This window comes from Humulus lupulus, chromosome 7, assembly GCF_963169125.1.
Source record: "Humulus lupulus chromosome 7, drHumLupu1.1, whole genome shotgun sequence".
Lineage (NCBI taxonomy): Eukaryota > Viridiplantae > Streptophyta > Magnoliopsida > Rosales > Cannabaceae > Humulus > Humulus lupulus.
Genome location: NC_084799.1, coordinates 136,692,621 through 136,764,709, shown reverse-complemented (window position 1 = coordinate 136,764,709; position 72,089 = coordinate 136,692,621). Strand labels below are relative to the sequence as shown.

The window sequence follows — 72,089 nt, the reverse complement described above, 5'->3', positions numbered from 1 at the left end:
TTTTCAAGAGTTGAAGCGATGACTTATTTCTGCGCCCGTGTTGAGTCTTCCTTTGGGGGATGGGAAGTTTGTTGTTTACTGCGATGCATCGAGGTTGGGTTTAGGCTGTGTGTTGATGCAGAATGAGAAGGTCATAGCTTATGCATCACGACAGCTGAAGGAGTATGAGCAGTGGTATCCTACCCATGATTTAGAGTTAGCAGTGGTGGTATTCGCATTGAAGATTTGGTGACATTATCTGTATGGGGAGAAGTGCGAGGTATACACTGACCATAAAAGTCTAAAGTATTTCTTTATACAGAAGGACCTGAACATGAGATAGAGGCGTTGGCTAGAGTTGGTGAAAGACTGTGATTGTGATATTCTGTACCATTCAGGGAAAACCAATGTAGTGGCAGATGCATTGAGTCGGAGAGCCCTAGGTCAGTTATACAATTCCATCCGGATCTCGAGAGAGTTGGCTGATGAGATGGTCAGAGCGGGGATAGAATTGATGGTAGGCCGATTGGCCAATATTACTCTGCAGTCGACCCTGCTGGAGCGGATCAAAGAAGGGCAATTGGTAGACGCTCAGTTACAAGAGGTTAGAGAGAATGTCTTAGCGGGAGTAGCTAAGGACTATTCTATTTCAGAGGTTGGTTTGCTTCGGTATCAGGGATGGATTTGTGTTCCAGCTGATGAGGGAATCAGACGAGAGATATTGGATGAGTCTCATACGACGCTGTACTCACTTCATCTGGGTACCACGAACATGTACCAGGATCTACGGACGTTATATTGGTGGCTCGGGATGAAGAAGGATGTGGTGGAGTACGTAGCCAGGTGTTTAACCTGTCAGCAGGTGAAAGCTAAGCATCAGCGACCAGCAGGGCTGCTTCAGCCTTTGGTTATTCCTGAGTGGAAATGGGAGGATGTTACGATGGATTTTGTGGGAGGTTTACCCAGAACAGTAGGGCTTCATGACTCGGTATGGGTGATAGTGGACAGATACACCAAGTCAGCCCATTTTCTTCCAATGAAGTCAACATATACTGTGGATCAGTATGCTGAGTTGTACGTGAGGGAGATCGTACGTCTCCATGGGGTTCCTAAGTCTATAGTTTCAGACCGGGATCCTATCTTTACTTCCAAGTTTTGGGGTGGTTTGCAGAAGGCTATGGGAACTCAATTGAATTTCAGCACAGCCTTTCATCCTCAGACTAATGGACAGTCTGAGAGGACAATTCAGGTGTTGGAAGATATGCTCAGAGCATGTGTGATTGACTTTGAAGGGTCATGGAGTAAGTATCTCCCGTTGATTGAATTTTCATATAACAATAGTTACCAATCAACGATTGGAGAGGATCCCTACGAGATGTTATATGGGAGGAAGTGTAGATCACCCATTCATTGGGATGAGATGGGTGAGAGGAAGTATTTGGGGCCGGATATAGTTCAGAGGACAAGTGAAGCTATAGAGAAGATCCAACTATGATGCTCGCCTCACAGAGCAGACATAAAAGCTACGTTGATCCCAAGCGAGGGACGTGGAGTTCCAGGTTGGGGACCACGTGTTTCTCCGAGTTTCGCCATTGCGAGGGGTGAGGAGATTTGGAAAGAAGGGAAAGTTAAGCCCTAGGGTCATTGGACCTTTTGAGATCCTGGAGAGGATCGGTCAAGTGGCTTACAAGTTAGCCTTGCCACCATCATTGTCAGGAGTCCATGACGTATTCCGTATTTCTATGCTCCGGAAGTACGTCTCAGATGCGACACATGTGTTGAGGTATGAAGACTTGGAATTGCAAATAGATTTGGCTTATGAGGAGCAACTGGTCCAGATCTTGGATCGGAAAGATAAAGTACTACGGAATAAGACGATTCCTCTTGTCAAGGTGTTATGGAGGAATAGTAGGGTCGAGAAAGCGACCTTGGAGCTTGAGACAGCGATGCAGGATCAGTATCCCGAGTTATTCAGGTAAATTTCGAGGACGAAATTCTCATTAGGAGGGGATAATTGTAATGACCCAAATTTACTAATAAGGCTTAAGGGCCTTGATTAGTGTGCCGGGAGGGCATAACTGGATTATATGTGATTTAATGATTAAATGCATGTTATATGACTATTTGAATATCTGTGATGCATAACTATGTGTATTAGTATGCATGTAGGCCCTGATGAGGTTAGAAGGGCATAATCGTAATTTTGACCCGTTGAGGGCATAACTGTATATATTTGTGATAAATTGTCGAGACCACATTATTATGTGGATATATTTGTAATCTGTGACTCGAGACAATCCTAATGAGCGGTTTAGCGAAAAAGTCATGGCGGGGATTTAAACCCGGCTCGGGACGAGCCTGGGGGTATTTTTGGGAATTTAGAGAATATATTGGAGTCTATTTTTGATATTGGGGAATATAATGGGTGATTAATTAGGTTTCGGGAAGTAAGCGGTAAAAATCAGAGACATTCGAGGAATTAGCGGGAATTGGGTATAATGACCAAAAATGCCCCTAGGTGGATTTAAAGGCTTAGGAATTAAGGGAGGGCAAATCGGTCACTTGGCTTTTAAAGGATAAGTGTTATTAGGCTTTATGCCTTAGTGGAAAGTATAGAGTCTGAAGGAAGTTAAAAGAAGAGAAGAAGAAAAAGAAAGGAGGAAAGAAGGGAAAAGCAAGGCAAATTTTCAAGAATGGTTTGGGTCTTCTCCACCAATTTCTTCTGGAGATTTGAGGCTAGAATCCAAACGAGCTTAAGGCTGAGATTGTGCACTTGGGGTCTTGATCAGGTTGGGGAAACTAGCTGAGGTTGTTCATCAGTTGAGGTAAGACTTTGAGGTTAATATTTCAGTTCCTGGTATTGGTGTTGAGTTGGTTTTTCTAAGCAAAGTTCTATGGGAATTCTAGGGAGTTGAGGCTGAAGATTTGAGGAGGAGAAGGCTAAGCAGGAGTGGGAGACAACCTAGGCTAAGCTCATCCATCAAAGGTAAGGAACTCTAGCTTTAAGCTTTGTGAGTTATGTGGTTTCAGTTGTTGTTTTTATTGAGTTTCTAAGTTTTGGGTTCAGCCATGGTGAATTTTCTGATTTGGAGTGCATGTGGCTGAATTTTGTGTGGTTGGGATGTGTAAGGTGACTTGAAGATGTTGGTAGGCTTGTTTTTATGTTTGGTTGAAGTTTGGAAAAATTTTGGTAAGGTTTGGCTCGGGGAAAATCGGAGGAAAATGCAGGGTTTGTTGTGCTGTGACTAGCGCTACAGCACTAGTCACTGGGCGCTGTAGCGCTAGGCTATGTGGTCTAGGGAATTTTAGGCTCTGTTTGTAGCGCTGTAGCGCTACCCTGTTTCCAGAAAGGGTTTTTTGGGTTATTTTCAAGGGTTTTTACCCGGGGATTCGGGGTTTGATTCCACCACCCCGTTTGGTGGAATTAGGGCTTCCTGAGGGCTCGGGGTTGGTCCTGGGGGCAATGTTTTGGATTTGAAGTTTGGTGATGATTCTGATCTATGGCTATGACTAGGTGTACACTAGGGCTCAAGAGGGATCGTGCTTGAGGATCAAATTGAACAAAGCTAGCAATCTAAAGGTAAGAAAACTGCACCCGGTTATGTATTTGTAATGGGACTAAGAGCTCCCTATATCTGTATGATGCCATAGATGGTATTATGCCATGTGACATGTGATAAACAACCTAAGGGTGTCATAAATTATACTTGCGCACAGGGCGCGACTTGGCCACTGGTAGCTGAGGACAGCTTAATATTCACTGAGCTCGGTTTAAGCGGGCCAGAGTCAGTGGGATAAACAGAGGGTGCGGCCTAAGGGCGTTTGATATCGCCCAATAAACTCGTAAGCAGTCGCAGTAGTAACTGGGCTATGTCGTATCCACAGAGAGGCAAACACAACTAAAGATTAGATTAGTAAATAAAAGATAAAAATAAAGTAGAATTGAAGAGATGGATTTTGTGAAATTAAAATGATAGATTAGAGAAAGCGATCAGATAAAGAGCATGGCAAGGTAGAGATGCAGTGTTGTAAAACCTATTCTAACATTGATATTAATTCAAAACACAGTCGCAATTCTACACCATTAATTGCAACTGGAAGATGTATATGTTAAAAACACAAATGAAATAATTTAGATTAAATTGAATCTAACTCCTAATTTCATAGCATATCATATTATATATCTAAGAGCGACAAAATACCACTGGCAAAATGCAGTAAAAGACATACAATATAACAAATATACTAAAATAAATTAACAATCTAAGTTACATAAGAAAAGCATGACTAAACTTATGTAAAAGATGCTAAATAATTTTAGAATAGAAATTAGAAGATGAGAAACAAATTAATTAATGAGATATGGAAATGAAGCATAAGAAGAATCAATATCACTATTGAGAATAAGAAGTACAAAAACTACACTTTAACCTCACCAATATTTCTAAAATAGTTCACTCATTTTTGTCACCTAAAACAAGTAAAACTAAGCTAGAAATAAGAAAAGCAATGGAATAACAAAGTGTATTTTTCCACTCTAAAAAAATTGATTATTTACACTGGTTTTGGTTCTCTATTTATAGAGAAAATTGGCTCCAAAATTGGTATTTTCGTGCATTAGGAAGTAGAGAAAAATGGCTTCAAAATCTGAGAAGATGAGAACAAGTGGCAATCTCTTATTTGTTACTGCATTCAAGATAGACACATGGCGCCTTATGATTTGCTTTGCAGGAGAGGAAAATTTCTTGCAGAGAGTGCTGCGCCAATTGGGGGACAAGGATCAGACGTGGGTCTGCAGTTTGGAGAAAGTGGTAATGTGGTACTCTTACATGTACTGAGTTGAATTGGTAAATGAAAAACAAATTTATATATATATATCTGTGTGTACGTGGGTTCATGATATTGAAATTGCTTGGGCCTTTGTTGAGAATGGCTGGAGATCAAGTTGATTGGAGAGAGAGAGGCATGGAGAAATGTTGGGCTTAGGGCAATGGGCTTGGTTTGCACTTGGGCTTTCTTACAATTTTGTCAAAAATGTCACTTTGTTTCAATCTTTCTTCAATTATACATTCTTTTGTTCTTCCTTCTTTTTCTTTGTGTCAAAATACATTTTATTTCCTGAAAATTAAACACAAATTAAATTGAAATTAATATTTTAAAATATAAAATATATAACAATAAATCCATGAAAATATTAATTAAAACTTAATTAATTTTAAACTTTAAAACTAATAAAATTATATTGTTGAGCACTAATCAGTGTTAACCCTAGTTTTCATATGTTGATTGATTATTGATATGAAATGATATACTTGGTATGCTGAATACTTGATTAACATGAATGCTTAAACTGTTGAGTACATGCTTATGCGGTATGAGTTATCTGATTGTCTGTTGAATGATTATGCTTTGTTATTGTGTTTTCTTGCTGGGCCTTGGCTCACGGGTGCTACGTGGTGCAAGTAAAGGCAAAGCCAAGTTGGACCAATCCTGAGATGGAGCTGCGGGGCTGAATGTACATAGTCAGCTGATCGGCCGCCACGGCCGAGGAGTGGAATAGGATGAGAAATGCTTAACTGTCTGTTTTGCCTTAGAGTGGCTAATCACTGTACTTTTATCCTAAAATTTTGTAAACAGTCTTAAACTTATTACTTTTGGGATCCCATGTAAAAAGAAAATGATTGTTTATAAGAAATGCAGCTTTTGAGACCAAAATCTTTTAACCCTGGTTCAACTATAGTTTCAGTAACACGTTTTGAATTAAATGACATGATTAGCAAGTCTTGCACCTTTATAAACACACAGTGTAACGGTCTTGGCTATCCAGGGCGTTACAAAGCAGAGGAAGTATTGGAAGATTTAGGCATGGGAAACGTGTAATGGGGAAGGAGCAGTAGTTGGAAATATTGGAGGAGGGTAATTAGCATATTGCATTGGTGGTGAAGCAATATCAGGGGTGTAGAATTTTAGAAGGTCAATAATGGAAAGGGAATCAATTGATGGCGGCTGATGTGGTGGAGGGGGTAGGCATGGTGTGGGGTTTGGAGTATGATGGGAGACATGTTGAGTGAGAGAAAGTGTTGGTAATGTAGCAGTAGTAGAAGTGGGAGATGGCATTGGATCATTATGGTTAAGGACAGGTGCAATAGATGATTTACCACCAACCAAATTAGGTGTTTGTAGTAATGGGCGACGTTGTAATGAAGGAATAGTATCGGTGAAGGTTGTTCTAGCCAATCTAGTAATGAAAGACCAAGCATTCTCCTTCAAAAAATCAGAGTGATATCGATCATATCCAGAAATTGGCGGAGGATATCCTTTCAGCCGTGGTCCTTAACTTAGTTCTGAATCCTCTCTGAAATCTAATTTCTCCAAATACAACAAGCAATGTTGGTAAGGATGAAAAAGAAACCACACTCAAAACATTATTCCACCAACCGCTCGTAACATAACTCAACCAAGAATTCATCCTTGATCTAAGGCAGTCGAATCATTTGAACCCGAAGAAGTTGTTTGGTGACATCAATTCTAACCTGCAAATGCGCAAACAGACCCCATCCTTCATTGAGGGAGTCTTCATCAACATCCATATAGGTAACAATAATATTACAAAGAATAATAGGAAGTGGAGTAGTCTTGCTAAGGAAGGGTAGCCGATGCCCTTGAACTCAAAATGGAGTAGTTATCATAGATTCAACTGTAACATTTTGCAGAACAGTTAGTGTGTGTAAGATGATATGGTAATTTTGAAAGTGCCATGGTTCACATGCTTCCACTTTAAATTGATCACCTGCACATCCAAAGGAAACTAGAAACAGAGTAGAGCAAAAATCAGAAATATGCATGGGAAATCGACCTTTCAAATGACCATTCATTTGTTTATGGAAAGATGGTTTGTGCACATGCTTATCAGAGAGGACTCGAGAAACCATAGTGTTAATAAGAGAGTGAGTGAAATGAGTATTGATATCAGCATCAATAGTGAGGATCTCTTTATCCTTATCGGTGAGAGAGAGAGAGAAGAGTGCATGGATAAAGCATTGAACCCAGATAAGGAAGAACAAGGGATGAACATGGGTGGGAACTGAAAAAAACTGTTACAAAACACTAACTGCCACAGACCACAAAGATGAGCAGAAAGGCTATGCGTCATTGTTAAAAAAAAAAAAGCTATGCGTGCGTTTTTAATATGGCAATTTCTACAATCCTTCACAAGGCTAAGTCCACCATGTAGGTCCATTATTATTCCAAGTGCAAAATATGATAATTGTAAACAATGTATATATGTATAATTTTGACCTTTTGTAATCGGTAACGTGAACCGGGTGAGAAGGGTTTGTTTAGGTGGCAGTGAAATGTAAGGGCAATACTGTAAATGAATGTGCACAGTAGTGTACATAAGAGGGTAATATAGTAAATTTCATTGAAATATTGAGTTATTTACGAAATTGGGTACGTAACAGCTTTGGTGTTACTAAGTGATTAATTATAGAATATACGAAACATTATTATAGTGGAACGTAACAAAACCTGATTCCATTTTACTTGTTTTTATATGAATTTTTTTATTAAGTTTCATTATATAAATAAGCACATTCTAATAGAGAAAAAAATATTAAAAATACCTTTCTAATTAATTTTTTATATTTTTCATTTTTCTATTTTAATTTTTCTTTAAGAACTAGAGTAGGTGTGAGTGAGAGTGAGAGTGAGATTTGTTATTTGTTACTTAAAAGCTCGGCAAGTTGAAGATCATTCAAATGGGAGACCAAGTTATTATCAATCGCGAAGTGACAAATTCTTTGCTTCTTATATCTTTGTCTGAGGTAAACCAACATATGAAAAAATAATGATAGGACATATTTAGGTAGAATGTTTGAAAATGGTATATTTACCTGCAACATTCAAAATTGAATATATCTCATCAGTTTGGGGATGCAGTGTGTCCCAAGTAACAAACTCATGAGTCACTCCTTCCAATCGAATTAAACTACAACCAACACTCTTCTTCACCTTCTTCGACTCCCTCCACCTCCTCATCTTCACCACATCCTCCCACTACTCCGCATTCACATACAAGCTTGCCATGATCGAATACACATCGCCGTCGTCCGGTTTCAACTGCATCACACACTCTTCTGCTTTCTTAGCAACACCAACATTCCCATAAAGCCTGCAACCTGATAGCAGCCCACCCCACACGAACACATCATCCCCATTGACATCTTCTTGATCATCTCCATTGCTTCTTCTATCAGACCAGCCCTCCTTAGCAAATTAGCCATGCACCCATAATGTTTTTGCTATCGACAAAAAATGTACATAGATTCCATCTCATTAAAGAGCTTTCTGGCTTCATCTAGTAGACCTGCATGGCTGCAACCCACCAACACTCTTAGAAAGACAACCCCATCTAGCTTAACTCTGGCTTCTATCACTCTAAAGAAATAATTTAGTGATTGCTTTCCAAGATCGTGCATGGAAAACCCAACGAGCATTGCATTCCATGTACACAAGCTCTTGTCCAAACTCGAGTCAAATATCTTTATAGAAATCTTAATGCAGCCACACTAGGCATACAACTCAACCAATCATGTAGTCAAGAAGGATTATAGACGAATCCCATTTGTGCTAATGTATTTGTGTATAGTATAGCCTTATTCTAAATCCCCCAGTTGAGCACACGCAAAGAGAACTGGACGAATTTGATAAAAGAGTCAAATTTTCTCCTCACACTGATTATTCTACGCATAACCGGCTAATATGGTACTCCAGGAGACAGAGTCTCTCAAGTGCATTTTGTCGAACAATTTACGGGCACCTGAAATTTCACCTGCTTTGACAAACACATCGATTAGAGTGTTGTAAGAGACAACATCCATGTGTTGAGGGTCCTCATCGAATACTCGATATGTGTCGGAGAGGCAGCGGCTGACGGGGTAGATGGGAATGAGGGCGTTAGAGACAAAAGAATATACGTTGAAGCCAAACTTGAGGAATTGGGAGTGAAGAGCTCGGGCGATGGAAATGGCAGTATTTCTGGGGTCCAACTGAGCGCAGACGTTGAGGACGAAGGGGAAGGTGTGAAAGTCAGGAGGGTGGGAGAGGCAGTGCATGCGGGAGAAGAGGAGGAAAGACTGTAGCAGTGAGGAGAAAAAAGAGTGGGCTCTGATGATGTTGTTGAAGGAAAATGTTGATGGGTTTTGAATGAGGTTGAAGAGAGAGAGAGAGGGCGTAGCTCCACCATTGTTATTGTTGTGAGAAAGTGAAGTTGCAGAGAAGAGGAAAGTGGTGAGCAATAAGTGGGCATGAGAGGAAGAGAGGACGCCGGTGACGATGGAGTGAGCGTGAAGTTGATGGAGTTGTTTGAGAGTAGTAATAAGTGGGCATGAGAGGAAGAGAGGAGGCCAGTGACGATGGAGTGAGCGTGAAGTTGATGGAGTTGTTTGAGAGTAGTGCAATGATTCAGTATCACTCTGCTGACATTGCTGCCATTGTTGAAAGAAGTAGTAGCTCTGAGTAGAATGAGAACAAAATACCCTTTTGTTTTTGGGGTTCTCAATCCAATCTTAGTCCCACCATGGTCTTTCAGTCGAAAACTTCATGAATTTTTCTTGAACTAGTTCATCTAATAAGATTACTTTCAAATCGGGGTATATATTTTTGGAGCCTATTTGGGTGTTTGGAATTAGTAAAAAATAAAGTTTTTTTTTTTGGAAACGGTAGTTGGTTCCTTTCTAACCTGAAAGGGTATATATGTATTTTAGCACAATTTGACCCAAAAACCACAATCCAACCGTTCACCCTGAATCCAATAGCTCAAAAATGCATGAAGGATTAAGTCCTTCAAATCCAACTGAGGGACTAAAGAAATCCCCTTTTAATATATATTTTTTTAAAAAGAAAGTTGTATCTCACTGCTGCGTTAAATGTGGGTCCCATCTTATTTATATTTTTTGTTGACTTTTCATAAAACAGTAAAACCACTTTGCTAATCTCAGATTTGGACCAATTAGAGAAAGTAGATAAACATTATTAATTTTTAAAATTGAAAGGTAAACATTGTTTTTTTTTCCGTTTTTGTCTTGAATCTTAGGCAATTAGAAAAAACACCTTCTTTAATATATACATACATATTTTTTTAATTTTAATAATTGAATTCCTCATTTTATCTTTTCTTTATTGTGATTTTTAAATTTATTTAATGTCCTTGCTTCGTTAATATATACTTTACATTTAAATTTTGTTGACACCGTTTTTCATCAACTTGAGAACACCAGAGCACGAATTCAAAGTAAAAATATGATAAAATAACTAACACCATATTTTATAATCGTTCGGACCCAAAAAGATGACCTATGTCTACTTAGTCACTTTTATTGATATTTAAGCTTCAAGAACCATAGTTTCCGGCGAACTTACGTTGCCAATTGTTCTACAGTTCTCCTTCACTTTTACATTACATAAGGACCATTTATACAATAATGGAGTTTCGGCATTATCAATTGCCTTTCCTCGTTTCCATCACATCTCCTCTTTTATAGTGATGAGTTTAGGGTTGCATTTAAATCGTGGGCCTAAGTTATTAGGCTTGACCTGTAAATAATACTTTACAACCTTATAATAACACAAATATAGTTGTATTTTGATAAATAACGAATATGTACTCTTTTGCTAATTCTGTTAGCGTAGATAGTGTGTATTGAACGAAAAGGCATGAATCAATCATTGTGCATGACCAAATGTCTCTGTCAGCGGATTACAACCTTCTTGAGCGAACAAGAGTTGAAGAATATGGCTAGGCAATCAATCCCCTTCTGTTAGTATTTGGTAGTTTTAATTTATGCTTTGTGAGAACAAGAATGCAACTAGTCCTCTTCATCATCCCTTTATAATTGCTATTGTTAGAAACATCATAAATGCCCAAAAAAATGGGTATAACATTTGCCCCTCGTGCTTTTCACAATTACCCATTCTATTTTGGTTATACACTTAAATGACATATACATAAAATAGTTTTTTCTGTTAGTATCCAAACGATTACCTCTGTATTCGTTTCAAAGGTATTCAATTTCCCAGCAACGTTTTGGGCTTGTTTATACTTGCATTCCTTAAGAAATGAGTAGTAAGCCCACCACTTTGTAAGAATCTTAGGTCCATTGTTTTTGTGAACCTAAAGCCCAAACTTTAGTATAAAATTTTTTGTTGTTCACAGTTGCAAGAGGAAGCTGCCGCTGACACCCCTTTGTCCCGAGAAGTAACTAGCCCCGTGAGAGGAGAAGCTTTTACAACTTACCGAGGTGAAGCTAACGTCGTCGGAGGAGAAGATCTTTTGTCGCAGTTGTTCCCTCTTTCTGCATTAATGGGTAAGTTTATTTTCGCAAATTAGAATTAATTCTGAAGAAATTCTTTATCTAAGCATTCGATACCCTGCTTGTTTGGAGCCACAGGTTCGGACTGCCCTGAAATACTGCAATTTTTTGTACTTACTTCATCGACATTCTCTTTGTTTGCAGCCAAAGGTTATCATCTCTGGTAAGTCCCCAATAACAGTTTGTTGTTCTGTTGAACTTTGTGAACATACACGAACGAACTGATTTTCTCATTTGATTCCAAACTGTTGTTCTTCTCTTAGAGGCTTTAACCTTTTGATATAGGCACCTAAACGTACAGTCACTCTTTGTTAATTTCTTGTATATTGATATAGCCAAACTGTTGAGAAGTGATCTAAATCATGCCACATCACATGTGCTGTTAATTGATAGTTATTTCAGTTAGAAGTTTATTTTTACTGTTATTAGTCCGAAGTGTATATATAGGCTATTCATTCATTCTGTTTTGGTTGCCTTGTTCAGTTCAATTTCTCTAAGCCTTGTATATACTCTCTTGTACTTGAAAGTCAGAATATTATCAATAAAGTTCTATCATTCATATTCATCTCAGTGTGTCCATAGTTTCATGTTGTTATTGTGATTGAACATAGCTCATTGAGTTGAAGTATCTTGATTAGTATTGTTGATCTGATCACAACAACTGGTACCAGAAGCCAGGTTCAGCAAAATCAAGATTCAAGTTCGAAGGTTCAAGAATCACCAAGAAGATGTCCGCTGCGAAGTTTGAGATTGAGAAGTTCAATGGAACCAATGATTTCGGGTTATGGAGAATCAAGATGAAGGCTCTACTGGTACACAATGGGATTTCGGAAGCCATTGATGAAGAAGCCATCAAGGAGATTGGAGAAGACAAGAAGAAACTGAAGGAAATTGAAACCAAAGCACATAGTGCTATCCTTCTCAGTTTAGGTGATGAAGTCTTGAGAGAAGTCTCAAGTGAAGACAAGGCATTGGGATTATGGAACAAACTCAGTTCCATATACATGAAGAAGTCCCTAGCTAATAAGCTATACTTGAAGAAGAAGATGTATACTCTCAAGATGGATGAGAATAAGGACCTGAGAAAACACTTAGATGATTTTAACAAAATCATACTCGATCTCTGCAATATTGGTGTGAAGATGGAAGAAGAAGATCAGGCAATCATTCTACTGAGCTCTCTGCCGAGATCTTATGAGCACTTTGTTGATACAATGCTCTATGGAAAGGAGACCCTGACCATGTCTGAAGTGAAGGCTGCATTGAACTCTAAGGAGATACAGAAGAGAACAGAAGGCAAGCAAGATGAAAATGGTGAAGGGTTATTTGTCAGAGGAAAATCACAGAACAGAGAACACAAGAATCAGAAGGGAAGTTACAAAGGGAATCAGAAGCCAAAATCCAATTCTAAAGGTGATCCTAGAGGCATTACAGACAAGAAATGCTACTACTGTAAGAAGGAGGGCCATTTCAGAGATGAATGCTTGGCTTTGAAAGCCAAACTCAAGAAAGAAAATTACAAGAACAAAGGAAGAGGAGAAGCTGACATAGTAACTGATGGCTATGAATCCGCAGAAGTATTAGTGGCCTCAAATATGGATTCTGGTCATGATTGGGTTCTTGATTCCGGATGCTCATTCCACATGTGTCCTAACAAGGATATGTTCTGTGATCTAGAGGAAAAGAAGGGTGGAACTGTACTCCTTGGGGACAACAAGCATGATGGAGTTAAACGAAAGGTGCAAAATGTGAGGTATGTCCCTGATCTCAAGAGAAACTTGCTGTCAATTGGAGTCTTGACTGAGAGAGGCTGTACTGTTAAAATTGATGACAAGTTCTTGAAGGTGATGAAAGGGTCAGTTGTAGTTATGAAAGGAGAATTCAGAAATGGTCTTTATTTCTTGAATGGTGAAACAGTAACTGGTTGTGTTAACACTGTTACATCAGAACAAGAACTTGACAAAACAAGATTATGGCACCTAAGACTTGGTCATGTTAGTCAAAGGGGTCTAACTGAATTGGAAAGACAAGGCATTCTCAAAGCCAAACTAAGTGGTGAACTTGAATTCTGTGAGGAATGTGTGTATGGCAAAAGTTGTAGATTGAAGTTCAAATCTGGCATACACAATACCAGGGAACCACTGGGATACATTCACGCAGATCTCTGGGGTCCTTCCAAGGTGTCAATCTTAGGAGGAGCAAACTATTTTTTGAGTATAGTTGATGATTACTCAAGGAAGGTTTGGATACATTTGCTGAAATCAAAAGATGAGGCCTTCAAGACATTTAAAGACTGGAAGACTTTGGTGGAAAATCAGACTGGAAAGAGAATCAAGAAATTAAGGACAGACAATGGTTTAGAATTCTGTTCAAATGAATTCTCAGATTTTTGCAGAGAGGCTGGAATTGGAAGACACAAATCAGCTCCTAGAACACCTCAGCAGAACGGATTAGCTGAGAGAATGAAAAGAACTCTCATAGAGAGAGTCAGATGTATGCTGAAAGGAGCTGGTTTGGAGAGAAAGTTTTGGGGAGAAGCTGTCAAAACAGCTTGCTACTTGATTAACAGAAGTCCATCTACAGCAATCAAGTTCAAAACTCCTCAGGAGATGTGGACAGGTCAAGCACCAAATGTAGACAATTTGAGGATTTTTGGTTGCACTGCATATGCTCATGTCAGACAAGACAAGTTGCAGCCTAGAGCAATTAAATGCATGTTTATGGGGTATCCTGATGGTGTTAAAGGATACAAGCTATGGTGCTTAGAAGATGGGTTCAAGAAGTGCATAGTGAGCAGGGATGTGGTTTTTAATGAGAAGGTGATGGCTACGAAGCATGGAGATAGATCTGAACCTGTTTTAGAAGCAAAACAGGTTCAAGTGGAGATGAAATCAGATGGGGAAAAACCAGCTCAGGAATGCAACTTAGAACCAGTTGGTGAAGATGATCAGACACAAGAAGGCTCTCTCGACAACTACCAACTGGCCAGAGACAGACATAGAAGAGAAACAAGGGCACCAGCCAGGTATAGTTTTTCTGACTACATTGCCTATGCTCTAACCATTGCTAGTGATGTTGAAAACTCAGAACCAGCTACTTATGAGGAAGCCATAAACAGCAAGGATAGAGCAAAGTGGCTACAGGCCATTGATGAAGAGAAACAGTCACTTTTAAAAAACAATACCTGGACTGTTGTGAGAAAACCAGAAGGGTGCAAACTTGTAAGCTGTAAATGGATATTCAGAGTAAAGGAAGGGCTGCCAGGTGATGAGTACAGAAGATTCAAGGCCAGACTTGTGGCCAGAGGATTCACCCAAAGGGAAGGAGTAGATTTCAATGAAATCTTCTCACCAGTTGTGAAACAAGCCTCAATTAGAGCCATTATGTCCAAAGCAGCTACTGAAGACCTAGAGATTGAGCAAATGGATGTCAAGACTGCATTTCTCCATGGAAAGTTAGATGAGAAAATTTATATGAGAATGCCTGAAGGTTTTGAAGATGACAAGAACAAGGTATGCCTCTTACAGAAATCCCTCTATGGCTTGAAGCAGGCTCCTAGACAGTGGAACCTGAGATTTGATGAGTTTATGATGAGAAGTGGCTTCACCAAAAGTGCCTATGACGCCTGTGTTTACTTCAACAGTACACTCTATTTACTTCTCTATGTAGATGACATACTAATAATAGGGAAAAGCAAGAGTGAAATTGGTGATATGAAGCTGTTATTGAAGTCTGAATTCGAGATGAAAGATCTGGGCAAGGCTCAGAAAATACTAGGCATTGAGATCAAAAGAAGCAGACCAGAAACACTGATGCTAACCCAAGAAAGCTATCTGAGAAAGGTACTCCAGAAGTTTAATATGGACAAATCCAAACCAGTATTAACTCCCTTAGCTGCTCATTTCAAGCTGTCCAAAGACCAGTCTCCAAAGACAGAACAAGAAAGAGCCATAATGGATTCAATACCCTATGCCAGTGGGGTTGGGAGCTTAATGTATGCTATGGTCTGCACAAGGCCAGACATAGCATACGCAATGAGCATTGTGAGCCGGTTCATTGCAGACCCTGGAGAAGAGCACTGGTGCGCTCTTAAGTGGATAATGAGATACATTGCAGGGACACTTGATCTAGGCCTAACTTACAGCTCCAAGTACAGAACACAAACAGAGGTAGCTGGCTATGTGGACTCAGACTATGCAGGCTGTATAGACACTAGAAGATCTTTAACAGGGTATGTGTTTACAATGAAAGGAGGATGTGTAAGCTGGAAGTCAAATCTACAAAAGGTAGTGGCACTATCCTCAACAGAAGCTGAGTACATGGCAGCTACTGAGGCAATCAAGGAAGCTGTTTGGCTGAAAGGTTTGGCAACAGAGATGGGGTTCAAGTCAGAGGATATCACTGTTTTTTGTGACAATCAAAGTGCCCTGCACCTAATGAAAAATCCCATGTTTCATGAAAGGTCAAAACATATTGACATCAAGATGCATTTCATTAGGGATGTGATCTCAAGACAAGAGGTTCAAGTCAAGAAAATTCACACAAACCACAACCCTGCAGACATGTTTACCAAGACAGTGACTCAAGTAAAATTTAAGCACTGTCTAGAACTCCTGCTCCTAAAGGGTTGTGGTTAAAACTCCTCCAAATCTAATTTTGCAAATCAACTTCTGTGTTGATTCTCATCAGTGGCATAATCAAGATCAAGGAGGATTTTGTTGAGAAGTGATCTAAATCATGCCACATCACATGTGCTGTTAATTGATAGTTATTTCAGTTAGAAGTTTATTTTTACTGTTATTAGTCCGAAGTGTATATATAGGCTATTCATTCATTCTGTTTTGGTTGCCTTGTTCAGTTCAATTTCTCTAAGCCTTGTATATACTCTCTTGTACTTGAAAGTCAGAATATTATCAATAAAGTTCTATCATTCATATTCATCTCAGTGTGTCCATAGTTTCATGTTGTTACTGTGATTGAACATAGCTCATTGAGTTGAAGTATCTTGATTAGTATTGTTGATCCGATCACAACACAAACAATGTAAACTTCACACATTCCTTCTTCTTGTGTTCTGTGTAGCCTCCAAGTACTTTTTCGATTCTCTGTTCGCTTGGTTTTAGCTACCATAGTCGAACAACTATCTATATTTTCCTTTATACACAAACAACCACCTATTGCCTGAATATATTTGTCTACGCACTTTTCAAATTTGAGATAGTATTGACTCACGAACAACTTGTCACTAAAGCAATAACACGAACAAAACCTTTTTAACGTTCATTGTCCCAAGAGTGAATATGCGAAGTTTTGAGTGTTCTCGGTATAGGCGAACAAGATATACGTATTCGTGTTAGCCTTTATGTGAATATATACATATGCGAATAGACCCTTTGCAAAAACGAACAGGACCCTTGCAACTTTATTTGTTTCATGTGGTTATAGACCATGGCTCGTAATTTATCCAAACACACAAATAGAATATATTCATGTGTTGATAATGGTTTTGTTTAACTCTAGCAAATAAACTATGTGGGCACACTCGACCGGTTTTATTAAGATCTTTGCTCTGTTCGTTTTCCTCTTGAACAAATATTTCAATTCACCTTTCATCTCTTGGGCGAGCATGTTGGAAAACCAATAAGAGCACCAGCGAAAACTTATGCGTAGTGGGTCAGTTGGTGTAATGATAGGATTTGATTTTAGCTAAATGTTTAATTTTTCATATTTGAAAAAATTATTTTCAAATTGTTAAATAAAATAAAAATTATACATATACAATACATGTATAATGGTACACGCATTGGACAATTTTTGGACTGTGTCAGGCGTGTATTGCTATCCCTATTTAAGAGATTTTGTATTTTTTTTATTTAATTATTTAACTAAATCAATGGTATTAATTTTTTAAGGAAAATATGACAACTATATTTCAAAAATTTAAATTCTAAATTCTAAATTTTAAATTCAAATTGATGATCATCATTATCATCATTTTTTAAAATTAAATAAATAAAAAATTATTTTTTGACTTATCAATTTTATTTTCTCCCACTCAAATAAAATAATTAATTTCAAAAATTATTTTATTTATTTATATATATGAAATTAAAAATTTTATATATTTAAATTAATAAATATATTTTCAAAATTTAATAATTAATTCTAAATTAATTATTCAACCTCAATTATCATATAATTGTATACTTGACCTGAAGAATAAAATTCTTCTCAAATTCCCAAATTATAGTTATACTCTTGTATCAACTCTTACATTGATATGGAGTTGATAGAGCCACCCAGGGACCTATGAACCTATATTATCAAGCTCCAATAAATATTATATTATTAATCAAAACTTTTTGATTAAATAATCATATTTATTAATCTCATGATTACTCTACTAAAAATATGAGATTGAACTCTTGATAATTATAAACATATATTTAGTGAGTACTTTATTAAGAATAAAGTGTTCATTGATATAATCATTACATACAGTGTTAATCCTCTATTAATGATTCATAATTAAAGGGAATAAAATTACCGTTTTACCTTTATAGCTATATCTTGTTCCTAGAGTATCATTGACTTTACTAGTGAATGTTGTATCACAACAAGTTTGCGACGTGAATGCTCACAACCTTTTTAGTTCCAAAAGTCAACCCAATAGGGAACCATTATTCAATCTATAAAAAGGTATAGATTCCATTAAACTATGTCCCCAGCCATATACATCATTGAATTCCCAAAACAGTTGTTCTTAGCCTGATCATTCTGACAAACCTTAACACATGAATCAAATGATCAAATGACATATATATGAGTTCATAGTAATCCCATGATTAAGATCATCGTTTGATGTGTTTGATTAATACTATGAAACAGTGTTTAAACAAGTATTAACAAATCACATCTGGTCCAGTTCTACATACTCTCAGCATGCAAAGTACCTCCACTAACGTGTCTTACTACTCTAGTAACCTGGATCTAGGGCACATGTATTCATAATACTAGTGGATCGTACTAGTAGTATTTAATCTAAATATTCCATAACTTTATTTTACTACGAACTATTTAAGTTCATTATCTTAATCTCGATTCTCTCATACCAATATGAGATTAAAACCACATAGATATACTTTGGAATTTTATGATATTCACTTAATATTATCATATAATATCGAACACAGTCTATATATATAATAATTCAATTCAATTATTTATTTCATTTAAAACATTTGTCAACTACAATTGTTTTTAGTGCACTATTCCCAACATTCTCCCACTTGTCGTAAAGCAAATTGAGACATCTCTTTTAATATGTCAATCATATTCTCATGACTGATTTTTTCTAACAAAGTCTATGTAACAGTTTTGTAAGAAAAAGTTTTGAAGTTATCTTCAAGATTATTACATCAATTATGTAAACTGATACTTCATTTCATGTGATTTACCCTCTCAATTGCTTTCACAATGAGATACTAGTTGTTTATTCTAGTCTAAAAGCCTTTTGAGAATGTCAAAGAACTTAACTAAATCAAATAGCCTATTTAATTGCTCGTAGCTGTTATATATCGACTTTTGTGGTGAAACATATAAATTTGAAATGTCTAACACATTTCTAGATTAATGTGTTTCCTCCACAGTTATGGAATCTGATTCTGATATCAATCTTTGAAGATTTAATATCAGATCATCCATTGGGATTTTAGGTCTCTTCCTAAATACACACACATATAATCTCTATTATATTTAAGATACTCAAAACTAAGTCTTTATAATTATTCAATGACTCAACCCATAATGGATTGACAGTTGCTGACTATTTCCATTGTTTAGCAAATGTCAATTCGAAAACATGACATTCGATACATTAAACAGTCTATCATTGAGTTGTAGGAATGCTGTCTCATGTCATCTTTTCTAGTAAAAGAATAAATGGACATTTATTATTTTAGATAATACATCCTCCTTACTGGGAAGAAAACAAGCCTTTCTTGGATTTTGTAAACTAAAGTATTTTAAGCTTCTTATCAATATAAGTTGCTTGAGACAGGGCCTAAGGATTGTTCTTTCAATCTCTACAGAATTGAATGTATAGAACATTCTTGGCTTTTCTAAATCCAATATTTAGAAATGTTCAGCTAACTATTTTTATTCTACTGACGATTTCTCTACGTCATTCCTAATGAGTAGAACGTTTGTCAATATCAAGAATAAGAATCACAACATAATCATTTTTTAGTCAAGATCTTCAAATGATTTTGTCATGTCAGCCATTATAGTAAAGGCTACTTAGACATCCATTTAAATTAATATCATAATCCATGCATAAAGTGGTGGATAAGAGCCTGTAAACAGATTCAAGTTTGGTTGCAGTAAAAGACATTTATTCAAGCAATAAATTCTTCTTTCTGTTCATAGCCTTTGTATATTAACCTAACTTAGAAACGTCTGTACTTTCTTCTGTTCTCCTCTTCATTTTGAATATCCTATTTTAAACTGAAGTTCAATGAACTTTAGTTGGATGTTCGAGAATCCAGATGTCATAGAATTCCAAATTCCATTTCTTGATTCATGGTGTTTCAACCATTGTTTTCTGTAAAAACTCTTCATTTCATATACTAGTATCTGAATGAAGTATAGTTAGATTGTGCTACACACAACTTAACTATCTTTACATTTGTAATGGAGTAGTTACTAACTAACACTCCCACTACAAAAATGCTTTACAGAATTTGTGATTTTCTTTGGTTTTATCATTGTTAATTATCAGTAACTCGCTTACTCAACTTGCAATCATTATTTCTAGTACAACTTAAATAGAAAATATAGTGATTATAATAATCATGCTTCATTAAAGTAGAACTTAAAGAGATACAAAATCTTTTGTAATCTTTTATGATTATGAAATTATTTAAATAAATGACTTCATGGAAAAATTTTAATTTTTCATTCACACAACCACTTGTGAATCTCAACTTCTAAGTCTTTGATGTTGTACAATCAAACATGTACAAAGTATAACAAGTATTAAAATTATAGAAATAATAAAGACGATAATGACTACTCATTATTTATTTAATCTTATCTAATATGATTATATTCCATTTCTAAAATACTAATTATACTTAGCATTCTAGTTATATGTGAGTTGAGTTTGAATTCCAAGTTCACATGCATACTACTTGAATTCCAAATTCGAGTTTAGACTTCATTTTGATCAGATCAAACAAGTCTCTAAGTGACTTTACTTTGAATGTTGCATGAAAAATTTCTAGAAATTTTATTTGCATTTGATCAAAGTTAAACATATCTAAAATAAATGTCGATCAATATTGACTCACCATTTATAATTTCTTTTAGCTTTGAACATTAAAATGTTCAACATACATCACTATGTATTAGCTAAACGATTATGTGATTTTTGATCTTTTATTAGAGAAAAGGTCTTTTGTTTTAACTTTAATTAATAGACTATATAAAGAGGGAGAGAACCATTGAATGAATGCAATAAAAGATTGTATTTTATTTGTCTTATGAGTCTAATTAATTATAAACCAAAACAAAATAATTCACATATATGTTTAACTTAATTGGGGCTGGAATAAAATGTCTTATCAAATCTACGATTTGCACAATAATAAATAATTCATAATTATCATTTATACTCATTGATGAAATAGGCGGAACAAGTATATTTCAAAAACAAAAAAATAACAACTTAATTTATTATTCAAAAGAAATACTAGTTCATTTATCAAATAAAGTAATCTAAAAACATAGTTTCTAGAAAAAGAACTTATTAATTTCTTTCATAATGAAAATCAACTATTTCAAAATGAAAAAGTTTAAATTGTTTTAAACTAAACAAATAAATTTCTAAACTAATCTTTTCCTTATTCAATTGTCTTCATTATTTCTTCTTCGCTTTGGTTTCAATGCAACTACTCTTTTTCTCAAAAGATTTCTGCATCCCTGAAAAACAAGAACATATGAAAAATATTATTAGTGGCATAGTTTTGAATCAAGCATTCAAAAAATATTAAAGAAGAGTTTTTGAGTAAATCGAATTTACCCCGTATTTAAAAAATTGAGCATGTGGTATAGCATCATCCTATATCATGGCCCACATCTCGTATGCAGTTTCAATAACCATATATCTTTCTTTAATGTCATAATGCATGGTCGATAACATGCATTAATGTGTCAGATGATTCGATCTCATCCATTCACCATATTTTTCATGTTCATCAAAGCTAGATGAAAAGCTTGGTTCCTCTGGTGGTAGATCATAGATCGCTTCATACAAGTTTTGTGTTCTGAAGACAATGTGAATCCCATCATACCAACTTCTCATGTGGTTAAGATTAAATGGAATCCTTTAAAAGAGTTTGTCAATGAGGTAGGTTTGACTTCCCAAGTTTTCAAGTACAAGATCAGGATTAAGAGGATTAACCAATTACTGTTGGAAATAAATAAATAAAATATAATTAATTAAAATAGATAATAAATATAATATTTTATTTAGAAAAGTATATTTGATGCATGAATGCCACATATAAAAACACATAAAAAATATACTAATCCACGATAAACTAATTTGAAAAGTTAATGGACTGCCTTAGGGTAGGTTAGACTAACCCCAAATTAATTTTGAGACAAATCTCAATTTCATAAGTGAAAACTTAAAAATGTTTTTTTCTCTTTTGACTTATGAACTTCCGCTAATTTGGTCAAGATGTACTAGTTGTGCTTGAAAGCCTAGATACAACTTTGGAGTGTAACCCATTATTTTCAATTAATGACTTACTCAAGAGTGTGCCTTAGTGTCAGTCAAACTTGAAATACATCACTAATTATATTCTAATAAGAGAAGTCAACATTGAGATAAAATAAACATATTCGGAAGCTTTTCCTTAGGGAGGCTGCAAATGAAGGCGACAAGAGGTCCTTCCTATGCCTCTCCGTGTTCAACCAATAATGGAGATCATGTGACTTATTGTCATAACTCCCTCTCCCACTCACTATTTTGGAAAAGTGTATTTTTCACAAAATCAATATTTTTTTAATTTAGTTGTAAAGATAAATTTAATTATTTTTACCAAATGATATTCCATTAATTACTAATCCAATTAAGCAAAAAATTATAATTATGCCCTTAATTCTAATTCTTATTTTGCTTTAATTAAGAGAATACAATTTTTAGTTTAATAAAACATTTTCATTAAACACAATAAATTAAACATATTTAATTTTGATTTACCATCTTAACTAATTAAGACTAAATTTATTATTATATGAATTATCACATATAAACATATAACAAATAATATAGGACGTTCCTTATAGCATGTTTTTACACGAATGTAATGCATGCTAGTTGCATACAATGTGAGTATATGAATGACATGTTATAATGCATGACAAAATATTAAGCATTTTAATCACATTCAAACATTTATAATGAATAAATAAAATAAAAGCGGGTATGGTAACTTTTGGGTATTTCTAGAAAAAATTAATACACCTGCAACAATATACATGAAAAAAATGTAACCTAGACTAACTAAGGCTTGATGAAGAACACTTTGATCTTCAACCTTGAGATGTAGTCTTTTGAGCCAATGCCACTTCCTTTTCCATATTCATTTTTAATTATTTTAAACAAAATTTTAAAATAATTAAATTTTGGGTTTTAACACCCAAAAGTTTCTAAAGCCCAATTTGAATTTGGGTGATTTAATTCAAAAGATAAAATTAAAAAAAATTAATTTTAATAAATTATAATTCAAGATAATTTTAATTTTGGATATTTTAATTTAAAAAATTATAATTATGGAAGATAACAATTAAAACATTTTTAATTTGGGTAAATAATCACCATTATTTATGTTAAAGAAACTACCAAATTAAAACCATTTTAATTCAATTTCTGATTTTTAATTATTCATAATTAAATGAATAATTAAAAATATGTTTATGGTAACATCACATTAGGTGTTGTACAAGGGGCAGTGGTCAGGGGTGGTCCAACGTGGAAGTGGGGCGGCCCGCGGCTGAGGTACGCAGGAGGCGCGGTGGCTGGGTAGCATGGAGGCACGCGCAAAGGCTGCGGGAGGGGCGCAGGGAGGCAATGGGGCGCACGGGCGCACATACGCGTCTGGCTGGGCATGCGGGTGGAGCGCAGGCATCTGCTTGGGCTCGGGACAAAATTTTATAACCCATAATTTTTACACAAAAAATTACAAAAATCCTTGCCCCAAAATGGCTTACACATTTCATCTAGAAATTTTAAGAACAATTCCTAAACCCAAAAGCACCATAATAAACAACCCTTAAGAATCCATCATCATGAAAAAAAAACATCCATCCATTCAAACATATATCACATATAATATAAAAATGCATATGATCCCACACAACAATTAATAATATGGATAGATTAATGGCCTACTCTGGTACCAATTTTTAGAAAACCAATCAGAGCATGCAGCGAAAACTTGTGCGTGGTGGGTCCGTTATTGTTTTATTCTTATTATGAAACAATAGAACAACAACATACAAATTTTTTGAATAATCATATAAATAATTTATATGACCAAGAAAACAATCTAGAAACATTATCGTACAATACAATTAATCATGCAACAAATATATATATATAAATATACAATATATAAACACAAAAAAAAAAATAAGAACATAAACTTTTACCTCTTGAAGCCTATCAAGTGTCTTTGAGTCTTTTCGTATTTTTATCGATATTCCTATCCAAAGCTTTGAGCACTCAAACCATGATCTTCCGGAGTGTTCTCTACACCTCAAGATGTGTATGGGCACATAGAGAACAAGGATAAAAATCAGATTCACTAAGAATCCAAGATTTCTATTAAAAACTTCAATATTTTTACCTTTTATGTCCTAGCTTGGTGGTTGTCTTCTAGGGCTTGGCTTTATCTCTCCAAGAGTACCCCAATGTATTCTAGCATTCTCACAACATATTTTTAAGAAAAAAAGTCAGATCATTGTTCATAGCTTTTGGAGATGAAGAAGATAGAAAAAGAGAGAGTTGAAGAAACCTAACTACTCACCCTTTGGAAAATTCTTGATCAAGCTTGCATGCACTTGAATCTTTGCATGCAACTTCCCCACACTTGATGAATGTTCTTTAGAGCTTAGGATGAGTGAAACCTTGAAATGAAAATGATAAAAAACCCTTTAGGGTTTCGTCATGTAGAGGAGATGAAAGAAGAAGAAGAAACACAACCATGGATGATACTAGCTTACCTTCAAGCTTGATCTTCTACAAGCTTTCATCCTAAGCTTCAATGGAGTTTTTCACCTAATGAGAGAGATGAGAGTGTTGCTGAGATTTAAGGTTTGAAATTTTTTAGAGAGAGAGAGAGAGGAGTGCTAGGCGTGTAGGTTGAGGGAAAATAGAGAAGAGTGAAGACCATACATATTCAACTTGGATGTTGTGCATGTAATGATGAGATGTGCATGAAATGATGAGAGAAGATGAAACACCCTTCCTAAGGGTACCCTAGGCTGTCGTCCCCCCCTTGAAAAGACCTAAATATCCTCCCAAAAATACCCTATTCCAAGTCTCACTTACTTTCCAAGGGTGAATAGGTAATTCCCCTATCTTGAACTTTTACCCTTTTTAGCCTATAGTTTATAAAGTAAAACCAACAATGCATTAATTTAAATAAATTTGATGACATTCAAATATTTTTCGCACCATATGTTACATCTTACCATTTTTATTTAAATATTTTGTCCTAAGTGCACACTCAAGCCCATTTAAGCATTTTGCCCATGAAATGCATAACAACTTGGAAATTTACACCATAACCAATATTGTTAATTTTATTGGCCTTAGGGAATATTTCTTATGCCCCAAAATAGTATATCTGTCATAGAAATAATTTATCAATTTATTAATCCGAGATTTTTACCTGCTAAGGTTTCAAATTTTGGTCTGAGACCAACCCTTCCAATTGGCTAAATAACTTCGTCTGATCACAACAAATGGCTACATAGCAACATGAGTTACCCCAAAATAATATTCCACACAATTTTTCACTGTCCTGAACCGGTTACTAATGGGTACTCAAAAAAGCAGGGCATTACAGTGCATGCATTTGGGGATCAGGCGCAAGGGGCATGCGCACATCAGGTGGCAAGGGGCATGGGGCGTGCGCATCAGGTGGCTAGGTGCAAGGAGCGCACATCAGCTGGGCAGGCACACAGGCGCGCAGGGGCTCGAGCCTGTGGCTGGTACATGCAGTTGGGCGCAGGGGCTCAGACCTTGAGTGCATGTGGCTGTCTTGAGGCTCGAGTCCTCTTTTTCTTCTTTTGTACATATATTTTTATATTCAAATTTCAAAAATAAAAATACAAAAAAAATCCTATGCCCATTATGTCTTACAGAAAATCTAGAAGAATGAAATTCCAATTCCTAAGCCAATAACATCATATAATTAACGATCCATCATTCAACCATACATTCAAAAAAAAATATTCATCCATTCAATATACATATCAACATACATATAAAAAATGGAAGAAACCCACACACCATTAAAAAAAAATATATATATATATATATAGACAGCTTTGGTACCAATTGTTGGTATTAAATTAGAAAAATTAAGAATACGCAGCAAAATAAGATCTTTTAATATATTATTAATACTAGTCAGGATCATACATGTATAGATATATTAAATAACCCATAAAAAGAATAAAGATTACCTCTTGTAGCCTATCGAGTATCCTTGATTCTTTTCGTATTAATCAACGATCTTCCTATCCAATTTGAAAGCTCACACCTTAGTCTTCCAAGCCAGTCCTCAAACACACAAGGACGTGTGTGGGCACGTAGAATTCAAATGTTGATTTAGAACTCTCTAGATGTACTCAGCACATAAGGTCTAGAGAGGTTTGAGAAGAGAGAGGCTATAGAAATTTCTAGAATTTCAAGTTTAGGAAATTCTATCGTTTCTTTCTTGAGAGAGTCTGATAGTCAAAAAATAATTTCTTAAACTTATTCTTCTAAAAGTATCGCTTCTTTCAGGTTTATAAAGATAACTAACTAATTTAATTAATGTTTATTTTATTTAAAATAAAACTGATGAGTTACAACTTATTTAATTTAAATCATATTTAAAAAGAATAATTAAATAAAAAATTAATTTGAAATTCAAAATTCAAATTCCAGGGATAAGAATCCCTGAGAATGGCGCCACTCTCTTTCCTTCCCTAATTTTCTCATTTGTTTGTTTAATTAATATTTAAGATAATATATTTATCCAAAAATAAATATCAGTTAATTCAAAATTAACTTTATCTTAAAATATCAATTCTAAATAAATATCTTATTATAAATATTTTATAATAAAATAATTATTAATCTCTCTCTATATTAATCCAAACATTATTAATATTTATTTTAACATATAGTTTTTCAAAATAAAATCTACATAGTTAAATAATTAATTGATTCACAATTAATCAATTGCTCATAATCATCACATAATTATTTCCTTGCCCTAGAAAATTAATTCCTTCGCAATTTAGTCTTTCTCTCTACAATTCTTCCTTATGACATTCTTACCCTTGACAATGTATGACATAGGTGACCTGAGGACCATGGACCTATAATACGAAGCTCCAATAAACTAGATTATTAATCAAACTCATTAATCTAATAATCTTATTTATTAATTTCATGATTACTCCACTATAAATATGGAATTGCACTCTAAGTATTTATAGAATTATATTTACAGAGTTTTCTTTGTAGTCCATTGATATAATCAATAAATGTAGTTTTGTCCTCCATTTATTGGTTCATTAAGTAGAGCTGGTCAAAATTATCATTTTACCCTAATAATTACATCTTGATCCTTAAGTACCATTAATTCACTAGCGAATAATTAATCTATAATCAAATTATAGATTTGAGCTCAATAACTATTCAGTTCCATAATTAACCCTTAAGGGAATAAATATTCGATCTGTTAGGAAAATATGGATTCCATTATTATAAATCATGTTCCCAGTCATTCATGGTATTGAATCTCCAAAACAAAAGTAACTGGCCTCATTATACTAAGAAACCTTAATGAGTGAACCAAAACATCCAATAAGCACAAACAGGAGTTCATGACTACTCAGGATTTAAACTGATCTATAGATGATCATCTATTATGATAAGAATTAAATCTTTATGTCAAACGAAAAGTAAATAAAGATAATTAATTCTCATCGGTCCTGTCATCTATAATCTCTATTATATACAACAACTTTACTAAGATGTCTATTCACATTAGTAATCCAAATCTAGATCATTTGCATCTCGTATGCTTAGTAAATTGTACTAGTAACCATTCATTAAAAATTTCTTACTTTAATATGTTACTAACTATTTTATTCATTGTATATGATCTTAATTCTCTCGTACTAATACAAGATCATATCCTCATAAATGAATATGGAATTTTCTTGATATTCAAATAAATTATTCAAACAATAATTATAACATTCAAATATAATAAAATTGTTCTTTTATTTAAATCAATAAAATGTCTTTACATGCTTTTAGGGCATAAATATTAACACCTAATCCCACAGTCATGGTAATAATAGAAGAAATGCTTGAAGTGGAGGCACTGGGACCAAATAACCTGGTCCTCAAGATCGATCAAGACGAAGAAGTTCTTGACCCTCGGATGGGCGAGGAATGTTCGACGATTGAACCAGGGGAGGAACTTGAAGAAATAACATTAGATGAGCCCGACCCCTCGAGAGTAATCAGAATCGATAGAGGCTTAGGTCAGGAGGTTTGCAAGAACATTATCATCTTCCTTTGCAAGAACAAAGATGTCTTCGCTTGGAATCACACCGACATGATTGATATCAATCCCCATGTAATTAGTCACACACTCAACATTGATGAGAATGCTTCTCCTATACAACAGAAAAGGAGACTCATAAACATCGAGAGGTCGGAGGCTTTGAAAGTTGAGGTATAGAAACTATTGGCCAACAAATTTGAGAAGCCTTATACCCTGTCTAGGTAGCCAATCAAGTCTTAGTAAAAAGGCCAAACAAGACTTGGAGGACCTGTACAGACTTCACAGATGTTAACAATGCATGTCCTAAAGATTGTTTTCCTCTGCCACGCATCAACCAGCTAGTAGATGCCACGTCAGGGCACAAATTATTAACTTTCATGGATGCTTATTCAGGCTACAATCAGATTTCCATGCACATTCCCGACCAGGAGCATACTAGTTTTTTCATAGAAAAATAAGTATATTATTATAATGTAATGCCCTTTGGGTTGAAGAATGCAAGCACTACTTACCAAAGACCGGTCAACATAATGTTTAAAGACCAGCGCGGGTGGAACATGGAAGTATACGTTGATGATATGTTGGTGAAATCGAAGTCCTCGGAAGGGCATGTTGCAGACCTAAGAGAGGCCTTCACTGTCTTGCAAAGGTTCAACATGAAGCTCAATCCCCAAAAGTGCACATTTGGAGTAGCCTCATGGATGTTTTTTTGGCTTCATTGTGAGCTTGCGAGGTATAGAGGCAAACCCAAAAAAAAACTAAGGCCCTCATTGACATGCCATCCTCTAAAAAATGCCAAGATATCCAAAGCCTATCAGGAAGAATAATAGCCCTACGTCGCTTCTTGTCTAAAGCAACAAACAAATGTATACCATTCTTTAACATACTTCGAGGAGTTAGACAGTTCGAGTTGATTGAAGAATGCGAGAATGCCTTCTGATCACTTAAAGCTCACATGTCTCAACCGCCAATTCTTTCAATACTAATAGACGACGAAGTGTTGTTCTTATACCTTGCCATTACCAAGCATACAATCAGCTCACCATTGGTGCGTGAAGAAGGAAAAGCACAACATCTGGTCTACTACATCAGTAAAATATTATTGGGGGCAGAATCTTGATACCCATTACTAGAAAACTAACTTTTTGCCTACTAGTGGCTTTGCGAAAGCTCCATCCCTATTTCTAAGCACATGCCATAAAAGTATTGACCAACCATCCACTGCACAAGTCTTACAAAAGCCAGATGCTTTGGGAAGATTGTTAAAATGGGACATAGAACTAAGCCAATATTATATCTCTTACTGCCCGAGAATAGCGATTAAGGGGCAAGTATTGGCTGATTTTGTTGCTGAGTGCACAAGCATAAATAACGAGCCCAAGAAAACCAGAGTACATGTCCCCATTTGGAAATTATTTGTTGATGGGTCTTCTTGTTGGAATTTATGCCCTTAAAGCGTATTTTTGCATAAACGATTACTGTTAATTAAATAAATTTAATATTTTGCACTCATATTTGTATTTAATTATACATGCCATGTATTATAAAGATCCAATATTATTGATGTGGTCTTGAATTAAGTATGTGTATAATAATATATATAGAAGAGGATTTAATTCAAGATAATAATATAAAAAATTTCCATAATCGCTAAACAAAGTGAGAGCTTTATTTAATAAAGATTATGAGTACGGTCCATCTTCTATTTTAGACAGAGCAGTTTATCTAGACTGTTAAGTGTAGTGAAGCAAATAGATAGAGGGTATCAATATAGATTATATTGGACTAGGACACGATGAAAGAAAGAACTTCTAATAATTTTCGTTAAAATATAGAAGTTTAACATTCATCAATCGATGGTTGTTTGAGACATGACCTCAATCTTGAAGTGAGTAATGAACTCTTATTTGTGCTTTTATGACTTTTGACTTATCAGAGAAGGTTCAATATTCCTACGACCGAATTCGCAATATCTTGGAGTTATAGAATTACAAGTGGCTGGGAACATACTTCACAGATATGGAATCTGCTCCTTACTTAAATAAAAGCATATTAGTTCTTCCTTTTAGTGTTGATTCGAGGCCTGAACATAGAGCGCTCAATTTCTGTTAGAGGATCAATGAAACTAATTGATAAAAATATAATTAGAGAAGTTAATGGACATTAAGACCCAACTCTAATTATGAACAACTAGCATATGGTCATAACTCATGCAATGACTAAATCAATGGATGGCTTTATAGTTATAGCTTCTAATAATATAAGATTGTAGTTTTGAGAGTTCAACTATGAATTTTTAGTACAATAATTTATAGTTAATAAATTAATTAATGGAACTAAGAGTTAGTGAAATTAATTAAATTATTGGAGCTTAGAACTACGAGTCCATACTATCCCCGTACTAGCTTGATAACACAGAGGTAGGATTTTGGTATTAAATGGAAATAATTAAAAATGATAAAGTATTATTTATAATCTCACAAAATGAATATTATTTGTGAAATAATATTTAAAGTATTATTTTGGAAATAATATTTAATGACAAATAAAATTATATTGATAATTTTGTGAAATTAATTTTTTATTGAAAATTAATTTAATCATTTTTTATTTTGTGGTATAATTGTATACTACATAAAATAATATGACAAAGGCCCAACAAATAGCATTTTATAGATATAAAATACCATAGGGCCCAAAGCCCTGCACCACAGTCCAAATGGAACGTGGCCCATGCATAGGCTCAATGAGATTAGGGCTAGGTCTTATTTTGATTGTTATATAAATAGAGCATACCATCAAGAGAGAATAAAGACAACATATGCATTCCACGTTATTTTCCAAGAGAGAAAAATAGAGAACTTTGCTCTCTCTGTATTGTGAGAAGAACACTCTCTCATGTGTTGAGATTCAAAAGTGTTCTTGTGTATCATACCAAATAGCGTAGATATCCACCTGTCTATTTCTCTTTGTGTGATCCATAGTATGGAAGATGGTGGGTTAGGAGGCTAAGACGCTATTCGCGAGGTCTCAACGCCAATATTTTACATATTGGGAACCGAAAAACATATTGATTTGTTGTGGAAGACAAAATATAAGTACGTAGAGAGATATAAGAAAACACAAATATTTAAGCATACATTAAGCTACATAAAATAAACATGTATATACAAGAATGCTCAGGAGCACGAGCGAAATAAAGTTTATCCTCCAAGGGCCTGAAGACCTACAAAATATATCTTACAATAATTACAAAATAAAGACTTCACGGGAGGTTTCCCTTTGCCATTGGTAGGGACATTCGATGACTTGAGGGGGAACTCCTCGGCAAGGACTATGACATTCTCGGTGCCTAAGGGTCCGGGAGTAGTTAGCGTACTGTTCTCAAGGGTTTCCTCGGCTTTCAGATGCTCCTCACAAAGAGCTCGGATGGAGGCCTCGTCGTCCCCCAGATAGCTCAGTCCAACTCGTGGTTGTAGAGTTATATTTGGAATAATGCTTCCATGGCAACCGAGTTGGACAACTCCTGGAACTTGGTAATTTTGTTCTTACTCTCCTTCACCACATTTGTCACTTGAGCCACTTAGACCTCGGCTGTTTTCTTGAGAGCCGCCTCTTGATAAATCAGGTATGCTTTATCTTTCTCCATGGAGACAATCTTCTCCTGAGCTTAAGTCAGTTCTGCACAAGCAGTGTCCTGTTGCTTCTTGGTAGCCTCCCGACGTGCCTGCTCCTCACCCTGAATACGCTCTCAACCTTAGCAAGGGAATGAATCTGTTTCTTTGCCTCTTCAGGAGGGAGGACGCCTTCACCTTTTAACTTGGCTAGCTTTGTTTCAAACTTATTCAAGAGTTTCGTGTAATGTAGGAGCTCTTGATGAAGGCATTGAGTGTCCCACATAACCTCATTCACGGCCTCACTTTGCTTGATGATGAGGAGGGTCATCTGAAAGAAAAACCAAAAAAGTAAATGTTAGAAGCATGAAAGATATGAGTAAAATTAATGGTTGGGAACCAGGCTATGAAAAGAAGACTTACTAGCATAGATGTCACACATGGACCAACCTAAGATTTGGTATGATCCCTATGATGTCACCCACCATCGCCAACAACCCAACGACAAATGGGGTGATATCTTCCTCGAGCCCTCAAAGATAGTCCATGAACCCATCATGGGTCGAAGACTCGGGAACTTCTTAGTTCTGACATTCGAGAAGGCTGCCCGAGGTTTTTAAAGAGAGGTCGTGACTTAGCAGTGCTGCTAGGGCAGGGGATGAAGCCTCAACTATGGCCTTGTTGCGTAGCACTGCTTGGTCAAAGGTTGTCTGCACCTCAGGGATCTTACCAACCTTTGCTAGTCATAGTGGAGGGCGAGCAGTGGGATCCTACTGAGATGTCCCAACAGGAACAGCTCCCGAGATCACAGGAGCGGAACTGTCAATCCTTCTAGATGGAGAGTCGGTGACCAAAATTGTCAGACCTATCGCCTGGGCAGTCGAGGGAATGTCAGTAGAGCCAATCCTTGACCCCTTCTCTACTCTTGAAGACTCACCGATTTGGCCTTTTCTCTTCAAAGCGTCCATGGCTGTCCTCTTCTTCTCAGTGACCAACTGAGCAACATCCATCTTGCCTGGAAATTGAAAAGGAACAAGGATTAGTTCAAAAGCCTAAAAAGTAACAATAACAACATAATACAAAATATACACTCCAACACTAGAAACATCATTCCACCATTGAAGATCTCCTTGGATCCATCAGACCTCTCAGGTAACAAGAGCCCTCGAGAAGCACCCGAGTCTTTATCACTACCCAAGGACATCAACTCTTTGACGGTCCCCTCCATGGCATCAAGCATGAGACTTAGGTCCAAGCCAGTGTTGGTACTATACTCCTTAAACCCAAGAGAACTCATTGACATGAGCTGGTCGATAGTAGTTGACCTTGCGAGATCCCCAGGATGGTGATGATGAACGACTTTGTCGACACGGTCAAGGTAATCGACATACCGCCTCCTCAACCAGCATCGGTCATCATATCAGTAATGACATAAGGCGGGAGTAAAAGAAGAGAGCCCCATACTGTGATCTCTATCGATAGTCCTAGGAACGGAGAGTGAGATCTCCTCACCTTGGTTCTTTGCCTCCAATTGCATCAAGGTACGTAGTCGACAATTGGCGTATTGGACGCGTACAATCTCAAAGGCCTCGTTGATCTCGTCCTCCAACTTAATCAGGGGCTTGGGTGCATTTCACTCTGGTTCTCGAGTGTCAGGGATTGCTCGGCCCAGGTTCAATGCCTCCTCCTCGGTGCTTATTAACAGAAATTGTCAAGAATTCTCGGCAACCTTGTCGATGTTCTCCTTTAGCGGTCCAAGATCTAGCGCGTCCAAGTCTGCGGGCTCATTGACAACCACCATTGGAAAGACACGCCTTTCCCTCCGATAGGGTTGGACAATCCCCGTCATGTTGAGGCGGTCAACTCGTTGCTCGGGACAGTCCCGCCCTTCGCAACCTAGCAGTGGTGTTCAGGAGTAATATATCCCTCTCCTGATGAGAAAGGGTGTGGATAGCTTGGGCTCGCGCCAAGTACTCGTCCGTCTGTTTAGGCCTCTCGTATTGACCTACAAAATGAAGGTCGGAACATGTGCGACAAGTGAAAATGAAGAACAATGGAAACAAAATAAGGCTTCAATGAGATAGCTTACCAACTCGTTGAACTCCAGGTGAAGTCGATGGATATTGCAAGTATCAAAGCCCGTTGAATAGAAAATTTTGTTCTTTGAGTCTCGAGGCTTGTTCTCATTGTGGTGGAGTGTTCAAAAAGGAGACATCCACTTAGTCAGTTGGTAGAAGTTATCTTCCTCCCTTCAACCTTTCTTGGGAGTAGCCTTCAACTAGAAGTGGTAATGAAGTTCTTCAGGGTTTGGAAGAACCCAACTCTTCTCCTTGCACAGCACGTAAAACGCCACCAGTAGCTGGTAGGTTATGGGTATGAGTTGGAAATGTGAGACTCGCATCCACACTAAGAAATCGATGAAAACCTAGTGTAGAAGAAGAGTCACACCGACTCTTAAGTGAGCTTGGCTTCAGGCCGAGAGTCCATTGTTAGAATAACATGCTCTCTTTGTCCTATAAGGGAGCCTATTGATGAAATGAGGGGAGGCGATGCAATATTGCTCCTCTATGGCGCCGAGCACCTCCACGGATTTCATTTTGGACACAATACTCTCCGACTCGACATGCGTGGGCCTAGGAGGAGGTGCTCGAGGGTCCAAAGTCGAACCCAATGGCCTTTGAGAAACCGTAGGTGCCACCCAAACTTGCTAATTTTGAGCCATCGGACCGGGGAGGCGAACCAATATTGTGTGTCTATTTGAGGTTTGATCAATCCTTCTTAGGAGGTGATGAAACACTTTAGAGGCATTTGGTATAAGAAGTTTAAAATAATATAATTAACTAGAATATTAAAGAGGAGAATATGATTGTCTGAAAACTTATAAACTGCGTTTAGTTATGAATGAGAATATCAAGTTAGATTCATGTAAATTGAATTACATTATTTGGTTATACACAAGAATCTTATACATTACTTTGAAAAATTAATTTAAAATTAATAGCATGTAGAATCCATTGCATTATGATTGATGAGAATGTTTAGAATCCACCTTACGGAGTAATCTCATTTCCACAATAATAATTTTCACGATCTTACAAAATTAAAATCCTCGTACCAAACATGTGAATATTGGAGATTATCATTCTCATGAAAAAGATTACACCATACCGAAAAACTCATTTATCTTTACATTTTTTAGGCATTTAACCCTCCAAACAATTTTTTTGGTAGGTAAACCTCCCAAATCACTATTTTGTTAGCAAATTCACAATCTCATTCATTTTTTCATTATTCTGCTAGCATGAATCATCTATGTCATTAATAAAATAATTATTATAATTGATTTTAAAATAATTTAAAATTAAATTAAAAATTGAAAGACATGAGAACTACAACAAAATAAACCCATAATTCTTCTAAAAACGTATTTTTTTTTAAATCTAAACAAAAAAAAACTTTAATAAAAATGAAAACTAAAACTAAAAACTATTTTTTTTTTCATTAATAACCCTACTTCTAAAATCAAATTTATCTTCTTCTTCTCAAATTTATGCACAATTCTCTACTAATGTTATCAACAACGACAACACACAAAAATTTGAGTTTAAAGACCTGTTGAAATTACTCAAGAGCCAAACCACACAATCAAGAAAATTGTATAAAAAACCCATGAACAAACCCAAAAGTTATATGAAATAACTCAGAAATTTCAATTAAAAATGGGTTTGAAAAGCACAAAAACAAAAATAGATCCCATCAACCCGGCCACACACCAGTCCTCCAGCCACCCTGTTGCCTGATATCCCGTCACCCCAAACCTTGCCGTTGTCAAAGCTTCAAACCCAAGCGCACCCCGTCACCCCTATCCCAAATGTTGTTCTGGCAAATAACATGAAAAATTGGATGGAGGTTTAATTTTGTTAACGAAATAGTGATTTGGGAGATTTACCTACCAAAAAAATTATTTGGAAAATTAAGTATCAAAATGTAAAGATTAAGAGAGTTTTATCCCCAATTCTTCCTTTTCTTATTAATATTTTGGTTTTTCTGTATTTGTGTCTCATCTTATTAGGAATAACTTGTATTATTTGTTCCATTATTGTAATTGTTAATTTGCCGTATTTGATCATCTCCCCTGAGAGATTTATGTAGGGCTTGTTCGGTAACTCTTTTTTAATCAATTAATTAAAAATATGAAAACAAAATGTGAAATCACGTTCGATAAGTTTATTTTTACTTTTTATTTTGAAAAATTTTAATTAAATTTTATAAAATTCTGAAAACAGAATTTTGTTACTTTTGATTTTTTTTAAAATCACTTTTTCATTTCTCTTTCTCTCTCGTTTTCTCTCGTCTTCCTCACGCAGCACAACAATAGTATTTTCTTCCACTCTCCAAGCCTAGCTCTCGAACCAAGGACGCCATGTTTGAGACTGAGAATGAGGCCATCAAACTTTTCAGGGAATTGGGTTGTAATGGTGATGATTCTGGAGACGATGAAGGAAGTAGTGATGGAAAGAAGTCGTTCCTCATGTCGACTGGATCGCCCTCTCCCGGGAGCAGTAGTGGTTGTCTTGTCTCTCCAATGAAGAAAGATATTATACAATATATATATATATGAGAGTTGTAGGTCCGTGAGGTAAAATCCTTCTTCTTTTCCCGATCATCAAATTTTATTTCACTTGAAGATATATGTTGTTAGATTTGCAATTTTTACATCTTTTAGTTCTAGAGAGTGGTTAGATTTATTTTGCTTCACTAGTGTTATATATATGTATGTATATATTTTTTTTTGTTGCACATAATATGCTTGTTAAAATGCCTCTAAGAGATTATTATAAATAAATGTCAAATTCATTGCTTTTGTGAAGCATTTCTTTGTTTGTTTGAATGGACATTACCTCATTGCTACAATTTATGCTCTTCTTTAATTTATATAATATATATATATATATATATATATATATTGGAGTGGGTCGGTTTGAGGCCTAGTGGGTCAGTTTTAGGTGGAAGCAACATACGCCCAAGTTTTGGTAAAGTGATCATATTCTTGTCGTTCTACTTAGGACTAGGCACAACATGCTTCTACTTATTCAGAGACCAACTCAAGGGAAAGAAAACAAATGGGGTTCTTGATGCAATCTATTTCTGCATAGTCACAATGACCACAGTTGGCTATGGTGACATAGTCCCCAACAACAAAGCCTCGAAGCTACTCGCTTGCGCCTTTGTCTTCACCGGCATGGCTCTAGTTGTCTTGACTCTAAGCAAGGCTGCAAATTACCTTGTTGAGAAGCAAGAGTTGTTGGTTGTGAAAGTGTTGAATAGGAGCAAAAATACCAACCAGCTTCAAGTCATAGAAGAGGCTAAGAACAACAGAACAAAGTACAAGTGCATTATGATCTCTATAGTTCTTTTGGTGCTTATGACTATTGGAGTAACATTTCTCACAAGTGTTGAGAATTTGGACTTTGTGGATGCATTTTATTGTGTGTGTTTGTACTGTGACAACTTTGGGGTATGTGAGCTTCTCAACTCAAGGTGGGAAAGCTTTTGGAATCTTTTGGATTATGATAAATACCATTTGTTTAGCTCAGTTTTTTCTTTATATTGCTGAGCTTAACACTGAGCTCAGACAAAGGGAATTGGTGGATATGGTTCTTAATCGTCCCATGACTAATATTGATTTGGAAGCTACTGATCTTGATGATGATGACTCTGTTGGGTAAGTTAAAAATCTTTGATTCTGTGTTTGGTTTCATTTTTCTAACGATCTTTCTTTCTATCTAGACATATAACATTTTACTTGCCCCTTAAATTAGTATAATTAGGATAGTATTTTGGTATATATTGACTAAAACATAATATGATATGCTATTGATAAAGGGATACTTGACTTATAAAGTTTATTAAATTGCGTGACCATGTTATGTTAACAAGCTTAAGAATTGACTGCAATTTTGTAAATTGACCGTAGGTGAGGTTGATGTCAAGAACTCCCTTTTAAATACAATTGCTAATGAAGTAAAAGAAACTAAGCACATTGATGGAATGGAGAAACCACATACCAAAACAATCTACAATATTGTTTTTGTTACTGCTGAAGCAGCTCCTTATTCAAAGAGAGGTGGATTAAGAGATGTTTGTGATTCTTTGTCTATTGTACTTGCTTCTCGTGGCCATCGTGTCATGGTTGTCTCTCCTAGATATCAAAATGGTACTGCTGTAGACAAGAACTTTGTTGGTGTTATCGATACTAGTTCTTGCGCCATCATATTTTGCTTTGAAGGAGGACAAGAGATTGGCTTCTTCCATGAGTACAAGGAAGGTGTTGACTGGGTAAGAACTCTGCAGGCTAATATTCGGTTACTGATTTATTTCTATCAAAGCTATTCTTGTTTGGTTCTTCACAACACTTTTCAATTGGGAGATTGTGTTTTATCATGATGAACTCTTCCCTTCCTTGATGCAGGTGTTTGTTTTATCATGTAAATGTATTAGTTGATTGTTATGATTCATTTAATACTTTACTTTAAGTTTGGACAATTATCGGGTCATATGTTTTTTTTACTATGTAGACTTTATTGATTTTGTGTTATCTCGTGGATAGATATTAAGTTTTGAAATTTGAGATTACTTGGATATTATTAATATGATCTTTTTTACTATAATTTTCTTATTTTTTATTTTAAAATAATAAATAGTAGTCACAAAAAACATTTTTATTTTTTAGTTTAGAAAATAAAAATAAAAAATCAAATTTTAAAAAAAATGTTTACCAAATAGGTTTTTTATTTTTTAAACAAAAAATAAAAATAAAAGTTACCAAAATATATTTTTATTTTTAAAAAACAGAAAACAAAAATAGTTACCAAATACATTTTTATTTTATAAAAATAAAAAAATATAAAACAAAAATATATTTTTATTTTTGAGTTTTAAATCCGTAGCTATTTGAGACTTTAAGCCTATTTTAACCCTTGAACCAATGATAAGTTATTTCCCTTTTGAAAAAAAAAAGTTATTTATTTTTTAGAAAAGTACATTAATTATTTCGAGCATGTAAGGCTGAAAATCACTGGCAGATCACTTCACTCTGCTGCTTTGAAAATCATCGAAAAGGTACTCTACTCTTAGTACGTACTAATAACAAAATCTTTGATTCCCATGGCTGCTACTTCTTCAATCATAACCACCCTGTCCCCCCTCTCCCTTCTCCGCGTCACCATCACCATCACCAAATTATCTCCATCCTTTTCGTCTTTTTCTTCTTGTTCTTCTTCATTTTCTTCAATCCCATTTCTCCTCCCCTACTCCAAACCAAAGGTCTCCCATTTCGTTCTCGACTTTCCCAGTTCATCTATTACGGTTTTCTGATCTGTGTTTTTGTTTTTGGTGCATTTCAGAGTCTGAATCGATTCCGATTGTTTTCAATGGCCTCCGAACCAAAAGAATCGCCGGCAAACAATCCAGGCCTTCAGGCTACTCCAGATGAGGCTACTAAGAGCTACATCATGCAACAAACGGTAAGCCGATCGAATTTATCTTCCCCTCCCCCCCCCCCCCCCCTCCCTTTTTATACTTCTCTTGTTTTATCTACGTTTCAAATTTTGATCGCAGATGTTTCGAATCAAGGATCCCAAAGTCAGCCTTGACTTTTATTCTCGCGTTCTGGGCATGTCGTAAGTTTTAGTGAAATATCTTCTCCACTCATTTGATATTTTGATTGGTCAATTTTTTGTATCAGTGGGCAATGCGTACAATTAACCTCTGCTTTATTTGTATAAGAAAAATAGAATGTTTCTTTGGTGAACTGTAACTACAGATGACCCACTTGAGGTTTTGGTACTTAACAGTTTGCTGGTTGGGACTTTTTATGCAACAGACACATATTGATGATGTGGGTAAAATTAACAATCTAAACCAGTTTCTTCAGTCTAGTTTGTAAGAACATTTTCTAATTGAATGAAATTAACATATTTTTATGTGCTACATTCCTACCCCTTCATTTTTGACAGAACTGAAGTAGTTTCAATTGGAAGAACAGTTGGCATGTTAAAAAAAAGAGGAACAGTTGAGCATATCCTTTCTGTTCAATCATGCTCTTATTTTTTAATCTTCTTTTTGCAGGCTACTCAAGAGGCTGGATTTTCCAGAAATGAAGTTTAGTTTGTACTTTTTGGGCTACGAGGTAAAAGTTTAAAGCATCAAGGTTACTGAACCTAAGCATAGATCAGTGCGTCCGTTGTCTTTAATGATAAAGAGTTTATGACAACGTGACGTTGTGTTTGGTTTTCTGACATCTCTTGTCTTCAATATAAAGCTCTGTTTTGGGTTTGTTTTTAATGTGAATTTGAATGTGTATTTTTGGACTTATTTTGTTGCAGTCTGTTAAAGCTTTATAAATTTAATCTGAAATATGAGGCCTTAAGTTCCTTGAGTTTCCTTCTTTACCCTTTTACACCTGGCTGGAAGAATTTATGAACAGTTGTTTTTATCTTATGTAGGACTCTGCATCTGCTCCAATAAATGCAGTTGATAGAACAGTTTGGACTTTTGGTCTGAAGGCTACTATTGAGTTGACACAGTAAGAATTATATAATTTTCCAATAGTTCTCTCTTTTTCACTAATCTTGTATTTTTCAATCTTGTTTAATAATAATATTGGATTGTCTGAATATTTTTTCTTTGACAGTAATTGGGGCACTGAAAGTGATCCAGAATTTAAAGGATATCACAATGGAAATTCAGATCCTCGTGGTTTTGGTAATTCTCAATGTTAAACTGACTATTCTTTAGGATATCCATAAGGTAATAGATATTCGAATCTATGGTCATGTTTACATGTATGATTCCATTTATGCTTAAAACTTATTCAACGTAGTCAGAATCACTGATTTGATCAAATGTAAAACCCTTCAAATTTATCCTTTTACATTAATCTTATTATCTAAATTTGATAACTACCTATCTTAATCATCTAGTTATTCTAGGCTATGTTGCTGTCATGGATGAGCATGTCCTGATTGGTAATATAGCGTGAGTAAAAATTACAGTCCAATTGATGTATTATATCATTTGAAATATTTTTTTAGATTCAACAGTCCTAGTCTAGGAGTCAGATTTAGATAGTATGTGGAAGCTCCATTTCTAAATCTTGTCTAGTATTTTGAGGGTTTTTCACAAATACTTAAATTTATATATATATTTATATAATATATGTATACTCAGAAAACTTTAAACTCAATTAAACCATCTCAAGTTCGAAATTGGGGATCCCGCCTAACCCTGCAATATATAGAGAGCAGGAAACTGTAGGAATTGCGAAACAGGTGCTTATGAGGGACTTGAACCTGGGAGAATATCACATACTTTATTTTGAGTGTAGTGTAGTAGCCGTATGTTACTTCCCACCGACCTCCTGTTTTCATGTGACAACAGAGTGCAGTGGCACTTAATATTAGATAGCTGGGACAACAATTTCTTCACTTTTGACTAAATATATCTTTGTGTTGAACTCTGGAATTTATTGGTATTTGTTTTGCAGGACACATTGGCATCACAGTTGATGACACATACAAGGCATGTGAAAGATTTGAAAGTCTAGGGGTGGAGTTCGTACAAAGACCCGATGATGGTAAGCCATGATTTATTTTGTATTATTGTTCTTGAAAATGCTTGGTATACTTTGTCAATCATAGCATGTGGTTCTTGGCATGATCTTGTTGTATTGAAATATGTTCATGGCTTAGATTTTAATTTGCATGTCCACATGAAATGGCGTCTGTGATAAATTATGATTTTCTCATACTCGCTTACAAGAGGAATAAATTAGATTACAATTTACAGCAAGAATTGAATCTCTAAGGAATAGTTAAGTAGTTGGATTTTTGTAACTGAACCTTGACCTTCCACCCTTTCTATCTGGGGATTCATTAAAATGGTTGTGTTGAATGTTGGTACATCATGGTGTTCGGTGAGGAAAATACCACCTAGGGTCTTAATGATTTTTAACAGGATGAAGTGCGTTGGCTGAGATCCAAGGAATGGGGTAAAACAAAATCTTACAAGTGGTCGTAGTAGTTGCATTTTAGACCAAACCTTTTTCTTTCAGAGAACCTATCATTCGTGTTTTATTTGGGAGCTTCACCAAGCTCTTCTGATAAGCCCCAGGTCAGATTTGTGTAACAAAGAAAGAAAGCAAGATATGCTTGACTAGTATTGTATTAAGGTATTTAATTACTTGTACAGTTGTTATTTTTAATTGGTAAGTAGGCTGATGTGTATTAGTTTAAAATAGCTGATGTGGCAGGGGTTGTTATGTATCATAGACTATATAACGGTGGGAGGTCATTAGTGAGGGGTGTGAAGAAAATTTAGTCTCATTTGTTAGGAGAGCCCCAATCCTCTCGAATGTTGGTAATAGGAGAGAATAAGCCTCTCGAATGCTTGTGGATGTAACTTTCTGATTCTTCATCAATAAATTTATGTGAGGGATTTCAGCAATTTGTGTGTGTTGAGATAGAAAGATTCTAACTAAGAAAAAGCTTATCATCTTCTGAGGTCTGGCACTAAACAGGTTTTCATACTTGAAGTTTGTTAGATGACAGCTACTGAAGATAACTTCTTTCTGGATTATATTGAATGTTGCAACAAATGCCTCACTAGGATTAGCAACTGGACTGTAGTTGTGTTTTTGCTTGATGACATTTCATCCTCTAAAAAGGGATAATAGCATCCTTCCACAACTATTATTACAGGAAGGGAGAAAGGGTTCTTCATAATTTACATTACTATTGATTAAGCACCAAATCCATTTGGTAGGCAGTAGCCGTTCACCCATTCTCAGGGATTGCAGCTTTTGCTTTGTAAATTTCTAAGGAACAAAGTATTAGATGACAACTGAATATATAAATGACTATTATATATTTAATATTAATATACATCCACGATGCATATGTGGATGTTATTTGGGAGAGAGTAAAACATTGGGTGGCTATATGGACATTCAATTACAAAGAGTTTAAGGCTACTCTTTCTCCATGCTACTGCGACTGGTATTTTGGGGATGTAATGTGACAGTTTTTGGTCCATAGATTAGTGTTAGATACTATATGGGACCTTTTAAAGCTCTTTAGATTGTAATTCAGATAATACTGTAATGATATGTGAAGAGAATTGTATATTGTATTGAAAATATAACATCTATTTATACACAACTAGAGAAGTTATTCTAGGAAACTAAATTAACTAATTAATCCTAATTGTCAACTAATAAACAGTTAATATGCACACTATTGCACAGCTAATATTCACATTATAACACTCCCCCTTAAGCTGGAGCATAAATGTTAATTATGCCCAGCTTGTTACAAAAATAGTCAACCCGAACCCCATTTAAAGCTTTTGTAAAAATGTCCCCTCGTTCTCCAATCTTCACATATCCTGTAAAAATTAAGCCTTGTTGAATTTTCTCACGAACAAAATGACAATCAATTTCAATGTGCTTCTTTCGTTCATGAAACACAGGATTAGTTGCAATATGAAGAGCAGCTTGGTTATCACACCATAATTTTGCAGGTAGTGAAGTTTTAAGTCCTACATCAGTCAATAGTTGATATATCCACATTATCTCACACACAGACTGTGCCATAGCTCGATATTCTGACTCTGCACTAGATTGTGACACAACGGTTTGCTTTTTACTCTTCCATGAGACCAGATTCCCTCCAACAAAAATATAATGACCTGAAGTGGATCTTCTATCTACTTTGGAACCTGCCCAATCTGCATCTGAGAAACACTCAATATGAGCGTGTCCGTGATTTGCATACACAATACCTTGTCCTGGTGCTCCTTTCAAGTAACACAAAATTTGCTCTAATGCTGCCCAATGATCAATTGTTGGGGATGACATAAACTGACTTACAACACTAACTGAGTAGGCAATGTCTGGACGAGTCATAGTAAGATAATTCTACTTCCCAACCAAGCTTAGATACTTTTCAGGGTCTTCAAATGGTTCCCCATCTCTTGTAAGGTGCAGATTTGGAGTCATTGGAGCACTACAGGGTTTTGCCCCTAATTTTCCTGTTTCAGTCAATAAGTCAAGGACATACTTTCTTTGAGATAGAAAGACACCTTGTTTACTTTGAGTGACCTCAACTCCTAAGAAATACTTTAACACCCCCAAATCTTTCGTATGAAATTGAGTATGAAGGAAAGATTTAGAGAAGAGATTCTGCTAGTATCATTTACGGTAATAACAATGTCATCCACATATACAACTAATAAAATGATGCCAACTTCTGATCGTTTGTAGAACACCGAATGATCAGACTTGCTTTTCATCATACCAAATTTCTCAATAGCCTGACTAAACTTTTCAAACTAAGCACGAGGACTTTGTTTCAAACCATATAAAGATTTTCGAAGATGACAAACTCGCTGTGACTCCCCCTGAGCAACAAACCCAGGAGGTTGCTCCATATACACCTCCTCCTGAAGATCACCATGAAGAAAAGCATTCTTGATATCAAGTTGATGTAAAGGCGAAAGATGAGTAGCTGCCATTGAAATAAACAACCGAACAGATGTCAACTTTGCAACAGGAGAGAAAGTTTCAGAATAATCTACTCCATAAGTTTGAGCATAGCCCTTGGCGACAAGACGAGCTTTCAATCTAGCAATTGACCCATCCGGATTGACTTTAACCGTGAAGATCCATTTGCAACCGATAGCCCGTTTCCCTGAAGGTAAATTGACCAAGTCCCAAGTACCATTATCATCTAAAGCATTCATCTCCTCTAGCATTGCAGTATGCCAACCAGGATGAGATATGGCTTCACGAACAGTCTTAGGAATAGAAATAGAATCAAGGGAAGCAATGAAAGAGCAAGAGGAAGATGACAAGTTATTATAAGAAACAAAAGAAGAAATGGGATAAGTACACTGACGTTTACCTTTGCGTAATGCAATTGGAAGATCATCGCTCGGGTCCGAATCTGATGACGAAGGAGCAGGTGTAGGACATGATTCAAGAGGTTGTCGCCTGGAGTAAACTTGAAGAATAGGAGGCTTCACAAGAACAGGTTGCGAGATTGGTGATAGGTCCGAGTCAGGAGAAGAAGATGTGATAGAATAGACCAACAAATCATCGTCCTCCCTTTGACGAGTGGGAACGGGCAGAGAAGGGAAATAAGTTGTATCTTCGAGGAAAGTGACATCAATGGAGACCAAATATTTATTAAGACTGGGACAATAATACCGGTAGTCTTTCTGAAGATGGGAATAACTAAGGAAAATACATTTCAAAGACTTGGGATCTAATTTAGTGACATGCGGACGGACATCCCGAACAAAACAAGTGCTACCAAATATCTTAGGGTCAACAGGAAACAAAGACTTTTGCGGAAAAAGAATTTTGTAAGGTATCTCACCTTGAAGATCAGAGGACGATATTCAATTAATGAGAAAGCATGCTGTGGAAACTGCATCAGCCCAAAACGGTTTAGGAACATGCATTTGAAATAAGAGAGCTCGTGCAGTTTCAAGAAGGTGTCTGTCTTTACGTTCCGCCACACCATTTTGGGATGGGGTATCAACATAGGAAGTTTCATGAAGTATGCCATTCTGAGTCATATAAGATTGAAATAAAGCAAATGTATATTCTTTGGCGTTATCACTTCGCAAAGTACGAATTGAAACATTAAATTGAGTTTTAATTTCAGCACAAGACGCACAAAACAGGGAAAATAGCTCTGAACGACTTTTCATTAAAAATAACAAAGTTACACGAGAATAATCATCTACAAATGTAACAAAATACCGAAATCCAGGTTTAGACAAAATAGGAGGACCCCAAACATAAGAATGAACTAATTCAAAAGGAACACTAGCACTTTTATTGACTCTAAGACTCGAGCTAAGACGATGATGTTTTGCAAACTGACACGACTCACAATTTAAGGAAGACATCGTACTATATTGAGGACAAAGCTTCTTTAGTAAAGGGAGAGATGGATGACCCAATCAATAATGAGCCTCGAAGGGAGAAGGAACACTCGAGCAAGCAATAGAGCTGGGGTGGCGATGTATCAAGAGTGTAGAGGCCTCAGATTCATGTTCTTTACCAATAATCTTCTTCGTCATAAGATCCTGAAATAAACAATGATCAGGAAAAAATGAGACACAACAATTGAGATTACGAGTGAGTTGACTGACAGAGTAAATTAAAGGATAAATTAGGTAAATGTAAGACAGAAGACAAAGACAGCAAAGGGGTAGGAGTGATGCTGCCAGACCCACGAACACACGATGGTGACCCATCGGCTAAAGTAACTGTAGAAGTAGAAGCAGAAGACTGAAATGAAGCAAAGAGACTAGAATTACCCGTCATATGATCTGTGGCACCAGAATCAATGACCCATTTTGAGGATCAGGAAAGAAGGCACACATTAGTTTTACCTGAATCAGCAATAGCAGTGATAGAAGGAGATGAAGACTTAAGTGATTCTTGATACTTGGAGAACTTGGCAAACTCATCAGCAGAGATAAGGATTGATTTGTCAGAGGTATCACTATTAGATGCAACATTAGCTGAGTGTTTATGCTGGTTTTTAAACTGTAACTTTCTACACTCAAACTTGGTGTGGTCTGGTTTTTTACAATAGTTGCAAATAATGCCTCCAGAATCCAATGTTCGAGTGTCAAATCCTTGTGAACTACCTCCTTTGTTTCCACTTGGATTAGAGGATCTCCCAGGTGCATAATTATTATTGCGACTTACCAAGGCACCATTAAGAGAAACGGGTGGTGTTATTTACGTGTGGAGGACACGACTAAATACATCTTGTAAAGAGGATATATCAGTCCCAGAAAGAACTTGTGCCTTAGCAGAATCAAACTCAGAGGAGAGCCCAGCTAGAAAGCTCATAATAACCATTTGCTCTCGTTGTTTTTGTTGAACCTTCACGTCGGAACTAAATGGCAGCAACACATTAAGCTCCTCATACGTCTTTTTAAATGCCATAAAGTAGTTTATAAGTGACTGATCTTGTTTTTCCACACGGTAAAATGCTTTGCAAACCTCATACATACGAGAGACATTCCCTTTTCCCGAATACAAAAATTCCAAATAATCCATTAGTTCTTTAACAAACTCACAATGATTGATCAAGCCAATTACCTCACTATCAATGGAATTTCGAATCTGAAGGAATAAGCGAGCATCCTCCCTGAGCCATGCCTGTCTCGAATCACCTTTGTCTTTAGGAGGATCATCAGTCAAATGGTCATATTTGTTGATACTTCTTAAATAAAGCCGAATAGTCTTACTCCAGTCCAAATAATTCGAACCATTCAGTTTATGGTCTGTGATTTTAGACATCATAAGAACCACATCAGATACCACAGATTTTGTCTCAGCCATAACCTCAAAAGCAAATATGGAGAAAACAAGTAAACAAAGCCAAGAAAAGGAACTTTCTAAACACAAGATCTGAACAAATACAGATATGAAAATGACCGGAGAAGAACATAAACTGGGCAGAAAAGTGCCGAGAAGGACGTGGGGACCAACCGGAGTCGAAAGCACGGCAGCTGAATGGTGCACGCGCCGGCGCGTGGGGGACTGGGCAGCGGGCTACGGCGGTGCGTGGGCTCCACTCGCGGCGTTTTGGGACCTCGGACGGCGGGGTTTGGTTGGTCGGCGGCTGGGCAGTCCTTCTGTGCTGGGGTGAGAACAAAAGAACACTCTAAATAGGGTTTCCGAAATAGGAACCCTAAAAATGATAGAAAATTAAACCCTAATTGCAAACCCCAATTTGTGATGAACTCTAATTTCGAATTTCGAATCTCAAACCCAGAACCTGGCTCTGATACCATGTAATGATATGTGAAGAGAATTGTATATTGTATTGAAAATATAACATCTATTTATACACAACTAGAGAAGTTATTCTAGGAAACTAAATCAACTAATTAATCCTAATTGTCAACTGATAAACAGCTAATATGCACACTATTACGCAGCTAATATTCACACTATAACATTACCCAATCATGAATTATCTTTTATTGATATACAAGTATTAATATTAATATACAAGTATACTAGTGAATTTATGTGTTTGCTTACTAGATTGTATGTTTTACTAAATAATGTGATAGGCACCAGCTCAACTCTTTAGAAACCAGACAACAAGAATCGCAAAATGATAAAAAAGGAGGAATGGAAGTACAAATATTGCATAGAATCAGAAAATAATGCTGTCGGTCGATATTCGAGACCGCCACTCCCACACAACACAATTTACCAAAACAATTATGGATTCCCCACAGATGCTTCTCCCTACATGTTTATTCCCATGTCAAACTTCAGCGCTACCACTAACAACCTATACATTACCATTATCATCCCTAACTTCTTGCTGTTGTGGCTCCACCCCTTTTTTCTTGACCCTAGCATATGTAACAAAGATTAGAGGCTTTAACATTACTTGCTGCCCAAGAACAAACCTTGTCCTCAAGGTTGAAATGAGGAAATTGGTCTTTAATAATCTCAAAATTCTCCCAAGTATCTTCTGATGAAATGGTGAGGAAAAAATGTTTCTTACTATATTTCTAATCACTGATGATTTTGTACAACCTAGGACTAGAGGTATATATAGGAAATACAGAAATAATTACATTAAATACAGAAATAGGAACCGATTCCTATTCCCAGGAATCCCAAAGATCAAAACATTAAAAACCTTATTTTCTTCTAACTGTCAACACTCCCCCTCAAGCTGGACTATAGATATTGATGAGTCCAAGCTTGTTTACAAGAAAATCAAATGTTTGTTCAGATAGTCCCTTTGTGAGAATATCAACAAGCTGTTGATTAGTATGCACATATCTAATGCTGATAACTCCTCTGTCAATTTTTTCTTTGATGAAGTGACCGTCAACTTCCACGTGTTTGGTTATGTCATGATGTATAGGGTTATGTGCAATGCTAATAGTAGATTGGTTATCACAGTAGAGCTGAATAGGGGCTTCATATTTAATCTTCAATTCTTCTAGTAGACGTTTGATCCATATAGCTTCACACACTCCATGAGCCATGAGCCATGGCTCTATACTCTGCTTCTGTACTGCTTCTTGCAACCATAGTTTGCTTCTTACTTCGCCATGTGGTTACATTCCCCCATACCATTGTGCAATATCCAGATGCAGACTTTCTATCATCAATTGAACCAGCCCAGTCTGCATCTGTGAACACTTCAACCTTTCTCTCAATTCTCTTCCTGAAAAAAAGACCCTTTCCTGGAGTTTGCTTGAGATATCTCAGAATTCGATACACTGCATTGAGATGTCCTTGACACGGATCATGCATGTATTGACTGACTAGACTCACTGCAAAAGCAATGTCGGGTCTAGTATGTGAGAGGTAGATGAGTTTTCCTACCAGCTGTTGGTACTTCCCCTTGTCAACTGGACTTCCTTCAAACATTTTCTTTTTGTCTCCGAGCTCAATTGGAGTTTTGTTGGGTCTGCTTCCGAGCATTCTTGTCTCCTTTAGAAGATCTAGAGTGTATTTTCTCTGGGACACGGAAATACCTTTTTTACTTCTAGCAAATTCCATACACAGAAAATATTTGAGAGCACCGAGATCTTTGACTTCGAACTCCTTTGCCAACATTTCTTTGATTGAGTTTATCTCCTCAATGTGATTACCAGTGATAATTATGTCATCAACATCTACGATTAGTACCGCAATTTTTCCACTTCCTAAGTGTTTGACAAAGAGAGTGTGATCAGTTTGGCCTTGTATGTATCCAAGCCCTTTGACAACTTTCAGGAAACGATTGAACCATGCTCGGGGAGATTGTTTCAAGCCGTAGAGAGATTTGTTCAGTTTGCAAACTGTGGTTGTCTTGAGAGATTCTTCAAATCCCGGAGGCTGACTCATATACACTTCTTCTTCAAGTTCCCCATTCAAGAACGCATTCTTTACATCAAGCTGATGTAATTCCCAATCCATGTTAACCGCTAGTGAGAGAAGAGCTCTGATAGTGTTGAGTTTGGCAACTGGAGCGAATGTTTCCGTGTAGTCAATTCCATAAGTTTGAGTAAACCCCTTGGCAACTAACCGAGCTTTGTACCTCTCAATTTGCATTGAATTTGACGGTGAACACCCATTTGCACCCTATTACCTTCTTGTCTGGTGGTAACTCTACTAATTTCCACGTTCCATTATGTTTAAGTGCTCTTATTTCTTCAAGCACTGCTGCTTTCCACTGAGGAGAATCAAGAGCTTCTTCAATATTCCTGGGAATCACAACATTTGATAGATTCGAGGTGAAAGCTTTAAATGGAGATGACAATTTTGAGTAAGAAATGAACTTTGAAATGGGGTGTTGGGTACATGATCTAGTTCCTTTCCTTAATGCAATAGGAATATCTAGATCTGACTGTTTGTTAGATGGGAGAATACCTGGATCTTTTGAGGGAAGCGGTTCCATCACCGGATTGGGCGTTTGACTGTGCTGAGGATTCATAACTTGTTTATTTCTCCTGGAATACACCTGAATCTCTTTCTGTACGTTTTGGTCTTGAGGATGTCCTTTTGGTTCAGTGTTTTTAGGAGAGGTTGGTGGATTTTCTTGTTCAGGAGGGAGAGTCTGGATATCTGGTTTAGAAGAAAGTGGAGTGGAAGAGGTAAATGGAAAAAGAGTTGTTAAGGGTAATTCTAACCCCCAAGACCACTGAGCTTCTTGCTGGTGATGGTTGGACTCCCCCTGAAGCGATGTGGGAGTGAAGTAAGGAGTATCCTTGAAAAATGTGACGTCACATGAGATGAATGTTTTTTTGGTGATGGGACAATAACACCGATAACCTTTTTGGGTAGGAGAGTTACCCAAAAACACTGTCTTAATGGCTCTAGGATCAAATTTACCCCGATGGTGGGAGTGAACATGCACAAAAGCAGTGCAACCAAATACTTTAACAAGTAGAGTATTTGTAGAGATGTGAGGATGTAGAGATTGAAGAACAGAATATGGTGTTTTGAACTGAAGGGGTCGACTAGGGAGGCGATTAATGAGATAAGCAGCAGTAAGGATAGCGTCGCCCCAAAGATGTTTAGGGACATGCATAGTGAACATAAGAGCACGAGCTACTTCTAAGAGATGGCGATTTTTGCGCTCAGCAACTCCATTCTGTTGCGGAGTATCAACACACGAGCTTGATGGACAATCCCATTTTTGAGAAGATAGGGACCAAGAGTGGTATTGAAATATTCAGTACCATTGTCGGTACGGAGTATTCTTCTAGATGTTTGGTACTGTGTTTGGATCATTTGATGAAAGTTCTGAAAAATTTGGCATGTTTCAGACTTACTTTTAAGAAGATAGACCCAAGTGAGACGTGTGTGATCATCAATAAAAGAGATAAACCATCGCTTACCATGAGAAGTATTGACCTTGGAAGGTCCCCATATGTCACTATGAATTAGAGAGAATGGGTTGGAAGGTGTATATATTTTGTGAGGGAACGAAATTCGTGTGTGCTTGGCAAATTGACAAATATCACAATGAAAATCAGTAATATTCTTATTTACAAAAAACGATGAGAATAAGTGTTTTAAATATAAAAAACTTGGGTGCCCAAGTCGACAATGCCATAACATAATTGTTTTTGAAACAGAGTTTGAAACAAACGATGAACTTGAACAAGAATTAGAAATAGAACTTGAACCCAAACGTAGTAGAGAAGAGAGCTCGTTAACTGGATGTTGCCTTTCAAAGAAATAAAGTCCGTTATGAACCCTAGCACTGCCAATCATCCTCCCCGATGATAGATCCTGAAATTGACAAGAATTTGACATGAATTTAGCGAAGCAATGATTATCACTGGTTAATTTTTGGACAGAGATTAAATTGCATTTCAAAGAAGCAACATAAAGTACTGATTTAAGAATGAGGTCAGCAGATAATTTAATAGTGCCTATTCCAACAATAAGAGAATGGGTGCCGTTTGCAATTGTGATTCTAGATTTAGTGGAACATGGAGAATAAGTATCAAACAAATGTGGTAAACCTGTCATGTGATCAGTGGCACCCGAATCGATGATCCATGGTGTGTTGGAGGTGGAAGAAAAATTACCAGAGTGTGCAACAGAGGCACTATGAGTCTCAGGACCGGAACTGGGTTTTATGGATGATTGACTCAAAAGAGTGTATAGGTGGGCAAGTTGTTCCTTACTGAATGAAGGGGTACCAGCACTATTCTGATCATTGGTACTCTCAGTTTGAGTTTGATAGGCCTTTTTTGTCATTTTGGCGGCGAGGGGTCCAATTTGGTGGTTTACCATGGATAACCCAACAAGTAGATCGAGTATGACCGTGACGTTGGCAGTGATCACACCAAGGCCGATCACCCTTTCGATTAGGTCGAGGGTCGGGAGTGGATCTGCCATGTGGTGGAGGGCCAGATTTTAATACGAGAGCTGAGCTTTCAATGGGCTGCAGGTCAGGAGTAGAGAGCATGACACGACGACGTGCTTCTTCACGTCTAACCTCAGAGAAGGCTTCTTCAGTGTCAGGAAATGGGGCACGACCCACCAGACGACCTCTAACTTCATCAAGATTACTGTTTAACTCCGTAAGAAATTCAAAGACTCGTTCTTTCTCTAACTGCTGCCGCTGGATTGTAGTGCAGTTAGCACATAGTGGTGTGGTATCCAGATACAAATCGAGCTCTTGCCACAAGTCTTGTAAGTCGGAAAAATATTGGGTAATAGTTTGATTACCTTGCTTGATTTCTTTAAGCTTGGTACGGATTTCGAAAATCTGAGAGGCGTTACCAAGGTCAGAATACATTTTCTGGGCAGCGTCCCACACCTCCTTAGCAGTCTTAAAGAACAGATATCTGCGACTGATTTTTGAGTCCATTGAATTAATTAACCATGCAAGTACAATGGAATTTTCAGCTTGCCATACCTTGTATGTAGGATCATTGAAAAGAGGTGCAAGGAGATCACCAGTAATGTATCCTAGTTTACCACGACCACAAATAACAAGTTTGACAGATTGGGCCCATTGTAAATAATTTTTGCCATCAAGTTTATGGGCTGTAATATTAAGTAAACCACTATCAAGGTTATAAAGAGAGCCCATAGACCCACTGGGCTGAGTTGGGGTTAGGATTACCTTCATTGGGTTGGGTTGAGTGAGGCCCAATATTTTGAGAGGTAACTTCCTCACTATTCGACATCACAAAGAGAAAGGCCCAATATTTAGAGAAGCGACTGAAGGGCTACTAGAGAGAGCCAATATGTTGTTGTGAGGGCGACTGAAGGCCCAATATGTTGCTGTGAGGGAGAGAGCCGAGAGAGGAGCGACTGAAGGGCTACGGGGGCCGACTGAAGCGCCAAGAGCTGGCCGAGAGCTCTGAGGGCGACGGAGGGCCGACTGTAGCGCCGCCGGACTGGACTGCTGCCGGATTGGACTGGCCGAGATGCTGGAGATGATGCCGGAGAGGAGTGACTGGAGGTTGAGCGCCGGAGCAGGTGCCAAATGACTTCGCCGGAGGCCTGGAGTGTCGCCGGACTGGTTTGCGACTGGAAGGAGGGACGACTGCCGGAAAAAATGGAGGAAAACTGAGGGGGGGACAGAATCGAGCCTTATGTCTCTGATACCATGATGAAATGGTGAGGAAAAAATGTTTCTTACTATATTTCTATTCACTGATGATTTTGTACAACCTAGGCTAGAGGTATATATAGGAAATACAGAAATAGGAACCGATTCCTATTCCCAGGAATCCCAAAGATCAAAACATTAAAAACCTTATTTTCTTCTAACTGTCAACATCTTCATAGGTAGGTAGACCCTTCCAACAACTGCGCACCTTAGTACCAAAATGTTTGACAATGGTAGAGGGGCAAACTCCAACCACATTTGAGGTTTCCACCAGAAAGTCCAAGTTAGAAGTATGGCTTGAAGGAAGAAGAGGAGACACCACGTGCTCTCCAACAACTTTCTTGAGTTGAGAAATATGGAGTAAATGGTGCATGTGGGTTGACGGTGGAAGCGGTAGATGGTAGGCAACTTGCAGGCCAATTTTCTTGGGGAATTCAAATGGGCCTTAAATGTGAGGAGCCAACTTCTCATTTAGTTTGCTAGCCAAGGAACATTGACAGAATGAACAAAGCTTAAGATAAACACAATCACCTACTTGAAAGGTAATATCATGATGTTTTCTATTAGTATAATACTTCATTTTTTGCTAAGACCGCAATAAATGGCCCTTTAGCACCACTAGAATCTCATTACGTTGGTGGAGCTGACTTTCAACTTCAGCATTAGCATTTTGACCAGCTCATACTGAAGGTCTCAACCATATAAAGCCTAAAACGGGCTCATACCTGCTGCTGTATGATAGGAAGTATTAATAAATGAAATTTGCCCAAGCAAGCCAACGAGACCAGCGGGATGGGTGTGTAAGCTGCAAAGCAGCACAAATAGGTCTCCAATCCACAATTGACAACTTTGATTTGACTATTCATGTAAGGATGGTAGGTGGAACTCTGTTGTAGTTCAGACTCCTGTAAAGTGAAGAGTTTTTTCCAAAAAGAGCTGGGGAAAATCTTATCACAGTTTGAGATATTACTCTGTCATCCCATGAAGACATACTGCACCATTAAGACACTCCAAAAGCCACCACTTGAGCTGAGAAAGGGTGCTTCAACAAAGTGAAGTGTATGCTTAGCTAACCTTCTCTCTACTACAAAATTGCATCAAAGCCATTGGATTTGAGAAAGCCCTCAAATTAGGATTAAACTCAATGCTATTGATAGATTTGAATTATTTATAGGGATATTGGAATTACTCTATTGGTTAGGTTCACTTGTTAATAGTTAATTTCGTGTTTATGATGGAAAATCTCAGGAAAAATATGAAGTTTGAGGTTAATTGAAGATTTCACGTTCAAGTCTTGAATTAATTCAGTACATGTTGCGCAAAGCTGGAACTTCAACCCTAAGTTTGACTATGATCCAAGCGTTTTCTTGGAAAAATTCGTGAAATAGAATTTGTAGATTTCTTCCTCAGCTTTCTAGATCATTTTGAATGATTCCATTTAGAGTTCAAATGAGAAAGTAATCCAAGTTTTACTGAGAGAGGTTGAATCAGGAAAAATGCTTTGATAGTAGGTTCTACATGGGCACATGGATTTTCTATGTGGGCACAGGGAGTTGCAACTAGGGCTTATTTAAAGTTCTTTATGGACCCTATTTAAAGGGGGAATTCATATATTTCACTAAGGTTATGATAGGAGGTTAGTTTTGAACTTGGAGAGCAAGTTTTTGGGGAGAAAAACACAAGGCAACATTGGATTTTGAAGATTGAAGACGGATCAAAACACTACTAGTTTCATCTTTTTTTTTTCTTCTTTATTCTATCTTTTATCTTTTGAATTTCAAACTATGAATTGTTATTACCATTTAGTTTTTATAAACTAAATTCTTTTTTTAGGGCTTTATTGGAATCCTGTATTTATAAATAAGTTTTCTTTTTAATTCTTTATTTTGATGTTCATATTAATTGTTTATATTGATTTGTGTTTAATGCTTTATAAAGAGTGATCAACTTTGAATTGAATTATTAATTTAGGTGAAATTTGGAAGAGAAAATCTAAGTTAGACCCAATCAATATAGCATAAGATTGACATGTTTATGTTGATTTGTGTTTAGGATAGGAATATACCTAATCACCTTAGGTAGTCAAATTAGGATTAAACTCAATACTATTGATAGATTTAAATTTTTTATAGGAATATTGGAATTACTCAATTGGTTAGGTTCACTTGGGATTTGGGAAATCCTTGTAAATACGTAAGAACCCTATACTAGCAATTAGAACATTAAATTAAAGATAATGAAAGATTCTTATGGAAGAACATAGGGGGAAATTTATGACCTAGATTTTTATTGATTATTTGAATTCTTAATTTGCAATTAGTTTATTTTCTTAATCTTTATTTATATTTCTTTATTTTCTTGAATTATTATTTGACTTGGATTGAAAGAAAAAGTGTGTGGTAGTTGACAACTTAAAAATTAGTCCCCGTGGGATCGGTTTTAACATACTACTTGTTAAGTGCGCTTGCGTGAGAATGATAAAATTAATAACAATTGCCATTGTATCATATTTTTGCCTCTGACATACATCATAAGAGGCAACAAAATCCTATATATATCCTTCTTATTGCCCTGCCAATGAAACTCAACAAAAATACGTTAATTGGTGTCACAAATACCCGCATGACCCGAGTCACGCTTGAATGGAACTCATGAAGCAATATGGGAATATAGGGATTGTTGAAGAAGTACTAATCGATCTTTGTAACGTGATTGCCTTTTTAAAATGGAATACATAACGTAGGAAGCTGGATTTTGTTGGAAAGCCTATTGTATATTTGAGAGAAACGAGTCTTCTACAACCTGATGGGGTAAATCAGAAAAGTATTGAAAAACATGAATCGATAAAGCAGCTGAGGAAGAAAGTTCACCATGGACCCGTGATAGGAGATTAGTAGCACCATTTTGAACACTGAGCTTATACTGAATGTCAAAATCGTAACCTATTAGTTTCAAAACCAGTTTTGGTACTCGTCCTTCCACAATCCATTGCTCCAATAAAAATTTTAGGCTCCTTTGATCTATCCGCACAATGAATTTCTTACCAAGCAAGTATGGGTGTCGTTTCTTGTTGGCAAACACAATAACCATCAACTCATGTTTGTACATAGACTTAATTCGAGTAGTAGGACCAAGTTTCTATATATGCTGAAGGGTGATTGTTTGGCATGAAGACTACTCCAAGTCCCACTCTAAAAGTGTCGGGAGAAGTCGGGGAGTGCAAGGACTGGTAAATGCAACATAGATTTCTTGAGTTGTTGAAAGGCAGCCTCAACTTCAAAAGTCCAACCAAATGTATCTTTAAAAAGTTGTTGAGTAAGGTGCCAAGCAATCTTCTTGTAATTTTGCAAAAATCGTTGGTTGTAACTAGTGTGCCCCAAAAATCGTTGTAATGGCTGAAGAGTTTTCAAAGTAAGCCATTTCTTTAAATGCTTGAATTTTTTTGAATCGATAAAAACGCTTCTAGTGTTGATGTTATGACCAAGATATTGAACTAGTGGTTGAGAAAAAATGCACTTTTCCATATTGGCATGCAAGTGATGAGACTGAATAGCAATAAAAACAATCCGAAGATGTTCCATAAGAGATTCTTTCAGGAAGATGTAAACAAGATTGTCATCAAAGAAAAAGAGGACAAACGTATGATGATAAGGTGAAACACATCATTCATTAGGGATTGGAAGTTGGATGCCTGCAATTCACTTTCTATTCAAAACTTGGAAAATACAAATCTAGCATTCGAGAGGCTAGAGAACTCTCCAAGAGCACAACTCACTTTTTACATAACCGAATACCTTTTGCTTGCACTTCCCTCAACATTAAAAAAGCACGACACTCTCCTCAATCCCAAGGCCTAACCAAAAAGGAAACAAATCCCCAAAATATCCCTGCTTACAAGAAACATAAAAAAATACAAGTAAATAAGATAATAAACTCTAACTATCTAGGTGGCCATACGCTTGGCATATGTGAAATGGATTGGAGGTTTATCAATACTTCCCCCAAGCATTCACCTTGTCCTAAAGGTGAAAATTCGGAAATCGAGTTCCAAGCAGCTGGTAATCCTCCCAAGTGGCTTCAAAAGGAGGCAAGTTCTTCAATGGAATGAGGACTTCTAATGTTCCAGGTGCTCCCCCCGAGTTTGGACGCACATCTAGGAGCGACTCAAGCTCAACCAACATCTCAAACTCTTCAATGAGTTGTGGAGGCAGCAAGGAAGAGGAATGAGATTGGCCTTTGGCGCGTCGGAGCTATGAAATGTGAAAAACAGGGTGAATAGTGGCATTTTGGGGCAAGTCTACTTGTAGGCCACGGCACCAATACGTTGCAAAACCTTAAAGGGGCCATAAAATCGGGCAGCCAATTTCTGGTTGGACCGGGTAGCCAAGGACTTTTTCCTGTAAGAACGGAGCTTCAGAAAAACTAAATCGCCAACCTGAAATTCATCCTCACGGCGGCATAGGTCAGCATACTTCTGCATCCTTTGTTGAGCACGAATCAGGTGCATACGAAGGTCATCCAAAATGGCATCACGCTCTAGGAGAAATTGCTCAATCGAGGATACTGCCGTAGTCCCAATTTGGAAACGTAGTAATAGAGGGGGATCTCGTCCATAAAGGGCCCTAAATGGGCTGCACGCAATCGTTGTGTGATGCGCTGTATTGTACCAATATTCAGCCCAAGAGAGCCATTTACACCACTGTCGAGGCTTTTCCGAAGTAAAACAACGTAGATAAGTTTCAAGACAACGACTAACCACCTCACTTTGGTCATCTGTTTGTGGGTGATAAACCGTACTACCCTTAAGAGTAGTCCCCTGCAATTTAAACAACTCTTGCCAAAAATGACTGAGAAAAACCCTGCCATGATCTGATATAAGAGACCCCAGAATGCCATGGAAGCGTACAATCTCTTTGGCAAAAATGGCAACAGCTGTCTCAACAATAAAAGGATGTTTCTGGCTCAAAAAATGAGCATATTTGCTCAATCTGTCCACCACGACAAGGATAGTTGTATATCCATCAGACTTGGGAAGGCCTTCAATAAAGTCCATTGTCACTTCCTCCCAAACAAGGGCCGGTAAGGGAAGGGGTTGTAATAATCCTGTAGGAGAAGTGGAGAGATTTATTCCGCTGATAGATATCACATTTCGACACCATGCGAGTTACGTCAGATTTCATTCCTACCCAATACAACTTAGCAGCAAGTCGTTGATACGTCCTGGCCTCCCTAGAATGCCCGCCGATGGGAGAAGCATGAAATTCCTTGAAAATGTGAGGGACCAAAGAAGAAGAACAAGAGATGACCAGCCTACCTTTGTAAAACAAAAGACCATCACGCTCCTGAAATCCCTTATGATCAACCTTGCCCGACTCAATGTCTTGAAGAACCCGATGCAAAAAACCATCAGCCCTAATTTCAGATTTGAGTTTGTCCCAGTCTCCATTGAAGTAACGTGATAGTAGAGAGCTCCATCAAATTGAGCCTTCGCGAGAGTGCATCGACGACCTTATTCATAAACCTCGCCTTGTAGTGGATCACAAAGTCATACCCCAAAAGCTTACAAGCCCAACGCTGGTACTCAATGCCAATAACTCGTTCAAAAAGAAATTTAAGGCTTTTCTAGTCAGTTTGAACAATGAAACGTCGACCTAGCAAATAGGGCTGCCATTTGGTGACCGCGAATACAATTGCCATAAGCTCCTTTTTCGTAAGTAGATTTTGTCGTGCCCACTGTCCCAACACTTGGCTATGGAAAGTAATCGGTCTATCCTCTCGCATAAGCACTGCGCCAACGACAAACCTCGAGGCATCTGTCTCAATGATGAATTCCTTAGAAAAATCAGACATGGCAAGAACGGGAAGACGAGTCATGGCCTCCTTTAACTGTTGGAAAGCAGTAGTCGCAGACTTAGACCAGTGAAACCCATCTTTCTTTAGTTGTTCTGTCAATGGCCTAGCAATGGTGCCATAACTTTGGACCAACTTCCTATAATACCCAGTCAGCCCCAAAAAACCACGCAACTGAGTTAGAGTTTTCGGAGATGGCCAATCAAGTATAGCTTGGATTTTGGATTGATCCACCACGACACCTTCAGCTGAGATCATATGACCCAAATATGCCAACTGAGAATGTCCAAACTCACATTTCTTGGGGTTGACAAATAAACGCTGATGCTGCAAGAGGGTAAAAACCTGGTGCAAGTGTCTACATGAGTAGTCATATTGGGGTTGTAAATTAAGATGTCATAAAAAAAACCAGAACAAACTTCCTCAAAAATGGACGAAATATATCACTCATTAGAGATTGGAAAGTGGACGGAGCATTTGTTAACCTGAACTGCATCACCATAAACTCATAGTGACCATCATGGGTCCGAAAAACAGTCTTGTGTACATCCCCAGGGACCATTCGGATCTGATGATAGCCAGATTTCAAATCAAGCTTGGTGAAAATAGCTGCCCCATGGAGCTCATCCAACATCTCATCTATGACCGGAATTGGAAAACGATTGGGAACAGTTTCTTTGTTCAAAGCCCGATAGTCAACACAAAATCGCCAACTTCCGTCGCGCTTCTTCACCAAGAGGACTGGGCTAGAGAATGGGCTGGAACTAGGCCGAATAATACCAGCAGCAAGCATCTCGTGGATCAACTTTTCAATTTCATCCTTTTGAAATTTGGGATACCGATAGGGGCGGACATTGACGGGAGCAGCCCCTTCCTTCAATATGATGGCATGTTTGTGTCCCTGGATTGGAGGACAGTCGGTAGGCAGTTGCCAAAGATGGGAAAATTGATCCAAAACTGAGGAGAGCTCGGGAAAGCAATCAACACTAGCAGAGGTGTCCTGAGCGCACAAAGGTGCCGCAGCTAAGTGACCAAGCTCCACATAAATCGCTTGATCCTCATGTTTAATAGTCCAGAGCATAGCTTTAAGTGAAATAAATGTCCGACTAAGGGATGGGTCACCTTTTAGAGTCACCGTCCGATCGCCGAGAGTGAACTTCATCAATGTATAAAATACTGCTTTTACGCCTCAAGGCATTTTGTTTTTGTGAGGCGAGGCATATGCCTCAAGGCGCACTGAGGCATAAGCCTCAAATATTTAATTAATGTAGGTGGCTTACGCCTTTCTAATTGATGTAGGTGCCCTCGATAGTCTCCAAGGCCAAAGGAATAAAATCTTCCACAATTTCAAACTCTAGAAAGTGCAAATATACCCCATGATAGATTCTAGCTGTTGGGATGTGATCCCCGTTGCCCAGTTGAACACCGTACCCAGCCGTCAAAGGGATGGGTAAATGGAGCTGCGTGATCAAAGCTTGGGAGATTAAATTATGGGTAGCCCCATGATCAATAAGAACCACCACATCCTGGGTATCGACAGTACCACGCACTAGCAAGGTTTTTGGACTAGTCAAACCAGCCATCGAATTGAGTGAGACCTTCACCGATGATGGCAGCGCGACCACATCCAAATCGATGTCGTCAAAATCCACGGGAGGGTCATCTTCTTGCACGACCGAAACATTGAGCTCGCTCTTCTTGCAGCGATGGCCTGGGGAGAATTTTTCATCACAACGATAACACAAAACCTTTACCCGCTTCTGTTGAATCTCCTCATTTGTCAAACGTCGATATTCGCCCTTAGAGCTCGAAGTCGTGTAACTTGTTGGTGTTGTTGAACAGAAACCTCCTAGATTGGTGACTTTATGTTGCCAAATAGCCCGACAGCTACTAGAGTCAGACCGAGAAGAACCGGAGCCCATCTTAGCAGGGCCCAGCTTATCCTCTATCAGTTGGGCCAAATCCATGGCCTGCCCAAGCCCAACGGGCCTCAAGGGCCGCAGTTCCTTCTTGATGGCTGGTTGCAAACCACTGACAAACTTACTCAACAAACAAATCTCTGAAACCTCCTCCAATAGTGCTGCCTTTGCACTGATTTGGCAACGATACTCTGTGATGCCGCTCTCCTGCTGGAGCATCCATTGTTCATGCAAGCTGCCATCGTGTGTGGGGCGGAATTGTTTCAGCAGCAGGTTTCACATCTTCTTCCACGTCAAAATTGCCCTACGCATAAGCTCCCATTGATACCAAAGGAGAGCATCTCCGTCGAAGGAGATAATAGCCGCTTCCAGCTTTTCTGATTCCGAGTACCACTGTAAATCGAAGAACCGTTCAGCCTGCAGCAACCATCCATCCGGGTTGTTGCCGGAAAAAATGGGCATCTCCAGTTCGCGATACTTGTGACTAGGTTTGGCAATGGGGGCTGCTGAACCGGTCTCCTCCATGGGTTTGGGCCGGGACTCCGAGCTAGATTCTCCTGGTATAGCAGGTGTGCCAGATGCACCAGCAGGCTTTGAAGTGGATCCTTGGTTCTTGAGGAGTTGATCCAAGCACTCACGAATGCTTGCCATCTCTCCCTGCAAACCACCGACAGCTTCTTCCATGGTGTCCAACCGAGACGCCACCGTAGTAGCTGGGGTTTTCTTTGTCATGGTAGGCTCTGATACCAATTTGATATACTCTGCAGTGTAATGCCTGCAATTCACTTTCTATTCAAAATTGGAAAAATACAAATCTAGCATTCGAGAGGCTAGAGAACTCTCCAAGAGCACAACTCACTTTTTACATAATCGAATACCTTTTGCTTCCACTACCCTCAACATTAAAAAAGCACGACACTCTGCAATCCCAAGGCCTAACCGAAAAGGAAACAAATCCCCAAAATACCCTTGCTTACAAGAAACATAAAATATAAAGTAAATACGATAATAAACTCTAACTATCTAGGTGGCCTTACGCCTGGCATATGTGAAACGGACTGGAGGTTTATCAGGTACATCTTCGCAACAAACTCGGATTTGGTGATTTCTGGATTTGAGATCGATTTTACTAAAAATGGTGGTGCCACACAATTCATCCAACAACTCATCATAGGAATTGAAAGTTTATCTAGAAATGTAACTCGATTCAAAGCCCAAGAGACAACACAAAAGTGCTAGGTACCGTCTTTCTTCTTGACAAGGAGCATAGAAGTGGAATAGGGGTTGAGACTTGGTTGAATGATGTTTGCTGCAAGTATCTCAACGACCAAATGCTCAAGTTTCGTCTTCTGTAAATGGGGGACTGATAAGGAGTTACCGAGATAAGCGAGGTACCTTCTTGTAAAATGATAGCATGATCTTGAGCCTTAGAGGGAGGGAGTGAGAAGGCATGTCAAAATTATGCTTGAAAGATTATAACATCTCGAATCTAATTGGGGATGATGGATGATGCAACGTAGAAGACTCCGGAGATGACTACGAGAGTGTTCAATGGTTTAACTCCAATATAAGTCCTTGGCCCGCCCTCATGTTTAAGGGTGCACATCATAGCATTTAAAAGAAATTGGGGACTTACTCAGGGAAGGATTGCCTTAGAGAGTTGCAACTGAATTCCCCCAATTCATGTAAGACTCACCTAGGGACACCAACCATTAATACCCCAAAAGTACCAATGCACTGTTGAGTTGAAGAGGATAGAAATCAACGATGACATCCAACTCAAATAGATGTAAACAAGCCTATTGACACAACCCCATGGGGCGTAACTCCCTAGTAGGCATGAGAGGCAACAACGATTTGGTTACTATCATACTAGAGATGAATCTAAGGAACGTGCTTGAGTAAATCAAAACCACAATGTCACTTTTCCCAATTCTTCCACAAACCTCCATGGTGTATGTAGCTGTAAAACCTATTAAGGCTGAGAGGAAGAGTTCAATAGAATTTGGCTGTCGCAGAGGATTGAGACTATATTTGTTGGGTGACTAGAAAAGAAGCAATACTTCATTTCTCAACAATTGAACCCGACGTTTGAGAACGACCCAAGGACGTAAACGACCCACTCCGAAAAGTGAAGATGGCCAAATTCTTGTCCTTCATCTATTGGGCTAGCGACATCATATGTAGTGGCCCAATGTGTGCAAGTATAGTGAGCTTAGCCTGAACATCTTGTTGAAACCCATTTATGAATTAGGTCTTGAGGACGGGTTCCAGAGTGGCCATAAATGGGAGCTGACAAAACCTTAAAATGGCATTTGAATTCCCAAAATATGTTGATTTTTCGGTGGGAGAAAAATTGGCAAAGGTTGCCTTTGCTAGAGAACCGAAAAGAAACGATCTAGTGGCAAATCTCTAAATGCGTCCCATCTTCACAATGGATCATTTAGCAACTCGCTTTGTCCTCCAAACAGACCACTGCAGTGCGAAGTTTTTCAGCAAAGGTGAGGTGGTTGATTTTGAAGTAACTTCCAATGCAGAAAAGCCAACCATAGGTGTTAATTCCATCGAAAATTGGCAGTTCCATTTTTCCGAGTAGTTTATCCACCCTACGCAAATGGTCTAGAAGATCTACGGCAGATTTAGTGACCTTAGCCTTGTCGTTGCCACTGCCTGAGGCTGTTGAAGGAGTGGGAGAAAGACCAAAATCTGTTGGAGGAATTGGAGGACTAGCATGCTCACAACAATGAACCAACAGATCCAGGCGCTTAACAAGAGTAATTGCTCTCTTCAATTAGAGGAACCTTGTCAATGCCAGAATGAAGCTTGTAAATGTCAACCTTCTGAAAATCCAAGCGCAGCTTCCTAACCTCTAATTGCGTCATTGCTAACTTTACTTCGAGGTCATCATTGCTAACTTTACTTTGAGGTCATCAACATGGTGTTCAACTCGCTTCACACCCACCATAGTGCAAGTAAGCGGAAGCTCTGATACCACTGACAGGCACCACCTCTTTAAAACCAGATAATAAGAACAGCAAAATGATAAAAATGGAGTGGAAGTTTACTGATATTGCTTAGAATCAGAAAATAACACTTATGGATGGTATTCGAGAGTCTGCCACTCTCCCATACAAAACAATTTACCAAAATGATTTTGGTACCCCATAGAACCTTCTCCCTACACGTTTATTCCCTCACCTAGAGACTCAGAACCTACTAGATGTCCAAGCACGTAAGAACTTCAGCTCTACCACCAACAACCTATACATTACCATTTTCACCCCTAACTTCCGGGTTATGTGGCTCAAACCCTTTCTTGCCCATAGTATATGTAACGTAGATTGGAAGCCTAACATAACACTGTTGAATTCCATTCTAGGAGGTTGGTGTTGCTTTAAGAAATATTCTGTATATATTTTGTAATTTATTTGAATTTATATGGAAATTTCACCGTAAGTGATGAGGTTGGGTAATAAATAGACATAGTTTCTTCCCAAGGGTCCCTCATTCGCCAAAAAACTAAGCGAATTTTCTCAAACTCTTGTAGTCATTATTGATCTTTATTTTAATGAGGTAGTGAATCTTTTTGTTTTACTTTAGTTGTATGTTTCTTATTGCACAGGGAAAATGAAGGGGATAGCATTTATCAAGGATCCTGATGGCTACTGGATTGAGATTTTTGATCTTAGAACTATTGGGAAAGTCACTGATAATGCTGCTTAAGATCATTTTATCAAATATTTCTGGTAAGGTCGTGGCTTCTTTTTTATTTGCTAATCAGCTCCTGCTTAGTAATTCTGGAAAGGTCGTGGCTTCTTTTTTATTTGCTAATTAGCTCCTGCTTAGTAATTCTGGATATACCTTGATTATCTGCTACTCTGTTTTACAAATTCCAAGCTGATTTACTTTGTCATTATCACTTTTCAAGTAAGTACCAAAACGGAGAATGCTTTTTTTTTTTCTTCGTTTTTGGATAACCTTCTTTGGGATTATTCAACCCCTTCTCTTTCTCCTTTTGATCAATTCGAATTGATAAAGATGAAGGGAGGAACTAACTTAAAATCCAATTATGAAGGATTTTGTTGCATTCAATTTATAATGATAGTTAGCAATATAAATTTATTAATACCTATACGCACATATGTATCTAAAATGTAAAATTGTTGTACAACATTGAAAATCAGTCTTAGATGGGGGTTCAAACTCCAAACTTCTAAATTCACATTCCCCAAAGCACTTAGTGAGTTACCAAAATGGAGGATTCGCGTATTAGGTTTACAGCACCAAACAAACTTAATAGACACAAAGAACTCTGGTGCATCAACTGTAGAAGGTTGGTTCTTCTGAAGACTGTTTCGGTAACGATACTCAATTATTGAGGGCATAATTCTTGTTGGTTAAGTTGTAGCAAATTCATGATTAAATGAGCAAGAGAAAACTGAAACCCCGAATAGGAATTAAACCCTGCAAATTTTGACGAATACACATTAGTTATGGTGTATAGCAAAGATTAAACTTTTGTTACATAAAATGACATACGACTCATTTCATAGTATTGAACTTGCATTATTTTGAGCAAAGAATAGGGGTCTTGGGCGTAAGTATGAACTGAAGATAAAGAGAGATGTTCGTCGGATTTGTTTAGGCTGTGTTCAAACTAGAATATCTTAATCATGTATTTATGAAAATATGTTTCCATTAATATATCCCTATTATATTTTTGTCTACTTTGCTTTACTTCCACAATTGTAAGATTGATGAGTTGAGTTGCTATCTTTGTTCTGAGTAATGAAAAGTACATTCGGATTTTGTGCAGGCATAAATGAGATATTGAGATGTGACTCTTAAACCAAAACCATGCTTCATCTTCATCTGCCACTGACACGCGGCAGACACTGATTTGGACTTTGAATTACGTTTGGGACCTTTTTTCTCTTTCTTTTTTTCATCCACTTCATTTGCCTTGTGTTGCTTTTGGAGACTATTGGTCTAGTGAGATGACTGTTGTGTAAACTTGAACAAGTAACCATCTATTTTATATTAGGAAATTATTGTCTTACTTTGTTCAGTAGAAACTGAATCCTTGGTCACAATAAATGCTTGGGATTCTTAAGATGGTATATGCAATATCAGTTAATCTTTCTGAACTATAGATTCATCAAATCGTTTTTTTTTTAAAAAACAAAACAATAAATCAATTCGCTTGATTTTTTAATTTAATGACATGTACCTACTACTTATAGGTGAGGTGTACTGTACACAAAATTCCTCTTTATAATAAGGCCTGAAGGTACATTTCATTTGACATTAGAAGTGCAATTTTAATCCATCAAATCATCGATCCTGCTATTGAATTCCTTTCTTTACGGGGGTAATTTTGGCAATAAGTTTCCTATTTTTGATAAATATAAGGGTTTCTCCGACCAATATATATGGTGTTGTATCACATCAATACCAAAATTAAGAAATTTTAGCAACATTTTTTTTTTCAATTTCATCTGTAACATTCAAAATTACACGAAAAAAGTATATTTTTTATCATTATATTATTATTTTTAATACAATAGAATATTCTTTTTATTATGATATTATTTTATCATTTATTTATTTAATTAATCCATTAAGTAAAAATGCTATTATTAATTACATAAAACTTATTTCATAAATATTAAAACTTGACAAATTATAATTACACATTGCATTTTCTTATTTAAATATTACACTACTAAAATAAAATATATTCAATTAACTCTAAAACATAACACACCTTTAAAATATTAATTAAATTAAACTAATTTCTCGATAGTATATTCATCTCACAAATGTTCAATTAATCCATTTTGAAGTGCAATGTGAGCATTCTTGTCTATAATTTTTCTATGTTGAGTCAGAAATTCTTGAAATCGAGCATCGTCATTACCCACCATCTCAACTCCTGGATTTGATACTTCCAGTCGTTATTTAATAGGTGCATTAACGTCGCGTTCATCTTCTATTATCATATTATGCATAAGAATACGTGAAGTCATTATATCATGTAATACCCTCTTATTCTATAGACACGCTAGTCCTGCCACAATGACAAACCTTGATTGCAATACTCCAAACACACGTTCTATATCTTTTCTACATGCTTCTTGTTTTCAAGCACATAATTGTTTCTTCGGGCCAAGTGGCTCACGAATGGTTTGAACAATAGTAGACCATTTTGGATATATATCGTTGGCTAAATAATAACTCGGCATATTTTGAAAGTATTGTTGCTTTGTATTTTAATTTTTTGCTTGTAGATTTGTGTTATAATTTTTGAGTATCTTGAATGACCACTTAGACCATCGATTTTCAAGTTCTAATTTTTGAACTTTATTTTTTTTAGTAAAATTGTGTTGAAGCTTTGAGAAAGAGAAGGAATTGGAGGGTAGTAACTTTCTAAAAAAAAAGATTGTGAGAGGTATGTTTTTATGTATAAATTATGTGATCATTTGTGTAGAAATTTATTGTAATATTGTTAGACTTTCATAATTTTGGTAATTTATGATGATTATTTTTTGTATGAAAATGAATTATGTTGTTAACAATAATGAATATGCTTAGATTTAATTTAATTATATGTATATCTTTACTAATGTATGAGAAAGATTTACAATTATGACTATGATTAATTAAATGAAAATGATTTATAAATTAGACAAATTTCAAACTTGATTAAGCTTCCATATTTGAAAGAGATTGTGATAATTTGATTGTTTTGAATAATCTGTATGTTCTGGGACTATTGTTTTGTGCGTTATTTGCAAGTTTTTGAATTTTAGGTTAAGTTTCATAAATGCTATTATGCTGCTAAAATTTTGTAGGCTTAGGAAATTTAAAACTAATATAAAATGTTTTTACAATTAGTTAATTTTAATTAAACATAATAATAAATTAGACAAAGTTTTTAATAAAATAAAAATTAATCACTTGAAAAACATTTTTTTTTGCAAATGCCATCGATTTTAGGTCTAGTATGATCCGAACTTGACAGTGGTCTGGTCGAGTTTGGGTTCTAAAACTAAGGAAACACGGGTTCAGGTGGAGTTTGGGTTACACCCGAACACGAACATATTAAAAAAACTGATTTTAAAATGAAATTGAAATATGAGATTATGTGAGAAATGAAAATAAACCCTATAAAAATGCAAAAATCCTCTCACCTCATCTCACCTCTTCGTTCTCTCCCTCACCTCTCGGCTCACCTGACCTCACCTCACGGCCACCCTCTCTGCCACACATGCCATCACACTGTTGGTATTAAAAGTGTAAATAAGAGATACGCAATGAAATTGGCTTTTAAATAATTTATTAATACAAGTCAGAATCATATATATATATAGATATATTAAATCACATACAAATAGATTAAAGATTACCTCTTGAATCCTATCAAGTATCCATGAATCTTTTGTATAAATCAACGATCTTCCAATCCAGATTCTGAAAGCTCACACCTTAATCTTCCAAACCAATCATCAAACACACAAGGACGTGTGTGGGAACGTAGGATTCAAAAGGTTGATTTAGGATTCTCTAGAAGTACTCAACACATGAGATCTGGAGAGGTTTGATTGGGAGAAGATGTATTGAATAGTTTTTCAAGTTTAGAAAAACTATCGCCTTCTTTTCAGAGAGAGAGTTTGACAGTCTATGAATACCACTTCCTAAAAACTATCGCTTCTTTTCAAGTTTATAAAGATATGTAACTAATTTAATTAATCTTTATTTTATTTTAAATTATAACTTATCAGTTATAACCTATTTAATTATTTAATTTAAATCATATTTAAAAAATAATAATTAAATATGTATAATTAAATAAATATATTATTTGAAATTCAAAATTCAAATTCCATGGATAGGAGGTCCCTGTGTGTAGCGCCACACTCAGTGTGTGTGTCACCCCACATATTAGGGTTATCCATAATTTTCTCATTTGTTTGTTTAATTTATATTTAAGACAATATATTTATCCCAAAATAAATATCAGTTAATTCAAAATTAAATTTATCTTAAAATATCAATTTTAAATAAATAAATAAATATCTTATTCTAAATAAGATAATTATTAATCTCTCATTTTATATTAATCCAAACATGATTAATATTTATTTTAACCTATAGTTTTTCAAAATAAAAACTACATAGTTATAGAATTAATTAATTGCTCATAATTATCACATAATTATTTCCTTGCCCTAGAAATTTAATTCATTTACAATTAAGTCCTTCTCTCCACAAATATTTCTTTTGACATCCTTATCCTTGATAGTGTAGGATAGAGGTTATCTGGGGACCATGGACCTATAATACGAAGCTCCAATAAATCAGATTATTAATTAAAATCTTTAATCTTGCAGTCCATTGATATAATCAATACATGTAGTTTTGTCCTCCATTTATTGGTTCGTTAGTTAAAGCTGGTCAAAATTATCGTTTTACCCTTATAATTACCTCTTGATCCTTAAGTACCATTAATTCACTAGAGAATAATTAATCTATAATAAAATTATAGATTTGAGCCTAATAACTATTCAGTTCCAGAATTAACCCTTAAGGGAACCAATATTCGATTCGTTAGGAAATTATGGATTCCATTATTGTAAATCATGTTCCCCGCCATTCATGATATTGAATCTAAAAAAAAAAAGTTATTATCCTCATTATACTAAGAAACCTTAACGAGTGAATCAAAAGATCCAATAAACACAAACAGAAGTTCATGAATACTTAGGATTTAGACTGATCTACAAATAATCATTTATTATGATAAGGATTCAATCTTTATGTTAAACGACAAGTTTATAAAGATAATTAGTTCTTATCGATCCAGTCATGTATAATCTCTATTATATCCAACATCTTTAATGTCTATCCACATTAGTAATATGAATCTTGATCACTTACATCCTGTATGCTTAGTAAACCTCACTAGTAACCATTCATTAAATATTCCATACTTTAATATGTTTCCCACTATTGTATTCATTATATATGATCTTATTCTCTCTTACTAATACAAGATCATATTATCATGAATGAATAAGGAATTTTCTTGATATTATTATATAAATAATTCAAACAATAATTATAACATTCAAATTTAATAAAATTGTCCTTTTATTTAAATCAATAAAATGTCTTCACATGCTTTTAGGGCATTAATCCTAACAATCTCCTACTTGCCCTCAAAGAAAGTGAGACATCTCCCTTAATCTCATGTTGCATACATGACCCATAAACTACTTTTCATGAAGTGTTTTGGTAAATGGGTCTGCCAGGTTCTGTTCCGACGCTATCTTCATAACAATCACATCTCCTCTGTGCACAATCTCACTAACTAGATGGTATTTTCTTTCTATATGCTTTCCTCTCTTGTGACTTCTAGGTCCCTTGGAATTAGCTACTGCTCCAAGATTGTTTAATACTTCTCCAGACTGCAGCTCCTCCACTAAGAATGAATACTGACCCAGATGTCGACTTACGACTGTCTTTGTCTTATTGGAAATCAGAATCAGTGTATCCAGTAGGGTTTAACTCACCCCCTGAATATACAAGCATGTAATCTCTCATTCTCCTAAGATACTTGAGAATGTGCTTTACTGCAATCCAGTGTTCCAAACCTGGATTTGATTGATAACAACTCACAATCCCTACTGCATAACATCTGTCAGGCCTAGTACACAACATAGCATGCATAAGACTCCCAATTGCTGAAGCATAGGGATACTTTCTCATGTTCTCTTCCTCCTTGAGTGTCTATGGACATTGCTCTTTGGAAGGAGTAATTCCAATTTGGCCGGTAACTTACCTTTCATGGAATTCTCCATAGAGAACCTTTCAAGCACCTTATCTATATAATTAGCTTGAGAAAGTGCCAAGACCTTGTTCTTCCTATCCCTTAGGGTTTGGATTCCTAGAACATAGCTCGCCTCGCCCAAATATTTCATTTGGAACTTTTCGGCTAACCACTTTTTTATGTTTGACAGTGTCTCTACATCGTTGCCAATGAGGAGAATGTCATCCACATAAAGAACTAAGAAAAATACAACTTTTCCTTTGATATATTTATATACACATGCTTTGTCGAATTCTGTTTGAAGCCATATGTTTTAATTGTTTCATCAAAGGTGATATTCCAAGATCTAGATGCATGCCTTGATCCATAAACACATTTCAGAAACTTACACATCTTTTGATCTTCCTCATTCTTGATGAACCATTCTGGTTGTACCATATAGATACTTTCATCAAGACATCCATTAAGGAGGGCTGTCTTGACATCCATCAGCCATATCTCATAATAATACGTGACAACTATGAATAAGAGAATATGAATGGATTTTAGCATGGCTACAAGAGAAAATGTTTCTTCATAATTAACACCTTCTCTCTTAGTGTAACCTTCGACAACTAGCCTTGCTTTGAAAGTCTCCACTTTCCCTTCTACACCTCTTTTCTTCTTGTATAACAATTTGCACCCAATGGGCCTGGCATCTTCAGGTGGGTCTACAAGTTCCCAGACATAATTGGAATACATGGATTCCATTTCTTGGTTCATGGCTTCTTGACATTTCTCCTTTTCAGGATCATCCATATCGTCTTTGAAGGTTAATGAATCGTCCTTGTTTGTATTAGAAACAAAGAGATGTGCCTCATGTTCGTAGCGAATAGGTTGTCTCACAATCCTCCCACTGTGATGTTGTTTTGGGTTTCTTTTTCAGGAATACAGGTTTCCTTGATTTGAAGTTTATCATTTAGTGAT

General features: G+C 36.7%; 1 protein-coding gene and 2 pseudogenes across 2 annotated transcripts; 2 read left to right on the top strand and 1 right to left on the bottom strand.

The window, feature by feature from the left end:
* Positions 1-6,647: 6,647 nt before the first annotated feature.
* On the bottom strand, positions 6,648-11,480 carry LOC133792220 (pentatricopeptide repeat-containing protein At5g61800-like; annotated as a pseudogene).
* A 24,776-nt stretch (positions 11,481-36,256) lies between these two features.
* Positions 36,257-37,609, top strand: LOC133792219 (two-pore potassium channel 1-like; annotated as a pseudogene).
* A 1,213-nt stretch (positions 37,610-38,822) lies between these two features.
* LOC133788654 (lactoylglutathione lyase) lies at positions 38,823-66,438 on the top strand. Of its 2 annotated transcripts, none has more exons than XM_062226208.1 (9): positions 38,823-38,955; positions 39,240-39,359; positions 39,454-39,515; positions 39,964-40,024; positions 40,341-40,420; positions 40,529-40,599; positions 41,381-41,470; positions 64,914-65,037; positions 66,108-66,438. In XM_062226208.1, the coding sequence occupies exons 2-8, from the start codon at positions 39,267-39,269 to the stop codon at positions 65,012-65,014; spliced, it is 558 nt and encodes a 185-aa protein (XP_062082192.1). In that variant the 5' UTR covers positions 38,823-38,955; positions 39,240-39,266; the 3' UTR covers positions 65,015-65,037; positions 66,108-66,438. The 2 variants fall into 2 exon arrangements, with proteins under 2 accessions (XP_062082192.1, XP_062082191.1); XM_062226207.1 differs by lacking the exon at positions 38,823-38,955 and adding an exon at positions 38,962-39,159.
* The last annotated feature ends 5,651 nt before the right edge of the window (positions 66,439-72,089 follow it).

Coding starts and splice junctions, on each gene's coding strand:
- LOC133788654 (XM_062226207.1), top strand. CDS start 39,001: ATGGCTGCTACTTCTTCAATCATAACCACCCTGTCCCCCCTCTCCCTT. Junction 39,516..39,963: donor TCTCGCGTTCTGGGCATGTC/GTAAGTTTTAGT, acceptor TTCTTTTTGCAG/GCTACTCAAGAGGCTGGATT. Junction 40,421..40,528: donor GCTACTATTGAGTTGACACA/GTAAGAATTATA, acceptor TTTCTTTGACAG/TAATTGGGGCACTGAAAGTG.